Raw genomic sequence first — 65571 nt, forward strand, 5'->3', positions numbered from 1 at the left:
AGTCCGCCTTAGTTTGAGTGTCCGCCTTAGTTTGAGAGTCCACCATAGTTTGAGAGTCCGCCTTAGTTTGTGAGTCCGCCTTAGTTTGAGTGTCCGCCTTAGTTTGAGAGTCCACCATAGTTTGAGTGTCCGCCTTAGTTTGAGAGTCCGCCTTAGTTTGAGATTCCTCCTTAATTTGTGAGTCCGCCTTAGTTTGTGTGTCCGCCATGGTTTGAGAGTCCGCCTTAGTTTGTGAGTCCGCCTTAGTTTGAGGGGTGGCCTTAGTCTGAGGGGTTGCTTTAGTTTGAGGGGTTGCTTTAGTTGGAGGTGTTGCCTTAGTTTGTGAGTCTTCCTTAGTTTGAGAGTCCGCCATAGTTTGAGTGTCTGCCTTAGTTTGAGAGTCCGCCATAGTTTGAGTGTCTGCCTTAGTTTGAGAGTCCGCCATAGTTTGAGAGTCCGCCTTAGTTTGTGAGTCCTCCTTAGTTTGAGTGTCCGCCTTAGTTTGAGTGTCCGCCTTAGTTTGAGAGTCCGCCTTAGTTTGTGAGTCCTCCTTACTTTGTGAGTCCGCCTTAGTTTGAGTGTCCGCCTTAGTTTGAGGGTCCGCCTTAGTTTGAGAGTCCACCATAGTTTGAGTGTCCGCCTTAGTTTGACAGTCCGCCATAGTTTGAGAGTCCGCCTTAGTTTGAGAGTCCTCCTTCGTTTGTGAGTCCGCCTTAGTTTGAGTGTCCGCCTTAGTTTGAGAGTCCGCCTTAGTTTGTGAGTCCTCCTTAGTTTGTGAGTCTGCCTTAGTTTGAGGGGTTGCCTTAGTTTGAGGGGTTGCCTTACTTTGAGAGTCTGCCTTAGTTTATGAGTCTACCTTAGTTTGTGAGCCTGCCTGATTTTGAGGGACTGCCTTAGTTTGAGGGACTGCCTTAGTTTGAGAGTCCGCCATTGTTTGAGAGTCCGCCTTAGTTTGTGAGTCCGCCTTAGTTTGAGTGTCCGCCTTAGTTTGAGAGTCCACCATAGTTTGAGTGTCCGCCTTTGTTTGAGAGTCCGCCATAGTTTGAGAGTCCGCCTTAGTTTGTGAGTCCGCCTTAGTTTGAGTGTCCGCCTTAGTTTGAGACTCCACCATAGTTTGAGAGTCCGCCTTAGTTTGTGAGTCCGCCTTAGTTTGAGTGTCCGCCTTAGTTTGAGAGTCCACCATAGTTTGAGTGTCCGCCTTAGTTTGAGAGTCCGCCTTAGTTTGAGATTCCTCCTTAATTTGTGAGTCCGCCTTAGTTTGAGTGTCCGCCTTAGTTTGAGAGTCTGCCATAGTTTGTGAGTCCGCCTTAGTTTGAGGGGTTGCTTTAGTTTGAGGGGTTGCTTTAGTTGGAGGTGTTGCCTTAGTTTGTGAGTCTTCCTTAGTTTGTGAGTCTGCCTTAGTTTGAGAGTCCGCCATAGTTTGAGAGTCCGCCTTAGTTTGTGAGTCCTCCTTAGTTTGTGAGTCCGCCTTAGTTTGAGTGTCCGCCTTAGTTTGAGAGTCCGCCTTAGTTTGTGAGTCCTCCTTAGTTTGTGAGTCCGCCTTAGTTTGAGTGTCCGCCTTAGTTTGAGGGTCCGCCTTAGTTTGAGAGTCCGCCTTAGTTTGTGAGTCCTCCTTAGTTTGTGAGTCCGCCCTAGTTTGAGTGTCCGCCTAAGTTTGAGTGTCCGCCATAGTTTGAGAGTCCGCCTTAGTTTGAGTGTCCGCCTTAGTTTGAAGGTCCGCCATAGTTTGAGAGTCCGCCTTAGTTTGTGAGTCCGCCTTAGTTTGAGTGTCCGCCTTAGTTTGAGAGTCCGCCATAGTTTGAGAGTCCGCCTTAGTTTGAGAGTCCTCCTTAGTTTGTGGGTCCGCCTTAGTTTGAGGGGTGGCCTCAGTTTGAGGGGTTGCTTTAGTTTGAGGGGTTGCTTTAGTTGGAGGTGTTGCCTTAGTTTGTGAGTCCTCCTTAGTTTGTGAGTCCGCCTTAGTTTGAGTGGTGGCCTTAGTTTGAGGGCTTGCTTTAGTTGGAGGTGTTGCCTTAGTTTGTGAGTCTTCCTTAGTTTGTGAGTCTGCCTTAGTTTGAGGGGTTGCCTTAGTTTGAGGGGTTGCCTTACTTTGAGAGTCTGCCTTAGTTTATGAGTCTACCATAGTTTGTGAGCCTGCCTGAGTTTGAGGGACTGCCTTTGTTTGAGGGACTGCCTTAGTTTACGAGTCTGCCTTAATTTGTGAGTCTGCCTTAATTTGTGAGTCTGCCTTAGTTTGAGGGGTGCCTTAGTTTGAGGGGTTGCCTTATTTTGAGGGGTTGCCATATTTTGAGCGGTTGCCTTAGTTTGAGGGGTTGCCTTAGTTTGAGGGTTTGCCTTAGTTTGTGAGTCTGCCTTAATTTGTGAGTATGCCTTAGTTTGTGAGTCTGCCTTAGTTTGTGTGTCTGCCTTACTTTGAGAGTCTGCATTTGATTGATACTCTGCCTTTTTTTGTGAGTCCGCCTTAGTTTGAGACTCTGCCTTAGTTTGAGAGTCCGCCTTAGTTTGAGAGTCTGCCTTAGTTTGAGACTCTGACTTAGTTTGACAGTCTGCCTTAGTTGTGAGACTGTCTTAGTTTGTGAGTCTGCCTCAGTTTGAGAGTCTGCCTTAGTTTGAGAGTCTGCCTTAGTTTGACAGTCTGCCTTAGTTTGACAGTCTGCCTCAGATTGAGACTCTGCCTTAGTTTGAGAGTCCGCCTTAGTTTGAGGGGTGGCCTTATTTTGAGGGGTTGCTTTAGTTTGAGGGGTAGCATTAGTTTGTGAGTCAGCATTAGTTATGAGTCTGCCTTACTTTGTGAATCTGCCTTAGTTTGTGAGTCTGCCTTAGTTTGAGGGGTTGCCTTAGTTCGAGAGTCAGCCTTAGTTTGTGAGTCTGCCTTCGTTTGTGAGCCTGCCTTAGTTTGAGCGTCCGCCTTAGTTAGAGAGTCTGCCTTAGTTTGTGAGTCCGCCTCAGTTTGAGAGTCCGCCTTAGTTTGTGAGTCCGCCTTAGTTTGAGTGTCCGCCTTAGTTTGAGAGTCCACCATAGTTTGAGAGTCCGCCTTAGTTTGTGAGTCCTCCTTAGTTTGTGAGTCTGCCTTAGTTTGAGAGTCCGCCATAGTTTGAGAGTCCGCCTTAGTTTGTGAGTCCTCCTTAGTTTGTGAGTCCGCCTTAGTTTGAGTGTCCGCCATAGTTTGAGAGTCCGCCTTAGTTTGTGAGTCCTCCTTAGTTTGAGAGTCCGCCATAGTTTGAGAGTCCGCCTTAGTTTGTGAGTCCTCCTTAGTTTGAGTGTCCACCTTAGTTTGAGTGTCCGCCTTAGTTTGAGAGTCCGCCTTAGTTTGAGAGTCCGCCTTAGTTTGTGAGTCCGCCTTAGTTTGAGTGTCCACCTTAGTTTGAGAGTCCGCCATAGTTTGAGAGTCCGCCTTAGTTTGTGAGTCCGCCTTAGTTTGAGTGTCCGCCTTAGTTTGAGAGTCCGCCATAGTTTGAGAGTCCGCCTTAGTTTGTGAGTCCGCCTTAGTTTGAGTGTCCGCCTTAGTTTGAGAGTCCACCATAGTTTGAGTGTCCGCCTTAGTTTGACAGTCCGCCATAGTTTGAGAGTCCACCTTAGTTTGAGAGTCCTCCTTAGTTTGTGAGTCCGCCTTAGTTTGAGGGGTTGCTTTAGTTTGAGGGGTTGCTTTAGTTGGAGGTGTTGCCTTAGTTTGTGAGTCTTCCTTAGTTTGTGAGTCCGCCTTAGTTTGAGGGGTGGCCTTAGTTTGAGGTGTTGCCTTACTTTGAGAGTCTGCCTTAGTTTGTGAGTCTTCCTTAGTTTGTGAGTCCTCCTTAGTTTGTGAGTCCGCCTTAGTTTGAGGGGTGGCCTTAGTTTGAGGGGTTGCCTTACTTTGAGAGTCTGCCTTAGTTTATGAGTCTACCTTAGTTTGTGAGCCTGCCTGATTTTGAGGGACTGCCTTAGTTTGAGGGACTGCCTTAGTTTGTGAGTCCGCCTTAGTTTGAGTGTCCGCCTTAGTTTGAGAGTCCGCCATAGTTTGAGAGTCCGCCTTAGTTTGTGAGTCCGCCTTAGTTTGAGTGTCCGCCTTAGCTTGAGAGTCCACCATAGTTTGAGTGTCCGCCTTAGTTTGAGAGTCCGCCTTAGTTTGAGAGTCCGCCTTAGTTTGAGTGTCCGCCTTAGTTTGAGGGTCCGCCATAGTTTGAGATTCCGCCTTAGTTTGTGAGTCCGCCTTAGTTTGAGTGTCCGCCTTAATTTGAGAGTCCACCATAGTTTGAGAGTCCGCCTTAGTTTGAGTGTCCGCCTTAGTTTGAGAGTCCGCCTTAGTTTGAGAGTCCGCCTTAGTTTGAGTGTCCGCCTTAGTTTGAGGGTCCGCCATAGTTTGAGAGTCCGCCTTAGTTTGAGGGTCCGCCATAGTTTGAGAGTCCGCCTTAGTTTGTGAGTCCGCCTTAGTTTGAGTGTCCGCCTTAATTTGAGAGTCCACCATAGTTTGAGAGTCCGCCTTAGTTTGAGAGTCCGCCTTAGTTTGAGAGTCCGCCTTAGTTTGAGTGTCCGCCTTAGTTTGAGGGTCCGCCATAGTTTGAGAGTCCGCCTTAGTTTGTGAGTCCGCCTTAGTTTGAGTGTCCGCCTTAATTTGAGAGTCCACCATAGTTTGAGAGTCCGCCTTAGTTTGAGAGTCCGCCATAGTTTGAGTGTCCGCCTTAGCTTGAGAGTCCACCATAGTTTGAGTGTCCGCCTTAGTTTGAGAGTCCGCCTTAGTTTGAGAGTCCTCCTTAATTTGTGAGTCCGCCTTACTTTGAGTGTCCGCCATGGTTTGAGAGTCCTCCTTAGTTTGAGGAGTGGCCTTAGTTTGAGGGGTTGCTTTAGTTTGAGGGGTTGCTTTAGTTGGAGGTGTTGCCTTAGTTTGTGAGTCTTCCTTAGTTTGTGAGTCTGCCTTAGTTTGAGAGTCCGCCATAGTTTGAGAGTCCGCCTTAGTTTGAGTGTCCGCCTTAGTTTGAGAGTCCGCCTTAGTTTGTGAGTCCTCCTTAGTTTGTGAGTCCGCCTTAGTTTGAGAGTCCGCCTTAGTTTGAGAGTCCGCCTTAGTTTGTGAGTCCTCCTTAATTTGTGAGTCCGCCTTAGTTTGAGAGTCCGCCTTAGTTTGAGAATCCGCCTTAGTTTGAGAGTCCGCCTTAGTTTGTGAGTCCGCCCTAGTTTGAGTGTCCGCCTTAGTTTGAGTGTCCGCCATAGTTTGAGAGTCCGCCTTAGTTTGTGAGTCCGCCTTAGTTTGAGTGTCCGCCTTAGTTTGAGGGTCCGCCATAGTTTGAGAGTCCGCCTTAGTTTGTGAGTCCGCCTTAGTTTGAGTGTCCGCCTTAATTTGAGAGTCCACCATAGTTTGAGTGTCCGCCTTAGTTTGAGAGTCCGCCATAGTTTGAACGTCCGCCTTAGTTTGAGAGTCCTCCTTAGTTTGTGAGTCCGCCTTAGTTTGAGGGGTGGTCTCAGTTTGAGGGGTTGCTTTAGTTTGAGGGGTTGCTTTAGTTGGAGGTGTTGCCTTAGTATGTGAGTCTTCCTTAGTTTGTGAGTCCTCCTTAGTTTGAGTGGTGGCCTTAGTTTGAGGGCTTGCTTTAGTTGGAGGTGTTGCCTTAGTTTGTGAGTCTTCCTTAGTTTGTGAGTCTGCCTTAGTTTGAGGGGTTGACTTAGTTTGAGGGGTTGCCTTACTTTGAGAGTCTGCCTTAGTTTATGAGTCTACCATAGTTTGTGAGCCTGCCTGAGTTTGAGGGACTGCCTTAGTTTGAGGGACTGCCTTAGTTTACGAGTCTGCCTTAATTTGTGAGTCTGCCTTAATTTGTGAGTCTGCCTTAGTTTGAGGGGTTGCCTTAGTTTGAGGGGTTGCCTTATTTTGAGGGGTTGCCTTATTTTGAGGGGTTGCCATATTTTGAGCGGTTGCCTTAGTTTGAGGGGTTGCCTTAGTTTGAGGGTTGCCTTACTTTGAGAGTCTACCTTAGTTTGTGAGCCTGCCTGATTTTGAGGGACTGCCTTAGTTTGAGGGACTGCCTTAGTTTGAGAGTCCGCCATAGTTTGAGAGTCTGCCTTAGTTTGTGAGTCCGCCTTAGTTTGAGTGTCCGCCTTAGTTTGAGAGTCCACCATAGTTTGAGTGTCCGCCTTAGTTTGAGAGTCCGCCATAGTTTGAGAGTCCGCCTTAGTTTGTGAGTCCGCCTTAGTTTGAGTGTCCGCCTTAGTTTGAGAGTCCACCATAGTTTGAGAGTCCGCCTTAGTTTGTGAGTCCGCCTTAGTTTGAGTGTCCGCCTTAGTTTGAGAGTCCACCATAGTTTGAGTGTCCGCCTTAGTTTGAGAGTCCGCCTTAGTTTGAGAGTCCTCCTTAATTTGTGAGTCCGCCTTAGTTTGAGTGTCCGCCATGGTTTGAGACTCCGCCTTAGTTTGTGAGTCCGCCTTAGTTTGTGAGTCCGCCTTATTTTGAGGGGTGGCCTTAGTCTGAGGGGTTGCTTTAGTTTGAGGGGTTGCTTTAGTTGGAGGTGTTGCCTTAGTTTGTGAGTCTTCCTTAGTTTGAGAGTCCGCCATAGTTTGAGTGTCCGCCTTAGTTTGAGAGTCCGCCTTAGTTTGTGAGTCCTCCTTAGTTTGTGAGTCCGCCTTAGTTTGAGTGTCCGCCTTAGTTTGAGAGTCCGCCTTAGTTTGAGAGTCCGCCTTAGTTTGTGAGTCCTCCTTAGTTTGTGAGTCCGCCCCAGTTTGAGTGTCCGCCTTAGTTTGAGTGTCCGCCATAGTTTGAGAGTCCGCCTTAGTTTGTGAGTCCGCCTTAGTTTGAGTGTCCGCCTTAGTTTGAGGGTCCGCCATAGTTTGAGAGTCCGCCTTAGTTTGTGAGTCCGCCTTAGTTTGAGTGTCCGCCTTAGTTTGAGAGTCCGCCATAGTTTGAGAGTCCGCCTTAATTTGAGAGTCCTCCTTAGTTTGTGAGTCTGCCTTAGTTTGAGGGGTTGACTTAGTTTGAGGGGTTGCCTTACTTTGAGAGTCTGCCTTAGTTTATGATTCTACCATAGTTTGTGAGTCTGCCTTAGTTTGAGGGGTTGCCTTAGTTTGAGGGGTTGCCTTATTTTGAGGGGTTGCCTTATTTTGAGGGGTTGCCATATTTTGAGCGGTCGCCTTAGTTTGAGGGGTTGCCTTAGTTTGAGGGTTTGCCTTATTTTGTGAGTCTGCCTTAATTTGTGAGTATGCCTTAGTTTGTGAGTCTGCCTTAGTTTGTGTGTCTGCCTTACTTTGAGAGTCTGCATTTGATTGATACTCTGCCTTTTTTTGTGTGTCCGCCTTAGTTTGAGACTCTGCCTTAGTTTGAGAGTCCGCCTCAGTTTGAGAGTCCGCCTTAGTTTGAGAGTCTGCCTTAGTTTGAGACTCTGACTTAGTTTGACAGTCTGCCTTAGTTTGTGAGACTGTCTTAGTTTGTGAGTCTGCCTCAGTTTGAGAGTCTGCCTTAGTTTGAGAGTCTGCCTTAGTTTGACAGTCTGCCTCAGATTGAGACTCTGCCTTAGTTTGAGAGTCCGCCTTAGTTTGAGGGGTGGCCTTATTTTGAGGGGTTGCTTTAGTTTGAGGGGTAGCATTAGTTTGTGAGTCTGCCTTAGTTTGTGAGTCTGCCTTAGTTTGAGGGGTTGCCTTAGTTTGTGAGTCAGCCTTAGTTATGAGTCTGCCTTACTTTGTGAATCTGCCTTAGTTTGTGAGTCTGCCTTAGTTTGAGGGGTTGCCTTAGTTCGAGAGTCAGCCTTAGTTTGTGAATCTGCCTTCGTTTGTGAGTCTGCCTTAGTTTGAGCGTCCGCCTTAGTTTGAGAGTCTGCCTTAGTTTGTGAGTCCGCCTCAGTTTGAGAGTCCGCCTTAGTTTGAGAATCCGCCTTAGTTTGAGAGTCCGCCTTAGTTTGGGAGTCCGCCTTAGTTTGGGAGTCCGCCTTAGTTTGAGAGTCCGCCTTAGTTTGAGAGTCTGCCTTTCGTGTGAGAGTCCGCCTTAGTTTGAGAGACCGCCTTAGTTTGAGGTGTTGCCTTAGTTTGAGGGTCTGCCTTAGTTTGAGAGTCTGCCTTAGTTTATGAGTCTAACTTAATTTGTGAGACTGCCTTAGTTTTTGATTCTGTCTTAGTTTGAGAGTCTGTCTTAGTTTGTGAGTCTGCCTTAGTTTGAGAGTCTGCCTTAGTTTGAGAGTCTGCCATAGTTTGTGAGTCTGCCTTAGTTTGTGAGTCCACCTTAGTTTGTGATTCTGCCTTAGTTTGAGAGTCTGCCTTAGTTTGAGAGTCTGCCTTAGTTTGTGAGTCTGACTTAGTCTGTTAGTCGGCCTTAGTTTGAAAGTCTGCCTTTGTCTTTAAATCTGCCTTTGTCTGTGAGTCTGCCTTAAATTGTCAGTGTGCCTCAGTTTGAAGGGTTGCCTTAGTTTGAGGGGTTGCCTTATTTTGAGGGGTTTCCTTATTTTGAAGGGTTGCCATATTTTGAGGGGTTGCCTTAGTCTGAGGGGTTGCCTTAGTTTGTGAGTCTGCCTTAGTTTGTGAGTCTGCTGTAGTTTGTGAGTCTGCCTTTTTTTGAGAGTCTGCCTTAGTTTGTGAGTCTGTCTTAGTTTGTGAGTCTGCCTTAGTTTGTGAGTCTGCCTTCGTTTGAGAGTCTGCCTTACTTTGAGAGTCCGCCTTAGTTTGAGAGTCCGCTTTAGTTTGAGAGTCCGCCTTAGTTTGTGAGTCCGCCTTAGTTTGAGAGTCCGCCTTAGTTTGTGAGTCCGCCTTACTTTGAGAATCCGCCTTAGTTTGAGAGTCCGCCTTAGTTTGTGAGTCCGCCTTAGTTTGAGAATCCGCCTTGGTTTGAGAGTCTGCCTTAGTTTGAGGGGTGGCCTTAGTTTGAGGGCTTGCTTTAGTTGGAGGTGTTGCCTTAGTTTGTGAGTCTTCCTTAGTTTGTGAGTCTGCCTTAGTTTGAGGGGTTGCCTTAGTTTGAGGGGTTGCCTTACTTTGAGAGTCTGCCTTAGTTTATGAGTCTACCATAGTTTGTGAGCCTGCCTGAGTTTGAGGGACTGCCTTAGTTTGAGGGACTGCCTTAGTTTACGAGTCTGCCTTAATTTGTGAGTCTGCCTTAATTTGTGAGTCTGCCTTAGTTTGAGGGGTTGCCTTAGTTTGAGGGGTTGCCTTATTTTGAGGGGTTGCCTTATTTTGAGGGGTTGCCATATTTTGAGCGGTCGCCTTAGTTTGAGGGGTTGCCTTAGTTTGAGGGTTTGCTTTATTTTGTGAGTCTGCCTTAATTTGTGAGTATGCCTTAGTTTGTGAGTCTGCCTTAGTTTGTGTGTCTGCCTTACTTTGAGAGTCTGCATTTGATTGATACTCTGCCTTTTTTTGTGAGTCCGCCTTAGTTTGAGACTCTGCCTTAGTTTGAGAGTCCGCCTTAGTTTGAGAGTCCGCCTTAGTTTGAGAGTCTGCCTTAGTTTGAGACTCTGACTTAGTTTGACAGTCTGCCTTAGTTTGTGAGACTGTCTTAGTTTGTGAGTCTGCCTCAGTTTGAGAGTCTGCCTTAGTTTGAGAGTCTGCCTTAGTTTGACAGTCTGCCTCAGATTGAGACTCTGCCTTAGTTTGAGAGTCCGCCTTAGTTTGAGGGGTGGCCTTATTTTGAGGGGTTGCTTTAGTTTGAGGGGTAGCATTAGTTTGTGAGTCTGCCTTAGTTTGAGGGGTTGCCTTAGTTTGTGAGTCAGCCTTAGTTATGAGTCTGCCTTACTTTGTGAATCTGCCTTAGTTTGTGAGTCTGCCTTAGTTTGAGGGGTTGCCTTAGTTCGAGAGTCAGCCTTAGTTTGTGAGTCTGCCTTCGTTTGTGAGTCTGCCTTAGTTTGAGCGTCCGCCTTAGTTTGAGAGTCTGCCTTAGTTTGTGAGTCCGCCTCAGTTTGAGAGTCCGCCTTAGTTTGAGAATCCGCCTTAGTTTGAGAGTCCGCCTTAGTTTGGGAGTCCGCCTTAGTTTGGGAGTCCGCCTTAGTTTGAGAGTCCGCCTTAGTTTGAGAGTCTGCCTTTCGTGTGAGAGTCCGCCTTAGTTTGAGAGACCGCCTTAGTTTGAGGTGTTGCCTTAGTTTGAGGGTCTCCCTTAGTTTGAGAGTCTGCCTTAGTTTATGAGTCTAACTTAATTTGTGAGACTGCCTTCGTTTGTGATTCTGTCTTAGTTTGAGAGTCTGTCTTAGTTTGTGAGTCTGCCTTAGTTTGAGAGTCTGCCTTAGTTTGAGAGTCTGCCATAGTTTGTGAGTCTGCCTTAGTTTGTGAGTCTACCTTAGTTTGTGATTCTGCCTTAGTTTGAGAGTCTGCCTTAGTTTGAGAGTCTGCCTTAGTTTGTGAGTCTGACTTAGTCTGTTAGTCGGCCTTAGTTTGAAAGTCTGCCTTTGTCTTTAAATCTGCCTTTGTCTGTGAGTCTGCCTTAAATTGTCAGTGTGCCTCAGTTTGAAGGGTTGCCTTAGTTTGAGGGGTTGCCTTATTTTGAGGGGTTTCCTTATTTTGAAGGGTTGCCATATTTTGAGGAGTTGCCTTAGTCTGAGGGGTTGCCTTAGTTTGTGAGTCTGCCTTAGTTTGTGAGTCTGCTGTAGTTTGTGAGTCTGCCTTTTTTTGAGAGTCTGCCTTAGTTTGTGAGTCTGTCTTAGTTTGTGAGTCTGCCTTAGTTTGTGAGTCTGCCTTCGTTTGAGAGTCTGCCTTACTTTGAGAGTCTGCCTTAGTTTGTGAGTCTGCTTTAGTTTGTGTGTCCGCCTTAGTTTGAGAGTCCGCTTTAGTTTGAGAGTCCGCCTTAGTTTGTGAGTCCGCCTTAGTTTGAGAATCCGCCTTGGTTTGAGAGTCCGCCTTAGTTTGTGAGTCCGCCTTACTTTGAGAATCCGCCTTAGTTTGAGAGTCCGCCTTAGTTTGTGAGTCCGCCTTAGTTTGAGAATCCGCCTTGGTTTGAGAGTCCGCCTTAGTTTGTGAGTCCGCCTTAGTTTGAGAATCCGCCTTGGTTTGAGAGTCCGCCTTAGTTTGTGAGTCCGCCTTACTTTGAGAATCCGCCTTAGTTTGAGAGTCTGCCTTAGTTTGTGAGTCCGCCTTAGTTTGAGAATCCGCCTTGGTTTGAGAGTCCGCCTTAGTTTGTGAGTCCGCCTTAGTTTGAGAATCCGCCTTGGTTTGAGAGTCCGCCTTAGTTTGTGAGTCCGCCTTACTTTGAGAATCCGCCTTAGTTTGTGAGTCTGCCTCAGTTTGTGAGTCTGCTGTAGTTTGTGTGTCTGCCTCAGTTTGTGAGTCTGCCTTTTTTTGAGAGTCTGCCTTAGTTTGTGAGTCTGTCTTAGTTTGTGAGTCTGCCTTCGTTTGAGAGTCTGCCTTACTTTGAGAGTCTGCCTTAGTTTGTGAGTCTGCTTTAGTTTGTGTGTCCGCCTTAGTTTGAGAGTCCGCTTTAGTTTGAGAGTCCGCCTTAGTTTGTGAGTCCTCCTTAGTTTGTGAGTCCGCCTTAGTTTGAGTGTCCGCCTTAGTTTGTGAGTCCGCCATAGTTTGAGAGTCCGCCTTAGTTTGTGAGTCCGCTTTGTTTGAGTGTCCGCCTTAGTTTGAGAGTCCACCATAGTTTGAGAGTCCGCCTTAGTTTGAGAGTCCTCCTTAGTTTGTGAGTCCTCCTTAGTTTGTGAGTCTGCCTTAGTTTGAGGGGTTGCCTTAGTTTGAGGGGTTGCCTTACTTTGAGAGTCTGCCTTAGTTTATGAGTCTACCTTAGTTTGTGAGCCTGCCTTAGTTTGAGGGACTGCCTTAGTTTGAGGGACTGCCTTAGTTTGTGAGTCAGCCTTAATTTGTGAGTCTGCCTTAATTTGTGAGTCTGCCTTAGTTTGAGGGGTTGCCTTAGTTTGAGGGGTTGCCTTATTTTGAGGGGTTGCCTTATTTTGAGGGGTTGCCATATTTTGAGCGGTTGCCTTAGTTTGAGGGGTTGCCTTAGTTTGTAAGTCTGCCTTAGTTTGAGACTCTGCCTTAATTTGAGAGTCCGCCTCAGTTTGAGAGTCCGCCTTATTTTGAGAGTCTGCCTTAGTTTGAGACTCTGCCTTAGTTTGACAGTCTGCCTTAGTTTGACAGTCTGCCTCAGATTGAGACTCTGCCTTAGTTTGAGAGTCCACCTTGGTTTGAGAGTCCGCCTTAGTTTGAGGGGTGGCCTTATTTTGAGGGGTTGCTTTAGTTTGAGGGGTTGCATTAGTTTGTGAGTCTGCCTTATTTTGTGAGTCTGCCTTAGTTTGAGGGGTTGCCTTAGTTTGTGAGTCAGCCTTGGTTATGAGTCTGCCTTAGTTTGTGAGTCTGCCTTAGTTTGAGGTGTTAACTTAGTTTGTGAGTCTGCCTTAGTTATGAGTCTGCCTTACTTTGTGAATCTGCCTTAGTTTGTGAGTCTGCCTTAGTTTGAGGGGTTGCCTTAGTTCGAGAGTCAGCCTCAGTTTGTGAGTCTGCCTTCGTTTGTGAGTCTGCCTTAGCTTGAGAGTCCGCCTTAGTTTGCCAGTCTGCCTTAGTTTGTGAGTCCGCCTCAGTTTGAGAGTCCGCCATAGTTTGAGAATCCGCCTTAGTTTGAGAGTTCGCCTTAGTTTGGGAGTCCGCCTTAGTTTGAGAGTCCGCCTTTCGTTTGAGAGTCCGCCTTAGTTTGAGAGTCCGCCTTAGTTTGAGGGGTTGCCTTAGTTTGAGAGTCTGCCTTAGTTTATGAGTCTAATTTAGTTTGTGAGTCTGCCTTAGTTTGAGGGACTGCCTTAGTTTGAGGGATTGCCTTAGTTTGAGGGTCTGCCTTTGTTTGAGAGTCTGCCTTTCTTTGAGAGTCTGCCTTTGTTTGAGAGTCTGCCTTAGTTTGAGGGGTTGCCTTTGTTTGAGGGGTTGCCTTAGTTTGAGGGGTTGCCTTATTTTGAGGGGTTACCTTAGTTTGATGCTTTGCTTTAGTTTGAGGGGTTCCTTCAGTTGGAGGTGTTGCCTCAGTTTGTGAGTCTGCCTTGGTTTGAGAGTCTGCCTTAGTTTGGGGGGTTGCCTTAGCTTGAGGGGTTGCCTCAGTTTGATGTTCTGCCTTTCGTTTTAGTGTCTGCCTCAGTTTGTGAGGCTGCCTTTTTTTGAGAGTCTGCTTTTTTGAGAGTTTGCCTTACTTTGTCAGTCTGCATTGGTTTGCCAGTCTGCCTTAGTTTGAGAGTCTGTCTTAGTTTGTGAGTCTCTCTTAGTTTGTGAGTCTGTCTTAGTTTGTGAGTCTCTCTTAGTTTGAGAGTCCGCCTTAGTTTGAGGGGTGGCCTTATTTTGAGGGGTTGCTTTAGTTTGAGGGGTAGCATTAGTTTGTGAGTCTGCCTTAGTTTGTGAGTCTGCCTTAGTTTGAGGGGTTGCCTTAGTTTGTGAGTCAGCCTTAGTTATGAGTCTGCCTTACTTTGTGAATCTGCCTTAGTTTGTGAGTCTGCCTTAGTTTGAGGGGTTGCCTTAGTTCGAGAGTCAGCCTTAGTTTGTGAATCTGCCTTCGTTTGTGAGTCTGCCTTAGTTTGAGCGTCCGCCTTATTTTCAGAGTCTGCCTTAGTTTGTGAGTCCGCCTCAGTTTGAGAGTCCGCCTTAGTTTGAGAATCCGCCTTAGTTTGAGAGTCCGCCTTAGTTTGGGAGTCCGCCTTAGTTTGGGAGTCCGCCTTAGTTTGAGAGTCCGCCTTAGTTTGAGAGTCTGCCTTTCGTGTGAGAGTCCGCCTTAGTTTGAGAGTCCGCCTTAGTTTGAGGTGTTGCCTTAGTTTGAGGGTCTGCCTTAGTTTGAGAGTCTGCCTTAGTTTATGAGTCTAACTTAATTTGTGAGACTGCCTTAGTTTGTGATTCTGCCTTAGTTTGAGAGTCTGTCTTAGTTTGTGAGTCTGCCTTAGTTTGTGAGTCTACCTTAGTTTGTGATTCTGCCTTAGTTTGAGAGTCTGCCTTAGTTTGAGAGTCTGCCTTAGTTTGTGAGTCTGACTTAGTCTGTTAGTCGGCCTTAGTTTGAAAGTCTGCCTTTGTCTTTAAATCTGCCTTTGTCTGTGAGTCTGCCTTAAATTGTCAGTGTGCCTCAGTTTGAAGGGTTGCCTTAGTTTGAGGGGTTGCCTTATTTTGAGGGGTTTCCTTATTTTGAAGGGTTGCCATATTTTGAGGGGTTGCCTTAGTCTGAGGGGTTGCCTTAGTTTGTGAGTCTGCCTTAGTTTGTGAGTCTGCTGTAGTTTGTGAGTCTGCCTTTTTTTGAGAGTCTGCCTTAGTTTGTGAGTCTGTCTTAGTTTGTGAGTCTGCCTTAGTTTGTGAGTCTGCCTTCGTTTGAGAGTCTGCCTTACTTTGAGAGTCTGCCTTAGTTTGTGAGTCTGCTTTAGTTTGTGTGTCCGCCTCAGTTTGAGAGTCCGCTTTAGTTTGAGAGTCCGCCTTAGTTTGTGAGTCCGCCTTAGTTTGAGAATCCGCCTTGGTTTGAGAGTCCGCCTTAGTTTGTGAGTCCGCCTTACTTTGAGAATCCGCCTTAGTTTGAGAGTCCGCCTTAGTTTGTGAGTCCGCCTTAGTTTGAGAATCCGCCTTGGTTTGAGAGTCCGCCTTAGTTTGTGAGTCCGCCTTAGTTTGAGAATCCGCCTTGGTTTGAGAGTCCGCCTTAGTTTGTGAGTCCGCCTTACTTTGAGAATCCGCCTTAGTTTGAGAGTCTGCCTTAGTTTGTGAGTCTGCCTTAGTTTGAGAATCCGCCTTGGTTTGAGAGTCCGCCTTAGTTTGTGAGTCCGCCTTAGTTTGAGAATCCGCCTTGGTTTGAGAGTCCGCCTTAGTTTGTGAGTCCGCCTTACTTTGAGAATCCGCCTTAGTTTGTGAGTCTGCCTCAGTTTGTGAGTCTGCTGTAGTTTGTGTGTCTGCCTCAGTTTGTGAGTCTGCCTTTTTTTGAGAGTCTGCCTTAGTTTGTGAGTCTGTCTTAGTTTGTGAGTCTGCCTTCGTTTGAGAGTCTGCCTTACTTTGAGAGTCTGCCTTAGTTTGTGAGTCTGCTTTAGTTTGTGTGTCCGCCTTAGTTTGAGAGTCCGCTTTAGTTTGAGAGTCCGCCTTAGTTTGTGAGTCCTCCTTAGTTTGTGAGTCCGCCTTAGTTTGAGTGTCCGCCTTAGTTTGAGAGTCCGCCATAGTTTGAGAGTCCGCCTTAGTTTGTGAGTCCGCCTTAGTTTGAGTGTCCGCCTTAGTTTGAGAGTCCACCATAGTTTGAGAGTCCGCCTTAGTTTGAGAGTCCTCCTTAGTTTGTGAGTCCTCCTTAGTTTGAGGGGTGGCCTTAGTTTGAGGGGTTGCTTTAGTTTGAGGGGTTGCTTTAGTTGGAGGTGTTGCCTTAGTTTGTGAGTCTGCCTTAGTTTGAGAGTCCTCCTTAGTTTGTGAGTCCTCCTTAGTTTGAGGGGTTGCCTTAGTTTGAGGGGTTGCCTTAGTTTGAGGGGTTGCCTTAGTTTGAGGGGTTGCCTTACTTTGAGAGTCTGCCTTAGTTTATGAGTCTACCATAGTTTGTGAGCCTGCCTTAGTTTGAGGGACTGCCTTAGTTTGAGGGACTGCCTTAGTTTGTGAGTCAGCCTTAATTTGTGAGTCTGCCTTAATTTGTGAGTCTGCCTTAGTTTGAGGGGTTGCCTTAGTTTGAGGGGTTGCCTTATTTTGAGGGGTTGCCTTATTTTGAGGGGTTGCCATATTTTGAGCGGTTGCCTTAGTTTGAGGGGTTGCCTTAGTTTGTGAGTCTGCCTTAGTTTGAGACTCTGCCTTAGTTTGAGAGTCCGCCTTATTTTGAGAGTCTGCCTTAGTTTGAGACTCTGACTTCGTTTGACAGTCTGCCTTAGTTTGTGAGACTGTCTTAGTTTGTGAGTCTGCCTCAGTTTGAGAGTCTGCCTTAGTTTGACAGTCTGCCTTAGTTTGACAGTCTGCCTCAGATTGAGACTCTGCCTTAGTTTGAGAGTCCGCCTTGGTTTGAGAGTCCGCCTTAGTTTGAGGGGTGGCCTTATTTTGAGGGGTTGCTTTAGTTTGAGGGGTTGCATTAGTTTGTGAGTCTGCCTTAGTTTGTGAGTCTGCCTTAGTTTGAGGGGTTGCCTTAGTTTGTGAGTCAGCCTTAGTTATGAGTCTGCCTTAGTTTGTGAGTCTGCCTTAGTTTGAGGGGTTACCTTAGTTTGTGAGTCTGTCTTAGCTTTGAGTCTGCCTTACTTTGTGAATCTGCCTTAGTTTGTGAGTCTGCCTTAGTTTGAGGGGTTGCCTTAGTTCGAGAGTCAGCCTCAGTTTGTGAGTCTGCCTTCGTTTGTGAGTCTGCCTTAGCTTGAGAGTCCGCCTTAGTTTGCCAGTCTGCCTTAGTTTGTGAGTCCGCCTCAGTTTGAGAGTCCGCCATAGTTTGAGAACCCTCCTTAGTTTGAGAGTTCGCCTTAGTTTGGGAGTCCGCCTTAGTTTGAGAGTCCGCCTTTCGTTTGAGAGTCCGCCTTAGTTTGAGAGTCCGCCTTTCGTTTGAGAGTCCGCCTTAGTTTGAGAGTCCGCCTTAGTTTGAGGGGTTGCCTTAGTTTATGAGTCTAATTTAGTTTGTGAGTCTGCCTTAGTTTATGAGTCTAATTTAGTTTGTGAGTCTGCCTTAGTTTGAGGGACTGCCTTAGTTTGAGGTATTGCCTTAGTTTGAGGGACTGCCTTTGTTTGAGAGTCTGCCTTTCTTTGAGAGTCTGCCTTTGTTTGAGAGTCTGCCTTAGTTTGAGGGGTTGCCTTTGTTTGAGGGGTTGCCTTAGTTTGAGGGGTTGCCTTATTTTGAGGGGTTACCTTAGTTTGATGCTTTGCTTTAGTTTGAGGGGTTCCTTCAGTTGGAGGTGTTGCCTCAGTTTGTGAGTCTGCCTTGGTTTGAGAGTCTGCCTTAGTTTGGGGGGTTGCCTTAGCTTGAGGGGTTGCCTCAGTTTGATGTTCTGCCTTTCGTTTTAGTGTCTGCCTTAGTTTGTGAGGCTGCCTTTTTTTGAGAGTCTGCTTTTTTGAGAGTTTGCCTTAGTTTGTCAGTCTGCATTGGTTTGCCAGTCTGCCTTAGTTTGAGAGTCTGTCTTAGTTTGTGAGTCTCTCTTAGTTTGTGAGTCTGTCTTAGTTTGTGAGTCTGTCTTAGTTTGTGAGTCTGCCTTAGTTTAAGAGTCTGCCTTAGTTTAAGTCTGCCATAGTTTGTGAGTCTGCCTTAGTTTGTGAGTCTACCTTAGTTTGTGAGTCTGCCTTAGTTTGAGAGTCTGCCACAGTTTGTGAGTCTGCCTTAGTTTGAGGGGTTGCCTTAGTTTGAGAGTCTGCCTTAGTTTGTGAGTCCGCCTCAGTTTGAGAGTCCGCCTTAGTTTGAGAATCCGCCTTAGTTTGAGAGTCCACCTTAGTTTGGGAGTCCGCCTTAGTTTGAGAATCCGCCTTAGTTTGAGAGTCCACCTCAGTTTGAGAGTCCGCCTTAGTTTGTGAGTCCGCCTTAGTTTGTGAGTCCGCCTTAGTTTGAGTGTCCGCCTTAGTTTGAGAGTCCGCCATAGTTTGTGAGTCCGCCTTAGTTTGAGTGTCCGCCTTAGTTTGAGTGTCCGCCTTAGTTTGAGAGTCCGCCATGGTTTGAGAGTCCGCCTTAGTTTGAGAGTCCACCATAGTTTGAGAGTCCGCTTTAGTTTGAGAGTCCGCCATAGTTTGAGAGTCCGCCTTAGTTTGTGAGTCTGCCTTAGTTTGAGGGGTGCCTTAGTTTAAGGGGTTGCCTTAGTTTGAGGGGTTGCCTTAGTTTGTGGGGTTGCTTTAGTTTGAGGGGTTGCTTTAGTTGGAGGTGTTGCCTGAGTTTGTGAGTCTGCCTTACTTTGAGAGTCTGCCTTAGTTTATGCGTCTATCTTAGTTTGTGAGCCTGCCTTAGTTTGAGGGACTGCCTTAGTTTGAGGGACTGCCTTAGTTTGAGAGTCTGCCTTAATTTGTGAGTCTGCCTTAATTTGTGAGTATGCCTTAGTTGGTGAGTCTGCCTGAGTTTGTGTGTCTGCCTTACTTTGAGAGTCTGCATTTGATTGAGACTGCCTTAGTTTGTGAGTCCGCCTTAGTTTGAGACTCTGCCTGAGATTGAGAGTCCGCCTTAGTTTGAGAGTCCGCCTTAGTTTGAGAGTCTGCCTTAGTTTGAGACTCTGACTTAGTTTGACAGTCTGCCTTAGTTGGTGAGACTGTCTTAGTTTGTGAGTCTGCCTTAGTTTGAGAGTCTGCCTTAGTTTGACAGTCTGCCTTAGTTTGACAGTCTGCCTCAGATTGAGACTCTGCCTTAGTTTGAGAGTCTGCCTTAGTTTGACAGTCTGCCTTAGTTTGACAGTCTGCCTCAGATTGAGACTCTGCCTTAGTTTGTGAGTCAGCCTTAGTTTGAGGGGTTGCCTTAGTTTGTGAGTCAGCCTTAGTTATGAGTCTGCCTTAGTTTGTGAGTCTGCCTTAGTTTGAGTGGTTGCCTTAGTTTGTGAGTCCGCCTTAGTTTGAGAGTCTGCCTTAGTTTGTGAGTCCGCCTCAGTTTGAGAGTCCGCCTTAGTTTGTGAATCCTCCTTAGTTTGAGAATCCGCCTTAGTTTGAGAGTCCGCCTTAGATTGTGAGTCCGCCTTAGTTTGAGAATCCGCCTGAGTTTGAGAGTCCGCCTTAGTTTGTGAGTCCGCCTTAGTTTGAGGGACTGCCTCAGTTTGAGGGCCTGCCTTAGTTTATGAGTCTCCCTTAGTTTGAGGGACTGCCTTTGTTTGAGAGTCTGCCTTTGTTTGAGAGTCTGCCTTACTTTGAGAGTCTGCCTTACTTTGAGGGGTTGCCTTAGTTAGAGGGGTTGCCTTATTTTCAGGTGTTGGCTTAGTTTGAGGGGTTGGCTTAGTTTGAGGGGTTGCCTTAGTTTGAGGGTCTACCTTTGTTTGAGAGTCTGCCTTAGTTTGTGAGTCAGCCTTAGTTTGTGAGTCTGACTTAATTTGTGAGTCTGCCTTACTTAGAGGGGTTGCCTTAGTTTGAGGGGTTGCCTTATTTTGAGGGGTTGCCATATTTTGAGGGGTTGCCTGAGTATGAGGGGTTCCCTTATTTTGAGGGGTTGCCTTAGTTTGTGAGTCTGCCTTCATTTGTGAGTCTGCCTTAGTTTGTGAGTCTGCCTCAGTTTGTGAATCTGCCTTTTTTTGAGGGGTTGCCTTAGTTTGTGAGTCCGCCTTAATTTGTGACTCTGCCTTTTTTTGAGAGTCTGCCTTAGTTTGTCAGTCTGCCTTAGTTTGTCAGTCTGCCTTAGTTTGAGAGTCTGCCTTAGTTTGTGATTCTGCCATGGTTTGAGATTCTGCCTTAGTTTGTGAGTCTGCCTTAGTTTGAGAGACTGCCTTGCTTTAAGACTCTGCCTTAGTTTGAGGGGTTGCCTTAGTTTGAGGGGTTGCCTTAGTTTGAGGTTTTGCCTTAGTTTGAAATGTTGCCTTAGTTTGAGAGTCTGCCTTATTTTGTGGGTCTGCCTTAGTTTGTGAGTCTGCCATGGTTTGAGAGTCTGCCTTAGTTTGAGGGACTGGCTTAGTTTGAGGGACTGCCTTAGTTTGAGATTCTGCCTTAGTTTGAGGGGTTGCCTTAGTTTGAGGGGTTGCCTTAGTTTGAGAGGTTGCCTCAGTTTGAGGGGTTGGCTTAGTTTGAGGGGTTGGCTTAGTTTGAGGGGTTGCCTTATTTTGAGGGTCTACCTTTGTTTGAGAGTCTGCCTTATTTGTGATTCTGCCTTAATTTGTGAGTCTGCCTTAATTTGTGAGTCTGCCTCAGTATGAGGGGTTGCCTTCGTTTGAGGGGTTGCCTTAGTTTGAGGGACAGCCTTTGTTTGAGAGTCTGCCTTAGTTTGAGAGTCTTCCTCAGTTTGAGGAGTTGCCTTAGTTTGAGGGGTTGCCTCAGATTGAGGGGTTGGCTTAGTTTAAGGGTTTGTCTTAGTTTGAGTTGTTGCCTTAGTTTGAGGGTCTACCTTAGTTTGAGAGCCTGTCTTAGTTTGTGAGTCTGCCTCAGTTTGAGAAGTTGCCTTAGTTTGAGGGGTTGCCTTAGTTTGAGGGATTGCCTTATTTTGTGGGGTTGCCTTATTTTGAGGGGTTGCCATATTTTCAGGGGTTGCCTTAGTTTGAGGGGTGGCCTTATTTTGAGGGGTTGCCTTAGTTTGCGAGTCTGCCTTAGTTTGTGTGTCTGCCTCAGTTTGTGAGTCTGCCTTTTCTTGCGAGCCTGCCTTAGTTTGTGAGTCCGCCTCAGTTTGAGAGTCCGCCTTAGTTTGAGAATCCGCCTTAGTTTGAGAGTCCACCTTAGTTTGGGAGTCCGCCTTAGTTTGAGAATCCGCCTTAGTTTGAGAGTCCACCTCAGTTTGAGAGTCCGCCTTAGTTTGTGAGTCCGCCTTAGTTTGTGAGTCCGCCTTAGTTTGAGTGTCCGCCTTAGTTTGAGAGTCCGCCATAGTTTGTGAGTCCGCCTTAGTTTGAGTGTCCGCCTTAGTTTGAGTGTCCGCCTTAGTTTGAGAGTCCGCCATGGTTTGAGAGTCCGCCTTAGTTTGAGAGTCCACCATAGTTTGAGAGTCCGCTTTAGTTTGAGAGTCCGCCATAGTTTGAGAGTCCGCCTTAGTTTGTGAGTCTGCCTTAGTTTGAGGGGTGCCTTAGTTTAAGGGGTTGCCTTAGTTTGAGGGGTTGCCTTAGTTTGTGGGGTTGCTTTAGTTTGAGGGGTTGCTTTAGTTGGAGGTGTTGCCTGAGTTTGTGAGTCTGCCTTACTTTGAGAGTCTGCCTTAGTTTATGCGTCTACCTTAGTTTGTGAGCCTGCCTTAGTTTGAGGGACTGCCTTAGTTTGAGGGACTGCCTTAGTTTGAGAGTCTGCCTTAATTTGTGAGTCTGCCTTAATTTGTGAGTATGCCTTAGTTTGTGAGTCTGCCTGAGTTTGTGTGTCTGCCTTACTTTGAGAGTCTGCATTTGATTGAGACTGCCTTAGTTTGTGAGTCCGCCTTAGTTTGAGACTCTGCCTGAGATTGAGAGTCCGCCTTAGTTTGAGAGTCCGCCTTAGTTTGAGAGTCTGCCTTAGTTTGAGACTCTGACTTAGTTTGACAGTCTGCCTTAGTTGGTGAGACTGTCTTAGTTTGTGAGTCTGCCTTAGTTTGAGAGTCTGCCTGAGTTTGACAGTCTGCCTTAGTTTGACAGTCTGCCTCAGATTGAGACTCTGCCTTAGTTTGAGAGTCTGCCTTAGTTTGACAGTCTGCCTTAGTTTGACAGTCTGCCTCAGATTGAGACTCTGCCTTAGTTTGTGAGTCAGCCTTAGTTTGAGGGGTTGCCTTAGTTTGTGAGTCAGCCTTAGTTATGAGTCTGCCTTAGTTTGTGAGTCTGCCTTAGTTTGAGTGGTTGCCTTAGTTTGTGAGTCCGCCTTAGTTTGAGAGTCTGCCTTAGTTTGTGAGTCCGCCTCAGTTTGAGAGTCCGCCTTAGTTTGTGAATCCTCCTTAGTTTGAGAATCCGCCTTAGTTTGAGAGTCCGCCTTAGATTGTGAGTCCGCCTTAGTTTGAGAATCCGCCTGAGTTTGAGAGTCCGCCTTAGTTTGTGAGTCCGCCTTAGTTTGAGGGACTGCCTCAGTTTGAGGGCCTGCCTTAGTTTATGAGTCTCCCTTAGTTTGAGGGACTGCCTTTGTTTGAGAGTCTGCCTTTGTTTGAGAGTCTGCCTTACTTTGAGAGTCTGCCTTACTTTGAGGGGTTGCCTTAGTTAGAGGGGTTGCCTTATTTTCAGGTGTTGGCTTAGTTTGAGGGGTTGGCTTAGTTTGAGGGGTTGCCTTAGTTTGAGGGTCTACCTTTGTTTGAGAGTCTGCCTTAGTTTGTGAGTCAGCCTTAGTTTGTGAGTCTGACTTAATTTGTGAGTCTGCCTTACTTAGAGGGGTTGCCTTAGTTTGAGGGGTTGCCTTATTTTGAGGGGTTGCCATATTTTGAGGGGTTGCCTGAGTATGAGGGGCTCCCTTATTTTGAGGGGTTGCCTTAGTTTGTGAGTCTGCCTTCATTTGTGAGTCTGCCTTAGTTTGTGAGTCTGCCTCAGTTTGTGAATCTGCCTTTTTTTGAGGGGTTGCCTTAGTTTGTGAGTCCGCCTTAATTTGTGACTCTGCCTTTTTTTGAGAGTCTGCCTTAGTTTGTCAGTCTGCCTTAGTTTGTCAGTCTGCCTTAGTTTGAGAGTCTGCCTTAGTTTGTGATTCTGCCATGGTTTGAGATTCTGCCTTAGTTTGTGAGTCTGCCTTAGTTTGAGAGACTGCCTTGCTTTAAGACTCTGCCTTAGTTTGAGGGGTTGCCTTAGTTTGAGGGGTTGCCCTAGTTTGAGGTTTTGCCTTAGTTTGAAATGTTGCCTTAGTTTGAGAGTCTGCCTTATTTTGTGGGTCTGCCTTAGTTTGTGAGTCTGCCATGGTTTGAGAGTCTGCCTTAGTTTGAGGGACTGGCTTAGTTTGAGGGACTGCCTTAGTTTGAGATTCTGCCTTAGTTTGAGGGGTTGCCTTAGTTTGAGGGGTTGCCTTAGTTTGAGAGGTTGCCTCAGTTTGAGGGGTTGGCTTAGTTTGAGGGGTTGGCTTAGTTTGAGGGGTTGCCTTATTTTGAGGGTCTACCTTTGTTTGAGAATCTGCCTTATTTGTGATTCTGCCTTAATTTGTGAGTCTGCCTTAATTTGTGAGTCTGCCTCAGTATGAGGGGTTGCCTTCGTTTGAGGGGTTGCCTTAGTTTGAGGGACAGCCTTTGTTTGAGAGTCTGCCTTAGTTTGAGAGTCTTCCTCAGTTTGAGGAGTTGCCTTAGTTTGAGGGGTTGCCTCAGATTGAGGGGTTGGCTTAGTTTAAGGGTTTGTCTTAGTTTGAGTTGTTGCCTTAGTTTGAGGGTCTACCTTAGTTTGAGAGCCTGTCTTAGTTTGTGAGTCTGCCTCAGTTTGAGAAGTTGCCTTAGTTTGAGGGGTTGCCTTAGTTTGAGGGATTGCCTTATTTTGTGGGGTTGCCTTATTTTGAGGGGTTGCCATATTTTCAGGGGTTGCCTTAGTTTGAGGGGTGGCCTTATTTTGAGGGGTTGCCTTAGTTTGCGAGTCTGCCTTAGTTTGTGTGTCTGCCTCAGTTTGTGAGTCTGCCTTTTCTTGCGAGCCTGCCTTAGTTTGTAAGTCTGCCTTAGTTTGTCACTCTGCCTCAGTTTGAGATTCTGTCTTAGTTTGTGTGTCGGTCTTAGTTTGTGAGTCTGTCTTAGTTTGTGAGTCTGCCTTAGTTTGAGAGTCTGCCTTAGTTTGAGATTCTGCCTTAGTTTGTGAGTCTGCCTTAGTTTGAGAGTCTGCCTTAGTTTGAGACTCCGCCTTAGTTTGAGAGCCGCCTTAGTTTGAGAGTCCGCCTTATTTTGTGAGTCCGCCTTAGTTTGAGGGGTGGCCTTATTTTGAGGGGTTGCTTGAGTTTGAGGGGTTGCCTTAGTTTGTGAGTCTGCCTTAGTTTGTGAGTCTGCCTTAGTTTGAGGGGTTCCCTTAGTTTGTGAGTCTGCCTTACTTTGTGAATGTGCCATAGTTTGTGAGTCTGCCTTAGTATGAGGGATTGCCTTAGTTTGTGAGTCTGCCTTAGTTTGTGAGTCTGCCTTAGTTTGAGGGGTTCCCTTAGTTTGTGAGTCTGCCTTTCTTTGTGAATCTGCCATAGTTTGTGAGTCTGCCTTAGTTTGAGGGGTTGCCTTAGTTTGTGAGTCTCCCTTTCTTTGTGAATCTGCCATAGTTTGTGAGTCTGCCTTAGTTTGTCACTCTGCCTTAGTTTGTCACTCTGCCTTAGTTTGAGAGTCTGTCTTAGTTTGTGAGTCTGTCTTAGTTTGTCAGTCTGCCTTAGTTTGAGAGTCAGTCTTAGTTTGTGTGTCGGTCTTAGTTTGAGTCTGTCTTAGATTGAGAGTCTGCCTTCGTTTGTGAGTCTGCCTTATTTTGAGATTCTGCCTTAGTTTGAGAGTCTGCCTTAGTTTGAGAGTCTGCCTTAGTTTGTGAGTCTGCCTTATTTTGAGACTCTGCCTTAGTTTGAGAGTCTGCCTTAGTTTGTGAGTCTGCCTTAGTTTGAGGGGTTCCCTTAGTTTGTGAGTCTCCCTTTCTTTGTGAATCTGCCATAGTTTGTGAGTCTGTCTTAGTTTGTGAGACTGTCTTAGTTTGTGAGTCTGTCTTAGTTTGTGAGTCTGTCTTAGTTTGTCAGTCTGCCTTAGTTTGAGAGTCAGTCTTAGTTTGTGTGTCGGTCTTAGTTTGTGAGTCTGTCTTAGATTGAGAGTCTGCCTTCGTTTGTGAGTCTGCCTCAGTTTGAGGAGTTGCCTTAGTTTGAGGGGTTGCCTTAGTTTGAGGGGTTGGCTTAGTTTGAGGGTTTGGCTTAGTTTGAGGTGTTGCCTTAGTTTGAGGGTCTACCTTAGTTTGAGAGCCAGCCTTAGTTTGTGAGTCTGCCTCAGTTTGAGGAGTTGCCTTGTTTGAGGGGTTGCCTTAGTTTGAGGGGTTGGCTTAGTTTGAGGGTTTGGCTTAGTTTGAGGTGTTGCCTTAGTTTGAGGGTCTACCTTAGTTTGAGAGCCAGCCTTAGTTTGTGAGTCTGCCTTATTTTGAGGGGTTGCCTTAGTTTGAGGGGTTGCCTCAGATTGAGGGGTTGGCTTAGTTTGAGGGTTTGTCTTAGTTTGAGTTGTTGCCTTAGTTTGAGGGTCTACCTTAGTTTGAGAGCCTGTCTTAGTTTGTGAGTCTGCCTCAGTTTGAGAAGTTGCCTTAGTTTGAGGGGTTGCCTTAGTTTGAGGGATTTCCTTATTTTGTGGGTTGCCTTATTTTGAGGGGTTGCCATATTTTCAGGGGTTGCCTTAGTTTGAGGGGTGGCCTTATTTTGAGGGGTTGCCTTAGTTTGTGAGTCTGCCTGAGTTTGTGTGTCTGCCTTACTTTGAGAGTCTGCATTTGATTGAGACTGCCTTAGTTTGTGAGTCCGCCTTAGTTTGAGACTCTGCCTGAGATTGAGAGTCCGCCTTAGTTTGAGAGTCCGCCTTAGTTTGAGAGTCTGCCTTAGTTTGAGACTCTGACTTAGTTTGACAGTCTGCCTTAGTTGGTGAGACTGTCTTAGTTTGTGAGTCTGCCTTAGTTTGAGAGTCTGCCTTAGTTTGACAGTCTGCCTTAGTTTGACAGTCTGCCTCAGATTGAGACTCTGCCTTAGTTTGAGAGTCTGCCTTAGTTTGACAGTCTGCCTTAGTTTGACAGTCTGCCTCAGATTGAGACTCTGCCTTAGTTTGTGAGTCAGCCTTAGTTTGAGGGGTTGCCTTAGTTTGTGAGTCAGCCTTAGTTATGAGTCTGCCTTAGTTTGTGAGTCTGCCTTAGATTGAGGGGTTGCCTTAGTTTGTGAGTCCGCCTTAGTTTGAGAGTCTGCCTTAGTTTGTGAGTCCGCCTCAGTTTGAGAGTCCGCCTTAGTTTGTGAATCCTCCTTAGTTTGAGAATCCGCCTTAGTTTGAGAGTCCGCCTTAGATTGTGAGTCCGCCTTAGTTTGAGAATCCGTCTGAGTTTGAGAGTCCGCCTTAGTTTGTGAGTCCGCCTTAGTTTGAGGGACTGCCTCAGTTTGAGGGCCTGCCTTAGTTTATGAGTCTCCCTTAGTTTGAGGGACTGCCTTTGTTTGAGAGTCTGCCTTTGTTTGAGAGTCTGCCTTACTTTGAGAGTCTGCCTTACTTTGAGGGGTTGCCTTAGTTAGAGGGGTTGCCTTATTTTCAGGTGTTGGCTTAGTTTGAGGGGTTGGCTTAGTTTGAGGGGTTGCCTTAGTTTGAGGGTCTACCTTTGTTTGAGAGTCTGCCTTAGTTTGTGAGTCAGCCTTAGTTTGTGAGTCTGACTTAATTTGTGAGTCTGCCTTACTTAGAGGGGTTGCCTTAGTTTGAGGGGTTGCCTTATTTTGAGGGGTTGCCTTAGTTTGTGAGTCTCCCTTTCTTTGTGAATCTGCCATAGTTTGTGAGTCTGCCTTAGTTTGTCACTCTGCCTTAGTTTGTCACTCTGCCTTAGTTTGAGAGTCTGTCTTAGTTTGTGAGTCTGTCTTAGTTTGTGAGTCTGTCTTAGTTTGTCAGTCTGCCTTAGTTTGAGAGTCAGTCTTAGTTTGTGTGTCGGTCTTAGTTTGTGAGTCTGTCTTAGATTGAGAGTCTGCCTTCGTTTGTGAGTCTGCCTTCGTTTGTGAGTCTGCCTTATTTTGAGACTCTGCCTTAGTTTGAGAGTCTGCCTTAGTTTGAGAGTCTGCCTTAGTTTGTGAGTCTGCCTTATTTTGAGACTCTGCCTTAGTTTGAGAGTCTGCCTTAGTTTGTGAGTCTGCCTTAGTTTGAGGGGTTCCCTTAGTTTGTGAGTCTCCCTTTCTTTGTGAGTCTGTCTTAGTTTGTGAGTCTGTCTTAGTTTGTGAGACTGTCTTAGTTTGTGAGTCTGTCTTAGTTTGTGAGTCTGTCTTAGTTTGTCAGTCTGCCTTAGTTTGAGAGTCAGTCTTAGTTTGTGTGTCGGTCTTAGTTTGTGAGTCTGTCTTAGATTGAGAGTCTGCCTTCGTTTGTGAGTCTGCCTCAGTTTGAGGAGTTGCCTTAGTTTGAGGGGTTGCCTTAGTTTGAGGGGTTGGCTTAGTTTGAGGGTTTGGCTTAGTTTGAGGTGTTGGCTTAGTTTGAGGGTCTACCTTAGTTTGAGAGCCAGCCTTAGTTTGTGAGTCTGCCTCAGTTTGAGGAGTTGCCTTAGTTTGAGGGGTTGCCTTAGTTTGAGGGGTTGGCTTAGTTTGAGGGTTTGGCTTAGTTTGAGGTGTTGCCTTAGTTTGAGGGTCTACCTTAGTTTGAGAGCCAGCCTTAGTTTGTAAGTCTGCCTTATTTTGAGGGGTTGCCTTAGTTTGAGGGGTTGCCTTAGTTTGAGGGATTGCCTTATTTTGTGGGGTTGCCTTATTTTGAGGGGTTGCCATATTTTCAGGGGTTGCCTTAGTTTGAGGGGTGGCCTTATTTTGAGGGGTTGCCTTAGTTTGTGAGTCTGCCATAGTTTGTGCGTCTGCCCAAGTTTGTGAGCCTGCCTTAGTTTGTGTGTCTGCCTTTTCTTGCGAGCCTGCCTTAGTTTGGAAGTCTGCCTTAGTTTGTCACTCTGCCTTAGTTTGAGAGTCTGTCTTAGTTTGTGAGTCTGTCTTAGTTTGTGAGTCTGTCTTAGTTTGTGAGTCTGCCTTAGTTTGTGAGTCTGCCTTAGTTTGTGAGTCTGCCTTAGTTTGAGATTCTGCCTTAGTTTGAGACTCCGCCTTAGTTTGTGAGCCGCCTTAGTTTGAGAGTCCGCCTTAGTTTGTGAGTCCGCCTTAGTTTGAGGGGTTCCCTTAGTTTGTGAGTCTGCCTTACTTTGTGAATCTGCCATAGTTTGTGAGTCTGCCTTAGTTTGAGGGGTTGCCTTAGTTTGTGAGTCTGCCTTAGTTTGTGAGTCCGCCTTAGTTTGAGGGGTTGCCTTAGTTTGTGAGTCTGCCTTAGTTTGTGAGTCTGCCTTAGTTTGAGGGGTTGCCTTAGTTTGTGAGTCTGCCTTAGTTTGTGAGTCCGCCTTAGTTTGAGGGGTTCCCTTAGTTTGTGAGTCTGCCTTACTTTGTGAATCTGCCATAGTTTGTGAGTCTGCCTTAGTTTGAGGGGTTCCCTTAGTTTGTGAGTCTGCCTTACTTTGTGAATCTGCCATAGTTTGTGAGTCTGCCTTAGTTTGAGGGGTTCCCTTAGTTTGTGAGTCTGCCTTACTTTGTGAATCTGCCATAGTTTGTGAATCTGCCTTAGTTTGAGGGGTTGCCTTAGTTTGTGAGTCTGCCTTAGTTTGAGAGTCTGCCTTAGTTTAAGATTCTGCCTTAGTTTGTGATTCTGCCTTAGTTTGAGAGTCTGCCTTAGTTTGAGATTCTGCCTTAGTTTGTGAGTCTGCCTTAGTTTGACAGTCTGCCTTTGTTTGAGAGTCTGCCTTAGTTTGAGAGTCTGCCTTAGTTTGAGAGTCCGCCTTAGTTTGAGAGTCCGCCTTAGTTTGAGAGTCCGCCTTAGTTTGAGGGGTGGCCTTATTTTGAGGGGTTGCTTTAGTTTGAGGGGTTGCCTTAGTTTGTGAGTCTGCCTTAGTTTGTGAGTCTGCCTTAGTTTAAGGGGTTCCCTTAGTTTGTGAGTCTGCCTTACTTTGTGAATCTGCCATAGTTTGTGAATCTGCCTTAGTTTGAGGGGTTGTCTTAGTTTGTGAGTTGCCTTAGTTTGTGAGTCTGCCTTAGTTTGAGGGGTTCCCTTAGTTTGTGAGTCTGCCTTACTTTGTGAATCTGCCATAGTTTGTGAGTCTGCCTTAGTTTGAGGGGTTGTCTTAGTTTGAGAGTCTGCCTTAGTTTGAGAGTCCGCCTTAGTTTGAGTGTCTGCCTTAGTTTGTGAGTCCGCCTCAGTTTGAGAGTCCGCCTTAGTTTGAGAATCCGCCTTAGTTTGAGAGTCCGCCTTAGTTTGGGAGTCCGCCTCAGTTTGGGAGTCCGCCTTAGTTTGAGAGTCCGCCTTAGTTTGAGAGCCCGCCTTTCGTTTGAGAGTCCGCCTTAGTTTGAGAGTCCGCCAAAGTTTGAGGGGTTGCCTTAGTTCGAGGGTCTGCCTTAGTTTGAGAGTCTGCCTTAGTTTATGAGTCTAACTTAGTTTGTGAGTCTGCCTTAGTTTTAGGGACTGCCTTAGTTTGAGGGATTGCTTTAGTTTGATAGACTGCCTTTGTTTGAGAGTTTGCCTTTGTTTGAGAGTCTGCCTTTGTTTGAGAGACTGCCTTAGTTTGAGTAGTTGCCTTAGTTTGAGGGGTTGCCTTAGATTGAGGGGTTCCTTTAGTTGGAGGTGTTGCCTCAGTTTGTGAGTCTGCCTTGGTTTGTGAGTCTGCCTTAGTTTGGGGGGTTGCCTTACCTTGAGGGGTTGCCTCAGTTTTATGTTCTGCCTTTCGTTTGAGTGTCTGCCTTAGTTTGTGAGGCTACCTTTTTTGGAGAGTCTGCTTTTTTGAGAGTTTGCCTTAGTTTGTCAGTCTGCATTGGTTTGCCAGTCTGCCTTAGTTTGAGAGTCTGTCTTAGTTTGTGAGTCTCTCTTAGTTTTTGAGTCTGTCTTAGTTTGTGAGTCTGCCTTAGTTTGAGAGTCTGCCTTAGTTTGAGAGTCTGCCATAGTTTGTGATTCTGCCTTAGTTTGTGAGTCTGCCTTAGTTTGAGAGTCAGCCTTAGTTTGAGAGTCTGCCATAGTTTGAGAGTCTGCCTTAGTTTGAGAGTCGGCCTTAGTTTGTGAGTCTGACTTAGTCTGTTAGTCGGCCTTAGTTTGAAAGTCTGCCTTTGTCTTTGAGTCTGCCTTTGTCTGTGAGTCTGCCTTAATTTGTGAGTCTGCCTTAGTTTGAGGGGATGCCTTAGTTTGAGGGGTTGCCTTATTTTGAGGGGTTTCCTTATTTTGAAGGGTTGCCATATTTTGAGGGGGTGCCTTAGTCTGAGGGGTTGCCTTAGTTTGTGAGTCTGCCTTAGTTTGTGAGTCTGCTGTAGTTTGTGTGTCTGCCTCAGTCTGTGAGTCTGCCTTTTTTTGAGAGTCTGCCTTAGTTTGTCAGTCTGCCTTAGTTTGTCAGTCTGCCTTAGTTTGAGAATCTGTCTTAGTTTGTGAGTCTGTCTTAGTTTGTGTGTCGGTCTTAGTTTGTGATTCTGTCTGAGTTTGTGAGTCTGCCTTCGTTTGAGAGTCTGCCTTACTTTGAGAGTCTGCCTTAGTTTGAGGGATTGCCTTAGTTTGAGAATCCGCCTTAGTTTGAGAATCCGCCTCAGTTTGAGAGTCCGCCTTAGTTTGTGAGTCCGCCTTAGTTTGAGAATCCGCCTTAGTTTGAGAGTCCGCCTTCGTTTGTGAGTCCGCCTTAGTTTGAGAATCCGCCTTTGTTTGAGAGTCCGCCTTAGTTTGTGAGTCCGCCTTAGTTTGTGAGTGCGCCTTACTTTGAGAATCCGCCTTAGTTTGAGAATCCGCCTCAGTTTGAGAGTCCGCCTTAGTTTGTGAGTCCGCCTTAGTTTGAGAGTCCGCCTTACTTTGAGAATCCGCCTTAGTTTGTGAGTCCGCCTTAGTTTGTGAGTCCGCCTTAGTTTGAGAATCCGTCTGAGTTTGAGAGTCCGCCTTAGTTTGTGAGTCTGCCTTAGTTTGTGAGTCTGCCTTAGTTTGAGGGGATGCCTTAGTTTGAAGGGTAGCCTTAGTTTGAGAGTCTGCCTTAGTTTATGAGTCTACCTTAGTTTGAGGGACTGCCTTGGTTTGAGGGACTGCCTTAGTTTGAGGGACTGCCTTTGTTTGAGAATCTGCCTCACTTTGAGAGTCTGCCTTAGTTTGAGGGTTTGCCTTAGTTAGAGGGGTTGCCTTAGTTTGAGAGGTTGGCTTAGTTTGAGGGGTTGGCTTAGTTTGAGGTGTTGCCTTAGTTTGAGGGTCTACCTTAGTTTGAGAGTCTGCCTTAGTTTGTGAGTCTGCCTTAGTTTGTGAGTCTGCCTTAATTTGTGAGTCTGCCTTACTTAGAGGGGTTGCCTTAGTTTGAGGGCTTGCCTTATTTTGAGGGGTTGCCATATTTTGAGGGGTTGCCTTAGTTTGAGGGGTTGCCTTATTTTGAGGGGTTGCCTTAGTTTGTGAGTCTGCCTTAGTTTGTGAGTCTGTATTAGTTTGTCAGTCTGCCTTAGTTTGAGAGTCTGTCTTAGTTTGTGTGTCGGTCTTAGTTTGTGAGTCTGTCTTAGATTGAGAGTATGCCTTAGTTTGTGAGTCTGCCTTATTTTGAGAGTCTGCCTTAGGTTGAGAGTCTGCCTTAGTTTGAGAGTCTGCCTTAGTTTGTGAGTCTGCCATGGTTTGAGAGTCTGCCTTAGTTTGTGAGTCTGCCTTCGTTTGAGAGACTGCCTTGCTTTAAGACTCTGCCTTAGTTTGAGGGGTTGCCTTAGTTTGAGGGGTTGCCTTAGTTTGAGGTTTTGCCTTAGTTTGAAATGTTGCCTTAGTTTGAGAGTCTGCCATAGTTTGTGAGTCTGCCTTAGTTTGTGAGTCTGCCATGGTTTGAGAATCTGCCTTAGTTTGAGGGACTGGCTTAGTTTGAGGGACTGCCTTTGTTTGAGAGTCTGCCTTAGTTTGAGAGTCAGCCTTAGTTTGAGGGGTTGCCTTAGTTTGAGAGATTGCCTCAGTTTGAGGGGTTAGCTTATTTTGATGGGTTGGCTTAGTTTGAGGGGTCGCCTTAGTTTGAGGGTCTACCTTTGTTTGAGAGTCTGCCTTAGTTTGTGAGTCTGCCTTAATTTGTGAGTCTGCCTTAATTTGTGAGTCTACCTCGGTTTGAGGGGTTGCCTCAGTTTGAGGGGTTGCCTTAGTTTGAGGTTTTGCCTTAGTTTGAAATGTTGCCTTAGTTTGTGATGCTGCCTTTGTTTGAGAGTCTGCCTGAGTTTGAGAGTCTGCCTCAGTTTGAGGAGTTGCCTTCGTTTGAGGGGTTGCCTTAGTTTGAGGGGTTGGCTTAGTTTGAGGGGTTGGCTTAGTTTGAGGGGTTGCCTTCGTTTGTGAGTCTACCTTAATTTGTGAGTCTGCCTTAGTTTGTGAGTCTGCCTTTTTTTGAGAGTCTGCCTTAGTTTGTCACTCTGCCTTAGTTTGAGAGTCTGTCTTAGTTTGTGAGTCTGTCTTAGTTTGTGAGTCTGTCTTCGTTTGTCAGTCTGCCTTAGATTGAGAGTCTGTCTTAGTTTGTGAGTCTGTCTTAGAGTGAGAGTATGCCTTAGTTTGTGAGTCTGCCTTATTTTGAGAGTCTGCCTTAGTTTGAGAGTCTGCCTTAGTTTGTGAGTCTGCCATGGTTTGAGAGTCTGCCTTAGTTTGTGAGTCTGCCTTAGTTTGAGAGACTGCCTTGCTTTAAGACTCTGCCTTAGGTTGAGGGGTTGCCTTAGTTTGAGGTTTTGCCTTAGTTTGAAATGTTGCCTTAGTTTGAGAGTCTGCCATAGTTTGTGAGTCTGCCTTAGTTTGTGAGTCTGCCATGGTTTGAGAGTCAGCCTCAGTTTGAGGGACTGGCTTAGTTTGAGGGACTGCCTTTGTTTTAGAGTCTACCTTAGTTTGAGAGTCTGCCTTAGTTTGAGGGGTTGCCTTAGTTTGAGAGATTGCCTCAGTTTGAGGGGTTAGCTTATTTTGATGGGATGGCTTAGTTTGAGGGGTGGCCTTAGTTTGAGGGTCTACCTTTGTTTGAGAGTCTGCCTTAGTTTGTGAGTCTGCCTTAATTTGTGAGGCTGCCTCGGTTTGAGGGGTTGCCTTAGTTTGAGGGGTTGCCTTAGTTTGAGGTTTTGCCTTAGTTTGAAATGTTGCCTTAGTTTGAGAGTCTGCCATAGTTTGTGAGTCTGCCTTAGTTTGTGAGTCTGCCTTTGTTTGAGAGTCTGCCTTAGTTTGAGAGTCTGCCTCAGTTTGAGGAGTTGCCTTCGTTTGAGGGGTTGTCTTAGTTTGAGGGGTTGGCTTAGTTTGAGGGGTTGGCTTAGTTTGAGGGGTTGCCTTAGTTTGAGGGATTGCCTTATTTTGAGGGGATGCCATATTTTCAGGGGTTGCTTTAGTTTGAGGGGTGGCCTTAATTTGTGAGTCTGCCTTAGTTTGTGAGTCTGCCATAGTTTGTGAGTCTGCCTTAGTTTGTGAGTCTGCCTTTGTTTGAGAGTCTGCCTTAGTTTGAGAGTCTGCCTCAGTTTGAGGAGTTGCCTTCGTTTGAGGGGTTGTCTTAGTTTGAGGGGTTGGCTTAGTTTGAGGGGTTGGCTTAGTTTGAGGGGTTGCCTTAGTTTGAGGGATTGCCTTATTTTGAGGGGATGCCATATTTTCAGGGGTTGCTTTAGTTTGAGGGGTGGCCTTAATTTGTGTGTCGGTCTTAGTTTGTGAGTCTGTCTTAGTTTGTGAGTCTGCCTTATTTTGTGAGTCTGACTTAGTTTGACAGTCTGCCTTAGTGTGAGAGTCTGCCTTAGTTTGAGACCCCGCCTTAGTTTGAGAGTCCGCCTTAGTTTGAGAGTCCGCCTTAGTTTGTGAGTCCGCCTTAGTTTGAGGGGTGGCCTTAGATTGAGGGGTTCCTTTAGTTGGAGGTGTTGCCTCAGTTTGTGAGTCTGCCTTGGTTTGTGAGTCTGCCTTAGTTTGGGGGGTTGCCTTACCTTGAGGGGTTGCCTCAGTTTTATGTTCTGCCTTTCGTTTGAGTGTCTGCCTTAGTTTGTGAGGCTACCTTTTTTGGAGAGTCTGCTTTTTTGAGAGTTTGCCTTAGTTTGTCAGTCTGCATTGGTTTGCCAGTCTGCCTTAGTTTGAGAGTCTGTCTTAGTTTGTGAGTCTCTCTTAGTTTTTGAGTCTGTCTTAGTTTGTGAGTCTGCCTTAGTTTGAGAGTCTGCCTTAGTTTGAGAGTCTGCCATAGTTTGTGATTCTGCCTTAGTTTGTGAGTCTGCCTTAGTTTGAGAGTCAGCCTTAGTTTGAGAGTCTGCCATAGTTTGAGAGTCTGCCTTAGTTTGAGAGTCGGCCTTAGTTTGTGAGTCTGACTTAGTCTGTTAGTCGGCCTTAGTTTGAAAGTCTGCCTTTGTCTTTGAGTCTGCCTTTGTCTGTGAGTCTGCCTTAATTTGTGAGTCTGCCTTAGTTTGAGGGGATGCCTTAGTTTGAGGGGTTGCCTTATTTTGAGGGGTTTCCTTATTTTGAAGGGTTGCCATATTTTGAGGGGGTGCCTTAGTCTGAGGGGTTGCCTTAGTTTGTGAGTCTGCCTTAGTTTGTGAGTCTGCTGTAGTTTGTGTGTCTGCCTCAGTCTGTGAGTCTGCCTTTTTTTGAGAGTCTGCCTTAGTTTGTCAGTCTGCCTTAGTTTGTCAGTCTGCCTTAGTTTGAGAATCTGTCTTAGTTTGTGAGTCTGTCTTAGTTTGTGTGTCGGTCTTAGTTTGTGATTCTGTCTGAGTTTGTGAGTCTGCCTTCGTTTGAGAGTCTGCCTTACTTTGAGAGTCTGCCTTAGTTTGAGGGATTGCCTTAGTTTGAGAATCCGCCTTAGTTTGAGAATCCGCCTCAGTTTGAGAGTCCGCCTTAGTTTGTGAGTCCGCCTTAGTTTGAGAATCCGCCTTAGTTTGAGAGTCCGCCTTCGTTTGTGAGTCCGCCTTAGTTTGAGAATCCGCCTTTGTTTGAGAGTCCGCCTTAGTTTGTGAGTCCGCCTTAGTTTGTGAGTGCGCCTTACTTTGAGAATCCGCCTTAGTTTGAGAATCCGCCTCAGTTTGAGAGTCCGCCTTAGTTTGTGAGTCCGCCTTAGTTTGAGAGTCCGCCTTACTTTGAGAATCCGCCTTAGTTTGTGAGTCCGCCTTAGTTTGTGAGTCCGCCTTAGTTTGAGAATCCGTCTGAGTTTGAGAGTCCGCCTTAGTTTGTGAGTCTGCCTTAGTTTGTGAGTCTGCCTTAGTTTGAGGGGATGCCTTAGTTTGAAGGGTAGCCTTAGTTTGAGAGTCTGCCTTAGTTTATGAGTCTACCTTAGTTTGAGGGACTGCCTTGGTTTGAGGGACTGCCTTAGTTTGAGGGACTGCCTTTGTTTGAGAATCTGCCTCACTTTGAGAGTCTGCCTTAGTTTGAGGGTTTGCCTTAGTTAGAGGGGTTGCCTTAGTTTGAGAGGTTGGCTTAGTTTGAGGGGTTGGCTTAGTTTGAGGTGTTGCCTTAGTTTGAGGGTCTACCTTAGTTTGAGAGTCTGCCTTAGTTTGTGAGTCTGCCTTAGTTTGTGAGTCTGCCTTAATTTGTGAGTCTGCCTTACTTAGAGGGGTTGCCTTAGTTTGAGGGCTTGCCTTATTTTGAGGGGTTGCCATATTTTGAGGGGTTGCCTTAGTTTGAGGGGTTGCCTTATTTTGAGGGGTTGCCTTAGTTTGTGAGTCTGCCTTAGTTTGTGAGTCTGTATTAGTTTGTCAGTCTGCCTTAGTTTGAGAGTCTGTCTTAGTTTGTGTGTCGGTCTTAGTTTGTGAGTCTGTCTTAGATTGAGAGTATGCCTTAGTTTGTGAGTCTGCCTTATTTTGAGAGTCTGCCTTAGGTTGAGAGTCTGCCTTAGTTTGAGAGTCTGCCTTAGTTTGTGAGTCTGCCATGGTTTGAGAGTCTGCCTTAGTTTGTGAGTCTGCCTTCGTTTGAGAGACTGCCTTGCTTTAAGACTCTGCCTTAGTTTGAGGGGTTGCCTTAGTTTGAGGGGTTGCCTTAGTTTGAGGTTTTGCCTTAGTTTGAAATGTTGCCTTAGTTTGAGAGTCTGCCATAGTTTGTGAGTCTGCCTTAGTTTGTGAGTCTGCCATGGTTTGAGAATCTGCCTTAGTTTGAGGGACTGGCTTAGTTTGAGGGACTGCCTTTGTTTGAGAGTCTGCCTTAGTTTGAGAGTCAGCCTTAGTTTGAGGGGTTGCCTTAGTTTGAGAGATTGCCTCAGTTTGAGGGGTTAGCTTATTTTGATGGGTTGGCTTAGTTTGAGGGGTCGCCTTAGTTTGAGGGTCTACCTTTGTTTGAGAGTCTGCCTTAGTTTGTGAGTCTGCCTTAATTTGTGAGTCTGCCTTAATTTGTGAGTCTACCTCGGTTTGAGGGGTTGCCTCAGTTTGAGGGGTTGCCTTAGTTTGAGGTTTTGCCTTAGTTTGAAATGTTGCCTTAGTTTGTGATGCTGCCTTTGTTTGAGAGTCTGCCTGAGTTTGAGAGTCTGCCTCAGTTTGAGGAGTTGCCTTCGTTTGAGGGGTTGCCTTAGTTTGAGGGGTTGGCTTAGTTTGAGGGGTTGGCTTAGTTTGAGGGGTTGCCTTCGTTTGTGAGTCTACCTTAATTTGTGAGTCTGCCTTAGTTTGTGAGTCTGCCTTTTTTTGAGAGTCTGCCTTAGTTTGTCACTCTGCCTTAGTTTGAGAGTCTGTCTTAGTTTGTGAGTCTGTCTTAGTTTGTGAGTCTGTCTTCGTTTGTCAGTCTGCCTTAGATTGAGAGTCTGTCTTAGTTTGTGAGTCTGTCTTAGAGTGAGAGTATGCCTTAGTTTGTGAGTCTGCCTTATTTTGAGAGTCTGCCTTAGTTTGAGAGTCTGCCTTAGTTTGTGAGTCTGCCATGGTTTGAGAGTCTGCCTTAGTTTGTGAGTCTGCCTTAGTTTGAGAGACTGCCTTGCTTTAAGACTCTGCCTTAGGTTGAGGGGTTGCCTTAGTTTGAGGTTTTGCCTTAGTTTGAAATGTTGCCTTAGTTTGAGAGTCTGCCATAGTTTGTGAGTCTGCCTTAGTTTGTGAGTCTGCCATGGTTTGAGAGTCAGCCTCAGTTTGAGGGACTGGCTTAGTTTGAGGGACTGCCTTTGTTTTAGAGTCTACCTTAGTTTGAGAGTCTGCCTTAGTTTGAGGGGTTGCCTTAGTTTGAGAGATTGCCTCAGTTTGAGGGGTTAGCTTATTTTGATGGGATGGCTTAGTTTGAGGGGTGGCCTTAGTTTGAGGGTCTACCTTTGTTTGAGAGTCTGCCTTAGTTTGTGAGTCTGCCTTAATTTGTGAGGCTGCCTCGGTTTGAGGGGTTGCCTTAGTTTGAGGGGTTGCCTTAGTTTGAGGTTTTGCCTTAGTTTGAAATGTTGCCTTAGTTTGAGAGTCTGCCATAGTTTGTGAGTCTGCCTTAGTTTGTGAGTCTGCCTTTGTTTGAGAGTCTGCCTTAGTTTGAGAGTCTGCCTCAGTTTGAGGAGTTGCCTTCGTTTGAGGGGTTGTCTTAGTTTGAGGGGTTGGCTTAGTTTGAGGGGTTGGCTTAGTTTGAGGGGTTGCCTTAGTTTGAGGGATTGCCTTATTTTGAGGGGATGCCATATTTTCAGGGGTTGCTTTAGTTTGAGGGGTGGCCTTAATTTGTGAGTCTGCCTTAGTTTGTGAGTCTGCCTAAGTTTGTGAGTCTGCCTTAGTTTGTGTGTCTGCCTCAGTTTGTGAGTCTGCCTTTTTTTGAGAGCCTGCCTTAGTTTGTAAGTCTGCCTTAGTTTGTCACTCTGCCTTAGTTTGAGAGTCTGTCTTAGTTTGTGTGTCGGTCTTAGTTTGTGAGTCTGTCTTAGTTTGTGAGTCTGCCTTATTTTGTGAGTCTGACTTAGTTTGACAGTCTGCCTTAGTGTGAGAGTCTGCCTTAGTTTGAGACCCCGCCTTAGTTTGAGAGTCCGCCTTAGTTTGAGAGTCCGCCTTAGTTTGTGAGTCCGCCTTAGTTTGAGGGGTGGCCTTATTTTGAGGGGTTGCTTTAGTTTGAGGGGTTGCCTTAGTTTGTGAGTCTGCCTTAGTTTGTGAGTCTGCCTTAGTTTGAGGGGTTCCCTTCGTTTGTGAGTCTGCCTGACTTTGTGAATCTGCCATAGTTTGTGAGTCTGCCTTAGTTTGTGAGACTGCCTTAGTTTGAGGGTTTCCCTTAGTTTGTGAGTCTGCCTTACTTTGTGAATCTGCCATAGTTTGTGAGTCTGCCTTAGTTTGAGGGGTTGCCTTCGTAAGAGAGTCAGCCTTAGTTATGAGTCTGCCTTAGTTTGTCACTCTGCCTTAGTTTGAGAGTCTGTCTTAGTTTGTGAGTCTGTCTTAGTTTGAGGGGTTCCCTTAGTTTGTGAGTCTGCCTTACTTTGTGAATCTGCCATAGTTTGTGAGTCTGCCTTAGTTTGAGGGGTTGCCTCAGTTCGAGAGTCAGCCTTAGTTTGTGAGTCTGCCTTAGTTTGTGAGTCTGTCTTAGTTTGTGTGTCGGTCTTAGTTGGTGAGTCTGTCTTCGATTGAGAGTCTGCCTTAGTTTGAGAATCTGCCTTAGTTTGAGAGTCTGCCTGAGTTTGAGAGTCTGCCTTAGTTTGAGAGAATGACTTAGTTTGAGAATCTGCCTTAGTTTGAGGGGTTGCCTTAGTTTGAGAGGTTGCCTTAGTTTGAGGGGTTGGCTTAGTTTGAGGGGTTGCCTTAGTTTGACGGTCTACCTTAGTTTGAGAGTCTGCCTTAGTTTGAGGGGATGCCTTAGTTTGAGGGGTTGCCTTAGTTGAAGGGGTTGGCTCAGTTTGAGGGGTTGGCTTAGGTTGAGGGGTTGGCTTAGTTTGAGGGGTTGCCTTCGTTTTAGGGTCTACCTTAGTTTGAGAGTCTCCCTTAGTTTGAGGGGTTGCCTTAGTTTGAGGGGTTGCCTTAGTTTGAGGGGTTGGCTTAGTTTGTGAGTCTGCCTTAGTTTGTGAGTCTGCCTTATTTTGAGGGGTTCCCTCAGTTTGTGAGTCTGCCTTACTTTGTGAATCTGCCATAGTTTGTGAGTCTGCCTTTGTTTGAGGGGTTGCCTTAGTTCGAGAGTTAGCCTTAGTTATGAGTCTGCCTTAGTTTGTCACTCTGCCTTAGTTTGAGAGTCTGTCTTAGTTTGTGAGTCTGTCTTAGTTTGTCAGTCTGTCTTAGTTTGTCAGTCTGCCTTAGTTTGTGAGTCTGCCTTAGTTTGTGAGTCTGTCTTAGTTTGTGTGTCAGTCTTAGCTGGTGAGTCTGTCTTAGATTGAGAGTCTGCCTTAGTTTGTGAGTCTGCCTTATTTTGAGAGTCTGCCTTAGTTTGAGAGTCTGCCTTGGTTTGAGAGTCTGCCTTAGTTTGTGAGTCTGCCATGTTTTGAGAGTCTGCCTGAGTTTGAGAGTCTGCCTTAGTTTGAGAGACTGCCTTAGATTGAGAATCTGCCTTAGTTTGAGACTCTGCCTTAGTTTGAGGGGTTGCCTTAGTTTGAGAGGTTGCCTTAGTTTGAGGGGTTGGCTTAGTTTGAGGGGCTGGCTTAGTTTGAGGGGCTGCCTTAGTTTGAGGTTCTACCTTATTTTGAGACTCTCCCTTAGTTTGAGGGGTTGCCTTAGTTTGAGGGGTTGGCTTAGTTTGAGGGGTTGCGTTATTTTGAGGGTCTACCTTAGTTTGAGAGTCTGCCTTAGTTTGTGAGTCTGCCTTAGTTTGTGAGCCTGCCTTAATTTGTGAATCTGCCATAGTTTGTGAGTCTGCCTTGGTTTGAGGGGTTGCCTTAGTTCGAGAGTCAGCCTTAGTTATGAGTCTGCCTTAGTTTGTCACTCTGCCTTAGTTTGAGAGTCTGCCTTAGTTTGTGAGTCTGCCTTAGTTTGTCACTCTGCCTTAGTTTGAGAGTCTGCCTTAGTTTGTGAGTCTGCCTTAGTTTGAGAGTCTGTCTTAGTTTGTGTGTCGGTCTTAGTTTGTGAGTCTGTCTTAAATTGAGAGTCTGCCTTAGTTTGTGAGTCTGCCTTATTTTGAGAGTCTGCCTTAGTTTGAGAGTCTGCCTTGGTTTGAGAGTCTGCCTTAGTTTGTGAGTCTGCCATGTTTTGAGAGTCAGCCTGAGTTAGAGAGTCTGCCTTAGTTTGAGAGACTGCCTTAGTTTGAGAATCTGCCTTAGTTTGAGACTCTGCCTTAGTTTGAGGGGTTGCCTTAGTTTGAGAGGTTGCCTTAGTTTGAGGGGTTGGCTTAGTTTGAGGGGTTGGCTTGGTTTGAGGGGTGGCCTTAGTTTGAGGGTCTACCTTAGTTTGAGAGTGTGCCTTAGTTTGAGGGGATGCCTTAGTTTGAGGGGTTGCCTTAGTGTGAGGAGTTGGCTTAGTTTGAGGGGTTGGCTTAGTTTGAGGGGTTGCCTTAGTTTGAGGGTCTACCTTAGTTTGAGAGTCTCCCTTAGTTTGAGGGGTTGCCTTAGTTTGAGGGGTTGCCTTAGTTTGAGGGGTTGGCTTAGTTTGAGGGTCTACCTTAGTTTGAGAGTCTGCCTTAGTTTGTGAGTCTGCCTTAGTTTGTGAGTCTGCCTTAATTTGTGAGTCTGCCTTAGTTTGAGGGCTTGCCTTAATTTCTGAGTCTGCCTTACTTTGTGAATCTGCCATAGTTTGTTAGTCTGCCTTAGTTTGAGGGGTTGCCTTAGTTCGAGAGTCAGCCTTAGTTATGAGTCTGCCTTAGTTTGTCACTCTGCCTTAGTTTGAGAGTCTGTCTTAGTTTGTGAGTCTGTCTTGGAATGAGAGTCTGCCTTAGTTTGTGAGTCTGCCATGTTTTGAGTGTCAGCCTGAGTTAGAGAGTCTGCCTTTGTTTGAGAGACTGCCTTAGTTTGAGAATCTGCCTAGGTTTGAGACTCTGCCTTAGTTTGAGGGGTTGCCTTAGTTTGAGGGGTGGCCTTAGTTTTAGGGTCTACCATAGTTTGAGGGGTTGCCTTAGTTTGAGGGGTTGCCTTAGTTTGAGGGGTTGCCTCAGTTTGAGGGTCTACCTTAGTTTGAGGGGATGCCTTAGTTTGAGGGGTTGCCTTAGTTTGAGGGGTTGCCTTAGTTTGAGGGGTTGGCTTAGTTTGAGGGGTTGCCTTAGTTTGAGGGTCTACCTTATTTTGAGAGTCTGCCTTAGTTTGTGAGTCTGCCTTAGTTTGTGAGTCTGCCTTAATTTGTGAGTCTGCCTTAGTTTGAGGGGTTGCCTTAGTTTGAGCGGTTGCCTTAGTTTGAGGTGTTGCCTTAGATTGAGGGGTTGCCTTATTTTGAGGGGTTGCCTTAGTTTGTGAGCCTGCCTTAGTTTGTGAGTCTACCTTAGTTTGTCACTCTGCCTTAGTTTGAGAGTCTGTCTTAGTTTGTGTGTCGGTCTTAGTTTGTGAGTCTGTCTTAGTTTGAGAGTCTGTCTTAGTTTGTGAGTCTGTCTTAGTTTGTGAGTCTGTCTTAGTTTGTCAGTCTGCCTTAGTTTGTGAGTCTGCATTAGTTTGTGAGTCTGTCTTTGTTTGTGTGTCGGTGTTAGTTGGTGAGTCTGTCTTAGATTGAGAGTCTGCCTTAGTTTGTGAGTCTGCCTTATTTTGAGAGTCTGCCTTAGTTTGAGAGTCTGCCTTTGTTTGAGAGTCTGCCTTAGTTTGTGAGTCTGCCATGTTTTGAGAGTCAGCCTGAGTTAGAGAGTCTGCCTTAGTTTGAGAGACTGCCTTAGTTTGAGAATCTGCCTTAGTTTGAGACTCTGCCTTGGTTTGAGGGGTTGCCTTAGTTTGAGAGGTTGCCTTAGTTTGAGGGGTTGGCTTACTTTGAGGGGTTGGCTTAGTTTGAGGGGTTGCCTTAGTTTGAGGGTCTACCTTAGTTTGAGAGTCTGCCTTAGTTTGAGGGGATGCCTTAGTTTGAGGGGTTGCCTTAGTTTGAGGGGTTGGCTTAGTTTGAGGGGTTGGCTTAGTTTGAAGGGTTGGCTTAGTTTGAGGGGTTGCCTTAGTTTGAGGGGTTTCCTTAGTTTGAGGGTCTACCTTAGTTTGAGGGGTTGCCTTAGTTTGAGGGGTTGCCTTAGTTTGAGGTGTTGGCTTAATTTGAGGGGTTGCCTTAGTTTGAGGGTCTACCTCAGTTTGAGAGTCTGCCTTAGTTTGCGAGTCTGCCTTAGTTTGTGAGTCTGCCTTAATTGGTGAGTCTGCCTTAGTTTGAGGGCTTGCCTTAATTTCTGAGTCTGCCTTACTTTGTGAATCTGCCATAGTTTGTTAGTCTGCCTTAGTTTGAGGGGTTGCCTTAGTTCGAGAGTCAGCCTTAGTTATGAGTCTGCCTTAGTTTGTCACTCTGCCTTAGTTTGAGAGTCTGTCTTAGTTTGTGAGTCTGTCTTGGTTTGAGAGTCTGCCTTAGTTTGTGAGTCTGCCATGTTTTGAGTGTCAGCCTGAGTTAGAGAGTCTGCCTTAGTTTGAGAGACTGCCTTAGTTTGAGAATCTGCCTAGGTTTGAGACTCTGCCTTAGTTTGAGGGGTTGCCTTAGTTTGAGAGGTTGCCTTAGTTTGAGGGGTTGGCTTAGTTTGAGGGGTTGGCTTAGTTTGAGGGGTGGCCTTAGTTTGAGGGTCTACCTTAGTTTTAGAGTGTGCCTTAGTTTGAGGGGATGCCTTAGTTTGAGGGGTTGCCTTAGTGTGAAGGGTTGGCTTAGTTTGAGGGGTTGGCTAAGTTTGAGGGGTTGCCTTAGTTTGAGGGTCTATCTTAGTTTGAGAGTCTCCCTTAGTTTGAGGGGTTGCCTTAGTTTGAGGGGTTGCCTTAGTTTGAGGGGTTGGCTTAGTTTGAGGGGTTGCCTTAGTTTGAGGGTCTACCTTAGTTTGAGAGTCTGCCTTAGTTTGTGAGTCTGCCTTAGTTTGTGAGTCTGCCTTAATTTGTGAGTCCGCCTTAGTTTGAGGGGTTGCCTTAGTTTGAGCGGTTGCCTTAGTTTGAGGTGTTGCCTTAGATTGAGGGGTTGCCTTATTTTGAGGGGTTGCCTTAGTTTGTGAGTCTGCCTTAGTTTGAGAATCTGTCTTAGTTTGTGTGTCTGTCTTAGTTTGTGAGTCTGTCTTAGTTTGAGAGTCTGTCTTAGTTTGTGAGTCTGTCTTAGTTTGTGAGTCTGTCTTAGTTTGTCAGTCTGCCTTAGTTTGTGAGTCTGCCTTAGTTTGTGAGTCTGTCTTAGTTTGTGTGTCGGTCTTAGTTGGTGAGTCTGTCTTAGATTGAGAGTCTGCCTTAGTTTGTGAGTCTGCCTTATTTTGAGAGTCTGCATTAGTTTGAGAGTCTGCCTTGGTTTGAGAGTCTGCATTAGTTTGTGAGGCTGCCATGTTTTGAGAGTCTGCCTGAGTTTGAGAGTCTGCCTTAGTTTGAGAGACTGCCTTAGTTTGAGAATCTGCCTTAGTTTGAGACTCTGCCTTGGTTTGAGGGGTTGCCTTAGTTTGAGAGGTTGCCTTAGTTTGAGGGGTTGGCTTAGTTTGAGGGGTTGCCTTAGTTTGAGGGTCTACCTTAGTTTGAGAGTCTGCCTTAGTTTGAGGGGATGCCTTAGTTTGAGGGGTTGCCTTAGTTTGAGGGGTTGGCTTAGTTTGAGTGGTTGGCTTAGTTTGAGGGGTTGGCTTAGTTTGAGGGGTTGCCTTAGTTTGAGGGTCTACCTTAGTTTGAGAGTCTCCCTTAGTTTGAGGGTCTACCTTAGTTTGAGGGGTTGCCTTAGTTTGAGGGGTTGCCTTAGTTTGAGGTGTTGGCTTAATTTGAGGGGTTGCCTTAGTTTGAGGGTCTACCTCAGTTTGAGAGTCTGCCTTAGTTTGCGAGTCTGCCTTAGTTTGTGAGTCTGCCTTAATTTGTGAGTCTGCCTTAGTTTGAGGGCTTGCCTTAATTTCTGAGTCTGCCTTACTTTGTGAATCTGCCATAGTTTGTTAGTCTGCCTTAGTTTGAGGGGTTGCCTTAGTTCGAGAGTCAGCCTTAGTTATGAGTCTGCCTTAGTTTGTCACTCTGCCTTAGTTTGAGAGTCTGTCTTAGTTTGTGAGTCTGTCTTGGTTTGAGAGTCTGCCTTAGTTTGTGAGTCTGCCATGTTTTGAGTGTCAGCCTGAGTTAGAGAGTCTGCCTTAGTTTGAGAGACTGCCTTAGTTTGAGAATCTGCCTAGGTTTGAGACTCTGCCTTAGTTTGAGGGGTTGCCTTAGTTTGAGAGGTTGCCTTAGTTTGAGGGGTTGGCTTAGTTTGAGGGGTTGGCTTAGTTTGAGGGGTGGCCTTAGTTTGAGGGTCTACCTTAGTTTTAGAGTGTGCCTTAGTTTGAGGGGATGCCTTAGTTTGAGGGGTTGCCTTAGTGTGAAGGGTTGGCTTAGTTTGAGGGGTTGGCTAAGTTTGAGGGGTTGCCTTAGTTTGAGGGTCTACCTTAGTTTGAGAGTCTCCCTTAGTTTGAGGGGTTGCCTTAGTTTGAGGGGTTGCCTTAGTTTGAGGGGTTGGCTTAGTTTGAGGGGTTGCCTTAGTTTGAGGGTCTACCTTAGTTTGAGAGTCTGCCTTAGTTTGTGAGTCTGCCTTAGTTTGTGAGTCTGCCTTAATTTGTGAGTCCGCCTTAGTTTGAGGGGTTGCCTTAGTTTGAGCGGTTGCCTTAGTTTGAGGTGTTGCCTTAGATTGAGGGGTTGCCTTATTTTGAGGGGTTGCCTTAGTTTGTGAGTCTGCCTTAGTTTGAGAATCTGTCTTAGTTTGTGTGTCTGTCTTAGTTTGTGAGTCTGTCTTAGTTTGAGAGTCTGTCTTAGTTTGTGAGTCTGTCTTAGTTTGTGAGTCTGTCTTAGTTTGTCAGTCTGCCTTAGTTTGTGAGTCTGCCTTAGTTTGTGAGACTGTCTTAGTTTGTGTGTCGGTCTTAGTTGGTGAGTCTGTCTTAGATTGAGAGTCTGCCTTAGTTTGTGAGTCTGCCTTATTTTGAGAGTCTGCATTAGTTTGAGAGTCTGCCTTGGTTTGAGAGTCTGCATTAGTTTGTGAGGCTGCCATGTTTTGAGAGTCTGCCTGAGTTTGAGAGTCTGCCTTAGTTTGAGAGACTGCCTTAGTTTGAGAATCTGCCTTAGTTTGAGACTCTGCCTTGGTTTGAGGGGTTGCCTTAGTTTGAGAGGTTGCCTTAGTTTGAGGGGTTGGCTTAGTTTGAGGGGTTGCCTTAGTTTGAGGGTCTACCTTAGTTTGAGAGTCTGCCTTAGTTTGAGGGGATGCCTTAGTTTGAGGGGTTGCCTTAGTTTGAGGGGTTGGCTTAGTTTGAGTGGTTGGCTTAGTTTGAGGGGTTGGCTTAGTTTGAGGGGTTGCCTTAGTTTGAGGGTCTACCTTAGTTTGAGAGTCTCCCTTAGTTTGAGGGGTTGGCTTAGTTTGAGGGGTTGCCTTAGTTTGAGGGGTTGGCTTAGTTTGAAGGGTTGCGTTAGTTTGAGGGTCCACCTTAGTTTGAGAGTCTGCCTTAGTTTGTGAGTCTGCCTTAGTTTGAGAGGTTGCCTTAATTTGTGAGTCTGCCTTAATTTGTGAGACTGCCTTAGTTTGAGGGGTTCCCTTAGTTTGTGAGTCTGCCTTACTTTGTGAGTCTGCCATAGTTTGTGAGTCTGCCTTAGTTTGAGGGGTTGCCTTAGTTCGAGAGTCAGCCTTAGTTATGAGTCTGCCTTAGTTTGTCACTCTGACTTAGTTTGAGAGTCTTTCTTAGTTTGTGAGTCTGTCTTAGTTTGTGAGTCTGTCTTAGTTTGTCAATCTGCCTTAGTTTGTGAGTCTGCCTTAGTTTGTGTGTCTGTCTTTGTTTGTGTGTCGGTGTTAGTTGGTGAGTCTGTCTTAGATTGAGAGTCTGCCTTAGTTTGTGAGTCTGCCTTATTTTGAGAGTCTGCCTTAGTTTGAGAGTCTGCCTTTGTTTGAGAGTCTGCCTTAGTTTGTGAGTCTGCCATGTTTTGAGAGTCAGCCTGAGTTAGAGAGTCTGCCTTAGTTTGAGAGACTGCCTTAGTTTGAGAATCTGCCTTAGTTTGAGACTCTGCCTTGGTTTGAGGGGTTGCCTCAGTTTGAGAGGTTGCCTTAGTTTGAGGGGTTGGCTTAGTTTGAGGGGTTGGCTTAGTTTGAGGGGTTGCCTTAGTTTGAGGGTCTACCTTAGTTTGAGAGTCTGCCTTAGTTTGAGGGGATGCCTTAGTTTGAGGGGTTGCCTTAGTTTGAGGGGTTGGCTTAGTTTGAGGGGTTGGCTTAGTTTGAAGGGTTGGCTTAGTTTGAGGGGTTGCCTTAGTTTGAGGGGTTTCCTTAGTTTGAGGGTCTACCTTAGTTTGAGGGGTTGCCTTAGTTTGAGGGGTTGCCTTAGTTTGAGGTGTTGGCTTAATTTGAGGGGTTGCCTTAGTTTGAGGGTCTACCTCAGTTTGAGAGTCTGCCTTAGTTTGCGAGTCTGCCTTAGTTTGTGAGTCTGCCTTAATTTGTGAGTCTGCCTTAGTTTGAGGGCTTGCCTTAATTTCTGAGTCTGCCTTACTTTGTGAATCTGCCATAGTTTGTTAGTCTGCCTTAGTTTGAGGGGTTGCCTTAGTTCGAGAGTCAGCCTTAGTTATGAGTCTGCCTTAGTTTGTCACTCTGCCTTAGTTTGAGAGTCTGTCTTAGTTTGTGAGTCTGTCTTGGTTTGAGAGTCTGCCTTAGTTTGTGAGTCTGCCATGTTTTGAGTGTCAGCCTGAGTTAGAGAGTCTGCCTTAGTTTGAGAGACTGCCTTAGTTTGAGAATCTGCCTAGGTTTGAGACTCTGCCTTAGTTTGAGGGGTTGCCTTAGTTTGAGAGGTTGCCTTAGTTTGAGGGGTTGGCTTAGTTTGAGGGGTTGGCTTAGTTTGAGGGGTGGCCTTAGTTTGAGGGTCTACCTTAGTTTTAGAGTGTGCCTTAGTTTGAGGGGATGCCTTAGTTTGAGGGGTTGCCTTAGTGTGAAGGGTTGGCTTAGTTTGAGGGGTTGGCTAAGTTTGAGGGGTTGCCTTAGTTTGAGGGTCTACCTTAGTTTGAGAGTCTCCCTTAGTTTGAGGGGTTGCCTTAGTTTGAGGGGTTGCCTTAGTTTGAGGGGTTGGCTTAGTTTGAGGGGTTGCCTTAGTTTGAGGGTCTACCTTAGTTTGAGAGTCTGCCTTAGTTTGTGAGTCTGCCTTAGTTTGTGAGTCTGCCTTAATTTGTGAGTCCGCCTTAGTTTGAGGGGTTGCCTTAGTTTGAGCGGTTGCCTTAGTTTGAGGTGTTGCCTTAGATTGAGGGGTTGCCTTAGTTTGTGAGTCTGCCTTAGTTTGAGAATCTGTCTTAGTTTGTGTGTCTGTCTTAGTTTGTGAGTATGTCTTAGTTTGAGAGTCTGTCTTAGTTTGTGAGTCTGTCTTAGTTTGTGAGTCTGTCTTAGTTTGTCAGTCTGCCTTAGTTTGTGAGTCTGCCTTAGTTTGTGAGTCTGTCTTAGTTTGTGTGTCGGTCTTAGTTGGTGAGTCTGTCTTAGATTGAGAGTCTGCCTTAGTTTGTGAGTCTGCCTTATTTTGAGAGTCTGCATTAGTTTGAGAGTCTGCCTTGGTTTGAGAGTCTGCATTAGTTTGTGAGGCTGCCATGTTTTGAGAGTCTGCCTGAGTTTGAGAGTCTGCCTTAGTTTGAGAGACTGCCTTAGATTGAGAATCTGCCTTAGTTTGAGACTCTGCCTTGGTTTGAGGGGTTGCCTTAGTTTGAGAGGTTGCCTTAGTTTGAGGGGTTGGCTTAGTTTGAGGGGTTGCCTTAGTTTGAGGGTCTACCTTAGTTTGAGAGTCTGCCTTAGTTTGAGGGGATGCCTTAGTTTGAGGGGTTGCCTTAGTTTGAGGGGTTGGCTTAGTTTGAGTGGTTGGCTTAGTTTGAGGGGTTGCCTTAGTTTGAGGGGTTGCCTTAGTTTGAGGGGTTGGCTTAGTTTGAGGGGTTGCGTTAGTTTGAGGGTCCACCTTAGTTTGAGAGTCTGCCTTAGTTTGTGAGTCTGCCTTAGTTTGAGAGGTTGCCTTAATTTGTGAGTCTGCCTTAATTTGTGAGACTGCCTTAGTTTGAGGGGTTCCCTTAGTTTGTGAGTCTGCCTTACTTTGTGAGTCTGCCATAGTTTGTGAGTCTGCCTTAGTTTGAGGGGTTGCCTTAGTTCGAGAGTCAGCCTTAATTATGAGTCTGCCTTAGTTTGTCACTCTGACTTAGTTTGAGAGTCTTTCTTAGTTTGTGAGTCTGTCTTAGTTTGTGAGTCTGTCTTAGTTTGTCAATCTGCCTTAGTTTGTGAGTCTGCCTTAGTTTGTGTGTCGGTCTTAGTTTGTGACTCTGTCTTAGATTGAGAGTCTGCCTTAGTTTGTGAGTCTGCCTTGTTTTGAGAGTCTGCCTTAGTTTGAGAGTCTGCCTTGGTTTGAGAGTCTGCCTTGGTTTGTGAGTCTGCCATGGTTTGAGAGTCTGCCTTAGTTTGTGAGTCTGCCTTAGTTTGAGGCACTGCCTTAGTTTGAGAATCTGCCTAGGTTTGAGACTCTGCCCTAGTTTGAGGGGTTGCCTTAGTTTGAGAGGTTGCCTTAGTTTGAGGGGTTGGCTTAGTTTGAGGGGTTGGCTTAGTTTGAGGGGTGGCCTTAGTTTGAGGGTCTACCTTAGTTTGAGAGTGTGCCTTAGTTTGAGGGGATACCTTAGTTTGAGGGGTTGGCTTAGTGTGAGGGGTTGGCTTAGTTTGAGGGGTTGGCTTAGTTTGAGGGGTTGCCTTAGTTTGAGGGGTTGCCTTAGTTTGAGGGTCTACCTCAGTTTGAGAGTCTGCCTTAGTTTGTGAGTCTGCCTTAGTTTGAGGGGTTGCTTTAATTTGTGAGTCTGCCTTACTTTCTGAATCTGCCATAGTTTGTGAGTCTGCCTTAGTTTGAGGGGTTGCCTTAGTTCGAGAGTCAGCCTTAGTTATGAGTCTGCCTTAGTTTGTCACTCTGCCTTAGTTTGAGAGTCTGTCTTAGTTTGTGAGTCTGTCTTGGTTTGAGAGTCTGCCTTAGTTTGTGAGTCTGCCATGTTTTGTGTGTCAGCCTGAGTTAGAGAGTCTGCCTTAGTTTGAGGGGTTGCCTTAGTTTGAGAGGTTGCCTTAGTTTGAGGGGTTGGCTTAGTTTGAAGGGTTGGCATAGTTTGCGGGGTGGCCTTAGTTTGAGGGTCTACCTTAGTTTGAGAGTGTGCCTTAGTTTGAGGGGATGCCTTAGTTTGAGGGGCTGCCTTAGTGTGAAGGGTTGGCTTAGTTTGAGGGGTTGGCTTAGTTTGAGGGGTTGCCTTAGTTTGAGGGTCTACCTTAGTTTGAGAGTCTCCCTTAGTTTGAGGGGTTGCCTTAGTTTGAGGGGTTGCCTTAGTTTGAGGGGTTGGCTTAGTTTGAGGGGTTGCCTTAGTTTGAGGCTCTACCTTAGTTTGAGAGTCTGCCTTAGTTTGTGAGTCTGCCTTAGTTTGTGAGTCTGCCTTAATTTGTGAGTCTGCCTTAGTTTGAGGGGTTGCCTTAGTTTGAGCGGTTGCCTTAGTTTGAGGTTTTGCCTTAGTTTGAGGTGATGCCTTAGATTGAGGGGTTGCCTTATTTTGAGGGGTTGCCTTAGTTTGTGAGTCTGCCTTAGTTTGTGTGTCTCCCTCAGTTTGTGAGTCTGCCTTTTTTTGAGAGCCTGCCTTAGTTTGTAAGTCTGCCTTAGTTTGTCACTCTGCCTTAGTTTGAGAGTCTGTCTTAGTTTGTGTGTCGGTCTTAGTTTGTGAGTCTGTCTTAGTTTGAGAGTCTGCCTTAGTTTGTGAGTCTGCCATGTTTTGAGAGTCTGCCTGAGTTTGAGAGTCTGCCTTAGTTTGAGAGACTGCCTTAGTTTGAGGTGTTGCCTTAGTTTGAGAGGTTGCCTTAGTTTGAGGGGTTGGCTTAGTTTGAGGGGTTGGCTTAGTTTGAGGGGTTGCCTTAGTTTGAGGGTCTACCTTAGTTTGAGAGTCTCCTTTAGTTTGAGGGGTTGCCTGAGTTTGAGGGGTTGCCTTAGTTTGAGGGGTTGGCTTAATTTGAGGGGTTGGCTTAGTTTGAGGGTCTACCTTAGTTTGAGACTCTCCCTTAGTTTGAGGGGTTGCCTTAGTTTGAGGGGTTGGCTTAGTTTGAGGGGTTGCGTTAGTTTGAGGGTCTACCTTAGTTTGAGAGTCTGCCTTTGTTTGTGAGTCTGCCTTAGTTTGTGAGCCTGCCTTAATTTGTGAATCTGCCATAGTTTGTGAGTCAGCCTTAGTTTGAGGGGTTGCCTTAGTTCGAGAGTCAGCCTTAGTTATGAGTCTGCCTTAGTTTGTCACACTGCCTTAGTTTGAGAGTCTGTCTTAGTTTGTGAGTCTGTCTTAGTTAGTGAGTCTGTCTTAGTTTGTCAGTCTGCCTTACTTTGTGAGTCTGCCTTAGTTTGAGAGTCTGTCTTAGTTTGTGTGTCGGTATTAGTTTGTGAGTCTGTCTTAAATTGAGAGTCTGCCTTAGTTTGTGAGTCTGCCTTATTTTGAGAGTCTGCCTTAGTTTGAGAGTCTGCCTTGGTTTGAGAGTCTGCCTTAGTTTGTGAGTCTGCCATGTTTTGAGAGTCAGCCTGAGTTAGAGAGTCTGCCTTAGTTTGAGAGACTGCCTTAGTTTGAGAATCTGCCTAGGTTTGAGACTCTGCCTTAGTTTGAGGGGTTGCCTTCGTTTGAGAGGTTGCCTTAGTGTGAGGGGTTGGCTTAGTTTGAGGGGTTGGCTTAGTTTGAGGGGTGGCCTTAGTTTGAGGGTCTACCTTAGTTTGAGAGTCTGCCTTAGTTTGAGGGGATGCCTTAGTTTGAGGGGTTGCCTTAGTGTGAGGGGTTGGCTTAGTTTGAGGGGTTGGCTTAGTTTGAGGGGTTGCCTTAGTTTGAGGGTCTACCTTAGTTTGAGAGTCTCCCTTAGTTTGAGGGGTTGCCTTAGTTTGAGGGGTTGCCTTAGTTTGAGGGGATGGCTTAGTTTGAGGGGTTGCCTTAGTTTGAGGGTCTACCTTAGTATGAGAGTCTGCCTTAGTTTGTGAGTATGCCTTAGTTTGTGAGTCTGCCTTAATTTGTGAGTCTGCCTTAGTTTGAGGGGTTGCCTTAGTTTGAGCGGTTGCCATAGTTTGAGGTTTTGCCTTAGTTTGAGGAGTTGCCTTATATTGAGGGGTTGCCTTATTTTGAGGGGTTGCCTTAGTTTGTGAGTCTGCCTTAGTTTGTGTGTCTCTCTCAGTTTGTGAGTCTGCCTTTTTTTGAGAGCCTGCCTTAGTTTGTAAGTCTGCCTTAGTTTGTCACTCTGCCTTAGTTTGAGAGTCTGTCTTAGTTTGTGTGTCGGTCTTAGTTTGTGAGTCTGTCTTAGTTTGAGAGACTGCCTTAGTTTGAGAATCTGCCTTAGTTTGAGACTCTGCCTTGGTTTGAGGGGTTGCCTTAGTTTGAGAGGTTGCCTTAGTTTGAGGGGTTGGCTTAGTTTGAGGGGTTGCCTTAGTTTGAGGGTCTACCTGAGTTTGAGAGTCTGCCTTAGTTTGAGGGGATGCCTTAGTTTGAGGGGTTGCCTCAGTTTGAGGGGTTGGCTTAGTTTGAGGGGTTGGCTTAGTTTGAGGGGTTGGCTTAGTTTGAGGGGTTGCCTTAGTTTGAGGGTCTACCTTAGTTTGAGGGGTTGCCTTAGTTTGAGGGGTTGCCTTAGTTTGAAGGGTTGGCTTAATTTGAGGGGTTGGCTTAGTTTGAGGGTCTACCTTAGTTTGAGAGTCTGCCTTAGTTTGTGAGTCTGCCTTAGTTTGTGAAACTGCCTTAATTTGTGAGTCTTCCTTAATTTGTGAGTCTGCCTTAGTTTGAGGGGTTCGCTTAGTTTGTGAGTCTGCCTTACTTTGTGAATCTGCCATAGTTTGTGAGTCTGCCTTAGTTTGAGGGGTTGCCTTAGTTCGAGAGTCAGCCTTAGTTATGAGTCTGCCTTAGTTTGTCACTCTGCCTTAGTTTGAGAGTCTCCCTTAGTTTGAGGGGTTGCCTTAGTTTGAGGGGTTGCCTTAGTTTGTGAGTCTGCCTTATTTTGAGGGGTTCCCTCAGTTTGTGAGTCTGCCTTACTTTGTGAATCTGCCATAGTTTGTGAGTCTGCCTTAGTTTGCGGGGTTGCCTTATTTCGAGAGTTAACCTTAGTTATGAGTCTGCCTTAGTTTGTCACTCTGCCTTAGTTTGCGGGGTTGCCTTAGTTCGAGAGTTAACCTTAGTTATGAGTCTGCCTTAGTTTGTCACTCTGCCTTAGTTTGTGAGTCTGTCTTAGTTTGTCAGTCTGTCTTAGTTTGTCAGTCTGCCTTAGTTTGTGAGTCTGCCCTAGTTTGTGAGTCTGTCTTAGTTTGTGTGTCAATCTTAGCTGGTGAGTCTGTCTTAGATTGAGAGTCTGCCTTAGTTTGTGAGTCTGCCTTATTTTGAGAGTCTGCCTTAGTTTGAGAGTCTGCCTTGGTTTGAGATTCTGCCTTAGTTTGTGAGTCTGCCATGTTTTGAGAGTCTGCCTGAGTTTGAGAGTCTGCCTTAGTTTGAGAGACTGCCTTAGTTTGAGAATCTGCCTTAGTTTGAGACTCTGCCTTAGTTTGAGGGGTTGCCTTAGTTTGAGAGGTTGCCTTAGTTTGAGGGGTTGGCTTAGTTTGAGGGGCTGGCTTAGTTTGAGGGGCTGCCTTAGTTTGAGGGTCTACCTTAGTTTGAGACTCTCCCTTAGTTTGAGGGGTTGCCTTAGTTTGAGGGGTTGGCTTAGTTTGAGGGGTTGCGTTAGTTTGAGGGTCTACCTTAGTTTGAGAGTCTGCCTTTGTTTGTGAGTCTGCCTTAGTTTGTGAGCCTGCCTTAATTTGTGAATCTGCCATAGTTTGTGAGTCTGCCTTAGTTTGAGGGGTTGCCTTAGTTCGAGAGTCAGCCTTAGTTATGAGTCTGCCTTAGTTTGTCACACTGCCTTAGTTTGAGAGTCTGTCTTAGTTTGTGAGTCTGTCTTAGTTAGTGAGTCTGTCTTAGTTTGTCAGTCTGCCTTACTTTGTGAGTCTGCCTTAGTTTGAGAGTCTGTCTTAGTTTGTGTGTCGGTATTAGTTTGTGAGTCTGTCTTAAATTGAGAGTCTGCCTTAGTTTGTGAGTCTGCCTTATTTTGAGAGTCTGCCTTAGTTTGAGAGTCTGCCTTGGTTTGAGAGTCTGCCTTAGTTTGTGAGTCTGCCATGTTTTGAGAGTCAGCCTGAGTTAGAGAGTCTGCCTTAGTTTGAGAGACTGCCTTAGTTTGAGAATCTGCCTAGGTTTGAGACTCTGCCTTAGTTTGAGGGGTTGCCTTCGTTTGAGAGGTTGCCTTAGTGTGAGGGGTTGGCTTAGTTTGAGGGGTTGGCTTAGTTTGAGGGGTGGCCTTAGTTTGAGGGTCTACCTTAGTTTGAGAGTGTGCCTTAGTTTGAGGGGATGCCTTAGTTTGAGGGGTTGCCTTAGTGTGAGGGGTTGGCTTAGTTTGAGGGGTTGGCTTAGTTTGAGGGGTTGCCTTATTTTGAGGGTCTACCTTAGTTTGAGAGTCTCCCTTAGTTTGAGGGGTTGCCTTAGTTTGAGGGGTTGCCTTAGTTTGAGGGGTTGGCTTAGTTTGAGGGGTTGCCTTAGTTTGAGGGTCTACCTTAGTATGAGAGTCTGCCTTAGTTTGTGAGTATGCCTTAGTTTGTGAGTCTGCCTTAATTTGTGAGTCTGCCTTAGTTTGAGGGGTTGCCTTAGTTTGAGGGGTTGGCTTAGTTTGAGGGGTTGCCTTAGTTTGAGGGTCTACCTTAGTATGAGAGTCTGCCTTAGTTTGTGAGTATGCCTTAGTTTGTGAGTCTGCCTTAATTTGTGAGTCTGCCTTAGTTTGAGGGGTTGCCTTAGTTTGAGCGGTTGCCTTAGTTTGAGGTTTTGCCTTAGTTTGAGGAGTTGCCTTAGATTGAGGGGTTGCCTTATTTTGAGGGGTTGCCTTAGTTTGTGAGTCTGCCTTAGTTTGTGTGTCTCCCTCAGTTTGTGAGTCTGCCTTTTTTTGAGAGCCTGCCTTAGTTTGTAAGTCTGCCTTAGTTTGTCACTCTGCCTTAGTTTGAGAGTCTGTCTTAGTTTGTGTGTCGGTCTTAGTTTGTGAGTCTGTCTTAGTTTGAGAGACTGCCTTAGTTTGAGAATCTGCCTTAGTTTGAGACTCTGCCTTGGTTTGAGGGGTTGCCTTAGTTTGAGAGGTTGCCTTAGTTTGAGGGGTTGGCTTAGTTTGAGGGGTTGCCTTAGTTTGAGGGTCTACCTTAGTTTGAGAGTCTGCCTTAGTTTGAGGGGATGCCTTAGTTTGAGGGGTTGCCTCAGTTTGAGGGGTTGGCTTAGTTTGAGGGGTTGGCTTAGTTTGAGGGGTTGGCTTAGTTTGAGGGGTTGCCTTAGTTTGAGGGTCTACCTTAGTTTGAGGGGTTGCCTTAGTTTGAGGGGTTGCCTTAGTTTGAAGGGTTGGCTTAATTTGAGGGGTTGGCTTAGTTTGAAGGTCTACCTTAGTTTGAGAGTCTGCCTTAGTTTGTGAGTCTGCCTTAGTTTGTGAAACTGCCTTAATTTGTGAGTCTTCCTTAATTTGTGAGTCTGCCTTAGTTTGAGGGGTTCGCTTAGTTTGTGAGTCTGCCTTACTTTGTGAATCTGCCATAGTTTGTGAGTCTGCCTTAGTTTGAGGGGTTGCCTTAGTTCGAGAGTCAGCCTTAGTTATGAGTCTGCCTTAGTTTGTCACTCTGACTTAGTTTGAGAGTCTTTCTTAGTTTGAGAGTCTGCCTTAGTTTGAGGGGATGCCTTTGTTTGAGGGGTTGCCTCAGTTTGAGGGGTTGGCTTAGTTTGAGGGGTTGGCTTAGTTTGAGGGGTTGCCTTAGTTTGAGGGTCTACCTTAGTATGAGAGTCTCCCTTAGTTTGAGGGGTTGCCTTAGTTTGAGGGGTTGCCTTAGTTTGAGGGGTTGGCTTAATTTGAGGGGTTGGCTTAGTTTGAGGGTCTACCTTAGTTTGAGAGTCTGCCTTAGTTTGTGAGTCTGCCTTAGTTTGTGAAACTGCCTTAATTTGTGAGTCTTCCTTAATTTGTGAGCCTGTCTTAGTTTGAGGGGTTCGCTTAGTTTGTGAGTCTGCCTTACTTTGTGAATCTGCTTTAGTTTGTGAGTCTGCCTTAGTTTGAGGGGTTGCCTTAGTTCGAGAGTCAGCCTTAGTTATGAGTCTGCCTTAGTTTGTCACTCTGACTTATTTTGAGAGTCTTTCTTAGTTTGTGAGTCTGTCTTAGTTGGTGAGTCTGTCTTAGTTTGTCAGTCTGCCTTAGTTTGTGAGTCTGCCTTAGTTTGTGAGTCTGTCTTCGATTGAGAGTCTGCCTTAGTTTGAGAGTCTGCCTTAGTTTGAGAGTCTGACTGAGTTTGAGAGTCTGCCTTAGTTTGAGAGACTGCCTTAGTTTGAGAGGTTGCCTTAGTTTGAGGGGTTGGCTTAGTTTGAGGGGTTGGCTTAGTTTGAGGGGTTGCCTTAGTTTGACGGTCTACCTTAGTTTGAGAGTCTGCCTTAGTTTGAGGGGATGCCTTTGTTTGAGGGGTTGCCTTAGTTTGAGGGGTTGGCTTAGTTTGAGGGGTTGGCTTAGTTTGAGGGGTTGGCTTAGTTTGAGGGGTTGCCTTCGTTTTAGGGTCTACCTTAGTTTGAGAGTCTCCCTTAGTTTCAGGGGTTGCCTTAGTTTGAGGGGTTGCCTTAGTTTGAGGGGTTGGCTTAGTTTGTGAGTCTGCCTTATTTTGAGGGGTTCCCTCAGTTTGTGAGTCTGCCTTACTTTGTGAATCTGCCATAGTTTGTGAGTCTGCCTTAGTTTGAGGGGTTGCCTTAGTTCGAGAGTTAGCCTTAGTTATGAGTCTGCCTTAGTTTGTCACTCTGCCTTAGTTTGAGAGTCTGTCTTAGTTTGTGAGTCTGTCTTAGTTTGTCAGTGTGCTTAGTTTGTCAGTCTGCCTTAGTTTGTGAGTCTGCCTTAGTTTGTGAGTCTGTCTTAGTTTGTGTGTCAGTCTTAGCTGGTGAGTCTGTCTTAGATTGAGAGTCTGCCTTAGTTTGTGAGTCTGCCTTATTTTGAGAGTCTGCCTTAGTTTGAGAGTCTGCCTTGGTTTGAGAGTCTGCCTTAGTTTGTGAGTCTGCCATGTTTTGAGAGTCTGCCTGAGTTTGAGAGTCTGCCTTAGTTTGAGAGACTGCCTTAGTTTGAGAATCTGCCTTAGTTTGAGATTCTGCCTTAGTTTGAGGGGTTGCCTTAGTTTGAGAGGTTGCCTTAGTTTGAGGGGTTGGCTTAGTTTGAGGGGCTGGCTTAGTTTGAGGGGCTGCCTTAGTTTGAGGGTCTACCTTAGTTTGAGACTCTCCCTTAGTTTGAGGGGTTGCCTTAGTTTGAGGGGTTGCCTTAGTTTGAGGGGTTGGCTTAGTTTGAGGGGTTGCGTTAGTTTGAGGGTCTACCTTAGTTTGAGAGTCTGCCTTTGTTTGTGAGTCTGCCTTAGTTTGTGAGCCTGCCTTAATTTGTGAATCTGCCATAGTTTGTGAGTCTGCCTTGGTTTGAGGGGTTGCATTAGTTCGAGAGTCAGCCTTAGTTATGAGTCTGCCTTAGTTTGTCACACTGCCTTATTTTGAGAGTCTGTCTTAGTTTGTGAGTCTGTCTTAGTTAGTGAGTCTGTCTTAGTTTGTCAGTCTGCCTTACTTTGTGAGTCTGCCTTAGTTTGAGAGTCTGTCTTAGTTTGTGTGTCGGTATTAGTTTGTGAGTCTGTCTTAAATTGAGAGTCTGCCTTAGTTTGTGAGTCTGCCTTATTTTGAGAGTCTGCCTTAGTTTGAGAGTCTGCCTTGGTTTGAGAGTCTGCCTTAGTTTGTGAGTCTGCCATGTTTTGAGAGTCAGCCTGAGTTAGAGAGTCTGCCTTAGTTTGAGAGACTGCCTTAGTTTGAGAATCTGCCTAGGTTTGAGACTCTGCCTTAGTTTGAGGGGTTGCCTTCGTTTGAGAGGTTGCCTTAGTTTGAGGGGTTGGCTTAGTTTGAGGGGTTGGCTTAGTTTGAGGGGTGGCCTTAGTTTGAGGGTCTACCTTAGTTTGAGAGTGTGCCTTAGTTTGAGGGGATGCCTTAGTTTGAGGGGTTGCCTTAGTGTGAGGGGTTGGCTTAGTTTGAGGGGTTGGCTTAGTTTGAGGGGTTGCCTTAGTTTGAGGGTCTACCTTAGTTTGAGAGTCTCCCTTAGTTTGAAGGGTTGGCTTAGTTTGAGGGGTTGCCTTAGTTTGAAGGTCTACCTTAGTTTGAGAGTCTGCCTTAGTTTGTGAGTCTGCCTTAGTTTGTGAGTCTGCCTTAATTTGTGAGTCTGCCTTAGTTTGAGGGCTTGCCTTAATTTCTGAGTTTGCCTTACTTTGTGAATCTGCCATAGTTTGTTAGTCTGCCTTAGTTTGAGGGGTTGCCTTAGTTCGAGAGGCAGCCTTAGTTATGAGTCTGCCTTAGTTTGTCACTCTGCCTTAGTTTGAGAGTCTGTCTTAGTTTGTGAGTCTGTCTTGGTTTGAGAGTCTGCCTTTGTTTGTGAGTCTGCCATGTTTTGAGTGTCAGCCTGAGTTAGAGAGTCTGCCTTAGTTTGAGGGGTTGCCTTAGTTTGAGGGTCTACCTTAGTTTGAGAGTCTCCCTTAGTTTGAGGGGTTGCCTTAGTTTGAGGGGTTGCCTTAGTTTGAGGGGTTGGCTTAGTTTGAGGGGCTGCCTTAGTTTGAGGGTCTACCTTAGTTTGAGAGTCTCCCTTAGTTTGTGAGTCTGCCTTAGTTTGTGAGTCTGCCTTAATTTGTGAGTCTGCCTTAGTTTGAGGGGTTGCCTTAGTTTGAGCGGTTGCCTTAGTTTGAGGTGTTGCCTTAGATTGAGGGGTTGCCTTATTTTGAGGGGTTGCCTTAGTTTGTGAGTCTGCCTCAGTTTGTGAGTCTGCCTTAGTTTGTCTCTCTGCCTTAGTTTGAGAGTCTGTCTTAGTTTGTGTGTCGGTCTTAGTTTGTGAGTCTGTCTTAGTTTGTGAGTCTGTCTTAATTTGTGAGTCTGCCTTAGTTTGTGAGTCTGACTTGGTTTGAGATCTGCCTTAGTTTGAGATTCTGCCTTAGTTTGTGAGTCTGCCTTAGTTTGACAGTCTGCCTTAGTGTGAGAGTCTGCCCCAGTTTGAGACCCCGCCTTAGTTTGAGAGTCCGCCTTAGTTTGAGAGTCCGCCTTAGTTTGTGAGTCCGCCTTAGTTTGAGGGGTGGCCTTATTTTGAGGGGTTGCTTAAGTTTGAGGGGTTGCCTTAGTTTGTGAGTCTGCCTTAGTTTGAGAGTCCGCCTTAGTTTGTGAGTCCGCCTTGGTTTGAGATTCTGCCTTAGTTTGTGAGTCTGCCATGTTTTGAGAGTCTGCCTGAGTTTGAGAGTCTGCCTTAGTTTGAGAGACTGCCTTAGTTTGAGAATCTGCCTTAGTTTGAGACTCTGCCTTAGTTTGAGGGGTTGCCTTAGTTTGAGAGGTTGCCTTAGTTTGAGGGGTTGGCTTAGTTTGAGGGGCTGGCTTAGTTTGAGGGGCTGCCTTAGTTTGAGGGTCTACCTTAGTTTGAGACTCTCCCTTAGTTTGAGGGGTTGCCTTAGTTTGAGGGGTTGGCTTAGTTTGAGGGGTTGCGTTAGTTTGAGGGTCTACCTTAGTTTGAGAGTCTGCCTTTGTTTGTGAGTCTGCCTTAGTTTGTGAGCCTGCCTTAATTTGTGAATCTGCCATAGTTTGTGAGTCTGCCTTAGTTTGAGGGGTTGCCTTAGTTCGAGAGTCAGCCTTAGTTATGAGTCTGCCTTAGTTTGTCACACTGCCTTAGTTTGAGAGTCTGTCTTAGTTTGTGAGTCTGTCTTAGTTAGTGAGTCTGTCTTAGTTTGTCAGTCTGCCTTACTTTGTGAGTCTGCCTTAGTTTGAGAGTCTGTCTTAGTTTGTGTGTCGGTATTAGTTTGTGAGTCTGTCTTAAATTGAGAGTCTGCCTTAGTTTGTGAGTCTGCCTTATTTTGAGAGTCTGCCTTAGTTTGAGAGTCTGCCTTGGTTTGAGAGTCTGCCTTAGTTTGTGAGTCTGCCATGTTTTGAGAGTCAGCCTGAGTTAGAGAGTCTGCCTTAGTTTGAGAGACTGCCTTAGTTTGAGAATCTGCCTAGGTTTGAGACTCTGCCTTAGTTTGAGGGGTTGCCTTCGTTTGAGAGGTTGCCTTAGTGTGAGGGGTTGGCTTAGTTTGAGGGGTTGGCTTAGTTTGAGGGGTGGCCTTAGTTTGAGGGTCTACCTTAGTTTGAGAGTGTGCCTTAGTTTGAGGGGATGCCTTAGTTTGAGGGGTTGCCTTAGTGTGAGGGGTTGGCTTAGTTTGAGGGGTTGGCTTAGTTTGAGGGGTTGCCTTATTTTGAGGGTCTACCTTAGTTTGAGAGTCTCCCTTAGTTTGAGGGGTTGCCTTAGTTTGAGGGGTTGCCTTAGTTTGAGGGGTTGGCTTAGTTTGAGGGGTTGCCTTAGTTTGAGGGTCTACCTTAGTATGAGAGTCTGCCTTAGTTTGTGAGTATGCCTTAGTTTGTGAGTCTGCCTTAATTTGTGAGTCTGCCTTAGTTTGAGGGGTTGCCTTAGTTTGAGCGGTTGCCTTAGTTTGAGGTTTTGCCTTAGTTTGAGGAGTTGCCTTAGATTGAGGGGTTGCCTTATTTTGAGGGGTTGCCTTAGTTTGTGAGTCTGCCTTAGTTTGTGTGTCTCCCTCAGTTTGTGAGTCTGCCTTTTTTTGAGAGCCTGCCTTAGTTTGTAAGTCTGCCTTAGTTTGTCACTCTGCCTTAGTTTGAGAGTCTGTCTTAGTTTGTGTGTCGGTCTTAGTTTGTGAGTCTGTCTTAGTTTGAGAGACTGCCTTAGTTTGAGAATCTGCCTTAGTTTGAGACTCTGCCTTGGTTTGAGGGGTTGCCTTAGTTTGAGAGGTTGCCTTAGTTTGAGGGGTTGGCTTAGTTTGAGGGGTTGCCTTAGTTTGAGGGTCTACCTTAGTTTGAGAGTCTGCCTTAGTTTGAGGGGATGCCTTAGTTTGAGGGGTTGCCTCAGTTTGAGGGGTTGGCTTAGTTTGAGGGGTTGGCTTAGTTTGAGGGGTTGGCTTAGTTTGAGGGGTTGCCTTAGTTTGAGGGTCTACCTTAGTTTGAGGGGTTGCCTTAGTTTGAGGGGTTGCCTTAGTTTGAAGGGTTGGCTTAATTTGAGGGGTTGGCTTAGTTTGAGGGTCTACCTTAGTTTGAGAGTCTGCCTTAGTTTGTGAGTCTGCCTTAGTTTGTGAAACTGCCTTAATTTGTGAGTCTTCCTTAATTTGTGAGTCTGCCTTAGTTTGAGGGGTTCGCTTAGTTTGTGAGTCTGCCTTACTTTGTGAATCTGCCATAGTTTGTGAGTCTGCCTTAGTTTGAGGGGTTGCCTTAGTTCGAGAGTCAGCCTTAGTTATGAGTCTGCCTTAGTTTGTCACTCTGACTTAGTTTGAGAGTCTTTCTTAGTTTGAGAGTCTGCCTTAGTTTGAGGGGATGCCTTTGTTTGAGGGGTTGCCTCAGTTTGAGGGGTTGGCTTAGTTTGAGGGGTTGGCTTAGTTTGAGGGGTTGCCTTAGTTTGAGGGTCTACCTTAGTATGAGAGTCTCCCTTAGTTTGAGGGGTTGCCTTAGTTTGAGGGGTTGCCTTAGTTTGAGGGGTTGGCTTAATTTGAGGGGTTGGCTTAGTTTGAGGGTCTACCTTAGTTTGAGAGTCTGCCTTAGTTTGTGAGTCTGCCTTAGTTTGTGAAACTGCCTTAATTTGTGAGTCTTCCTTAATTTGTGAGCCTGTCTTAGTTTGAGGGGTTCGCTTAGTTTGTGAGTCTGCCTTACTTTGTGAATCTGCTTTAGTTTGTGAGTCTGCCTTAGTTTGAGGGGTTGCCTTAGTTCGAGAGTCAGCCTTAGTTATGAGTCTGCCTTAGTTTGTCACTCTGACTTATTTTGAGAGTCTTTCTTAGTTTGTGAGTCTGTCTTAGTTGGTGAGTCTGTCTTAGTTTGTCAGTCTGCCTTAGTTTGTGAGTCTGCCTTAGTTTGTGAGTCTGTCTTCGATTGAGAGTCTGCCTTAGTTTGAGAGTCTGCCTTAGTTTGAGAGTCTGACTGAGTTTGAGAGTCTGCCTTAGTTTGAGAGACTGCCTTAGTTTGAGAGGTTGCCTTAGTTTGAGGGGTTGGCTTAGTTTGAGGGGTTGCCTTATTTTGAGGGTCTACCTTAGTTTGAGAGTCTCCCTTAGTTTGAGGGGTTGCCTTAGTTTGAGGGGTTGCCTTAGTTTGAGGGGTTGGCTTAGTTTGAGGGGTTGCCTTAGTTTGAGGGTCTACCTTAGTATGAGAGTCTGCCTTAGTTTGTGAGTATGCCTTAGTTTGTGAGTCTGCCTTAATTTGTGAGTCTGCCTTAGTTTGAGGGGTTGCCTTAGTTTGAGCGGTTGCCTTAGTTTGAGGTTTTGCCTTAGTTTGAGGAGTTGCCTTAGATTGAGGGGTTGCCTTATTTTGAGGGGTTGCCTTAGTTTGTGAGTCTGCCTTAGTTTGTGTGTCTCCCTCAGTTTGTGAGTCTGCCTTTTTTTGAGAGCCTGCCTTAGTTTGTAAGTCTGCCTTAGTTTGTCACTCTGCCTTAGTTTGAGAGTCTGTCTTAGTTTGTGTGTCGGTCTTAGTTTGTGAGTCTGTCTTAGTTTGAGAGACTGCCTTAGTTTGAGAATCTGCCTTAGTTTGAGACTCTGCCTTGGTTTGAGGGGTTGCCTTAGTTTGAGAGGTTGCCTTAGTTTGAGGGGTTGGCTTAGTTTGAGGGGTTGCCTTAGTTTGAGGGTCTACCTTAGTTTGAGAGTCTGCCTTAGTTTGAGGGGATGCCTTAGTTTGAGGGGTTGCCTCAGTTTGAGGGGTTGGCTTAGTTTGAGGGGTTGGCTTAGTTTGAGGGGTTGGCTTAGTTTGAGGGGTTGCCTTAGTTTGAGGGTCTACCTTAGTTTGAGGGGTTGCCTTAGTTTGAGGGGTTGCCTTAGTTTGAAGGGTTGGCTTAATTTGAGGGGTTGGCTTAGTTTGAGGGTCTACCTTAGTTTGAGAGTCTGCCTTAGTTTGTGAGTCTGCCTTAGTTTGTGAAACTGCCTTAATTTGTGAGTCTTCCTTAATTTGTGAGTCTGCCTTAGTTTGAGGGGTTCGCTTAGTTTGTGAGTCTGCCTTACTTTGTGAATCTGCCATAGTTTGTGAGTCTGCCTTAGTTTGAGGGGTTGCCTTAGTTCGAGAGTCAGCCTTAGTTATGAGTCTGCCTTAGTTTGTCACTCTGACTTAGTTTGAGAGTCTTTCTTAGTTTGAGAGTCTGCCTTAGTTTGAGGGGATGCCTTTGTTTGAGGGGTTGCCTCAGTTTGAGGGGTTGGCTTAGTTTGAGGGGTTGGCTTAGTTTGAGGGGTTGCCTTAGTTTGAGGGTCTACCTTAGTATGAGAGTCTCCCTTAGTTTGAGGGGTTGCCTTAGTTTGAGGGGTTGCCTTAGTTTGAGGGGTTGGCTTAATTTGAGGGGTTGGCTTAGTTTGAGGGTCTACCTTAGTTTGAGAGTCTGCCTTAGTTTGTGAGTCTGCCTTAGTTTGTGAAACTGCCTTAATTTGTGAGTTTTCCTTAATTTGTGAGCCTGTCTTAGTTTGAGGGGTTCGCTTAGTTTGTGAGTCTGCCTTACTTTGTGAATCTGCTTTAGTTTGTGAGTCTGCCTTAGTTTGAGGGGTTGCCTTAGTTCGAGAGTCAGCCTTAGTTATGAGTCTGCCTTAGTTTGTCACTCTGACTTATTTTGAGAGTCTTTCTTAGTTTGTGAGTCTGTCTTAGTTGGTGAGTCTGTCTTAGTTTGTCAGTCTGCCTTAGTTTGTGAGTCTGCCTTAGTTTGTGAGTCTGTCTTCGATTGAGAGTCTGCCTTAGTTTGAGAGTCTGCCTTAGTTTGAGAGTCTGACTGAGTTTGAGAGTCTGCCTTAGTTTGAGAGACTGCCTTAGTTTGAGAGGTTGCCTTAGTTTGAGGGGTTGGCTTAGTTTGAGGGGTTGGCTTAGTTTGAGGGGTTGCCTTAGTTTGACGGTCTACCTTAGTTTGAGAGTCTGCCTTAGTTTGAGGGGATGCCTTTGTTTGAGGGGTTGCCTTAGTTTGAGGGGTTGGCTTAGTTTGAGGGGTTGGCTTAGTTTGAGGGGTTGGCTTAGTTTGAGGGGTTGCCTTCGTTTTAGGGTCTACCTTAGTTTGAGAGTCTCCCTTAGTTTCAGGGGTTGCCTTAGTTTGAGGGGTTGCCTTAGTTTGAGGGGTTGGCTTAGTTTGTGAGTCTGCCTTATTTTGAGGGGTTCCCTCAGTTTGTGAGTCTGCCTTACTTTGTGAATCTGCCATAGTTTGTGAGTCTGCCTTAGTTTGAGGGGTTGCCTTAGTTCGAGAGTTAGCCTTAGTTATGAGTCTGCCTTAGTTTGTCACTCTGCCTTAGTTTGAGAGTCTGTCTTAGTTTGTGAGTCTGTCTTAGTTTGTCAGTGTGCTTAGTTTGTCAGTCTGCCTTAGTTTGTGAGTCTGCCTTAGTTTGTGAGTCTGTCTTAGTTTGTGTGTCAGTCTTAGCTGGTGAGTCTGTCTTAGATTGAGAGTCTGCCTTAGTTTGTGAGTCTGCCTTATTTTGAGAGTCTGCCTTAGTTTGAGAGTCTGCCTTGGTTTGAGAGTCTGCCTTAGTTTGTGAGTCTGCCATGTTTTGAGAGTCTGCCTGAGTTTGAGAGTCTGCCTTAGTTTGAGAGACTGCCTTAGTTTGAGAATCTGCCTTAGTTTGAGATTCTGCCTTAGTTTGAGGGGTTGCCTTAGTTTGAGAGGTTGCCTTAGTTTGAGGGGTTGGCTTAGTTTGAGGGGCTGGCTTAGTTTGAGGGGCTGCCTTAGTTTGAGGGTCTACCTTAGTTTGAGACTCTCCCTTAGTTTGAGGGGTTGCCTTAGTTTGAGGGGTTGCCTTAGTTTGAGGGGTTGGCTTAGTTTGAGGGGTTGCGTTAGTTTGAGGGTCTACCTTAGTTTGAGAGTCTGCCTTTGTTTGTGAGTCTGCCTTAGTTTGTGAGCCTGCCTTAATTTGTGAATCTGCCATAGTTTGTGAGTCTGCCTTGGTTTGAGGGGTTGCATTAGTTCGAGAGTCAGCCTTAGTTATGAGTCTGCCTTAGTTTGTCACACTGCCTTATTTTGAGAGTCTGTCTTAGTTTGTGAGTCTGTCTTAGTTAGTGAGTCTGTCTTAGTTTGTCAGTCTGCCTTACTTTGTGAGTCTGCCTTAGTTTGAGAGTCTGTCTTAGTTTGTGTGTCGGTATTAGTTTGTGAGTCTGTCTTAAATTGAGAGTCTGCCTTAGTTTGTGAGTCTGCCTTATTTTGAGAGTCTGCCTTAGTTTGAGAGTCTGCCTTGGTTTGAGAGTCTGCCTTAGTTTGTGAGTCTGCCATGTTTTGAGAGTCAGCCTGAGTTAGAGAGTCTGCCTTAGTTTGAGAGACTGCCTTAGTTTGAGAATCTGCCTAGGTTTGAGACTCTGCCTTAGTTTGAGGGGTTGCCTTCGTTTGAGAGGTTGCCTTAGTTTGAGGGGTTGGCTTAGTTTGAGGGGTTGGCTTAGTTTGAGGGGTGGCCTTAGTTTGAGGGTCTACCTTAGTTTGAGAGTGTGCCTTAGTTTGAGGGGATGCCTTAGTTTGAGGGGTTGCCTTAGTGTGAGGGGTTGGCTTAGTTTGAGGGGTTGGCTTAGTTTGAGGGGTTGCCTTAGTTTGACGGTCTACCTTAGTTTGAGAGTCTGCCTTAGTTTGAGGGGATGCCTTTGTTTGAGGGGTTGCCTTAGTTTGAGGGGTTGGCTTAGTTTGAGGGGTTGGCTTAGTTTGAGGGGTTGGCTTAGTTTGAGGGGTTGCCTTCGTTTTAGGGTCTACCTTAGTTTGAGAGTCTCCCTTAGTTTCAGGGGTTGCCTTAGTTTGAGGGGTTGCCTTAGTTTGAGGGGTTGGCTTAGTTTGTGAGTCTGCCTTATTTTGAGGGGTTCCCTCAGTTTGTGAGTCTGCCTTACTTTGTGAATCTGCCATAGTTTGTGAGTCTGCCTTAGTTTGAGGGGTTGCCTTAGTTCGAGAGTTAGCCTTAGTTATGAGTCTGCCTTAGTTTGTCACTCTGCCTTAGTTTGAGAGTCTGTCTTAGTTTGTGAGTCTGTCTTAGTTTGTCAGTGTGCTTAGTTTGTCAGTCTGCCTTAGTTTGTGAGTCTGCCTTAGTTTGTGAGTCTGTCTTAGTTTGTGTGTCAGTCTTAGCTGGTGAGTCTGTCTTAGATTGAGAGTCTGCCTTAGTTTGTGAGTCTGCCTTATTTTGAGAGTCTGCCTTAGTTTGAGAGTCTGCCTTGGTTTGAGAGTCTGCCTTAGTTTGTGAGTCTGCCATGTTTTGAGAGTCTGCCTGAGTTTGAGAGTCTGCCTTAGTTTGAGAGACTGCCTTAGTTTGAGAATCTGCCTTAGTTTGAGATTCTGCCTTAGTTTGAGGGGTTGCCTTAGTTTGAGAGGTTGCCTTAGTTTGAGGGGTTGGCTTAGTTTGAGGGGCTGGCTTAGTTTGAGGGGCTGCCTTAGTTTGAGGGTCTACCTTAGTTTGAGACTCTCCCTTAGTTTGAGGGGTTGCCTTAGTTTGAGGGGTTGCCTTAGTTTGAGGGGTTGGCTTAGTTTGAGGGGTTGCGTTAGTTTGAGGGTCTACCTTAGTTTGAGAGTCTGCCTTTGTTTGTGAGTCTGCCTTAGTTTGTGAGCCTGCCTTAATTTGTGAATCTGCCATAGTTTGTGAGTCTGCCTTGGTTTGAGGGGTTGCATTAGTTCGAGAGTCAGCCTTAGTTATGAGTCTGCCTTAGTTTGTCACACTGCCTTATTTTGAGAGTCTGTCTTAGTTTGTGAGTCTGTCTTAGTTAGTGAGTCTGTCTTAGTTTGTCAGTCTGCCTTACTTTGTGAGTCTGCCTTAGTTTGAGAGTCTGTCTTAGTTTGTGTGTCGGTATTAGTTTGTGAGTCTGTCTTAAATTGAGAGTCTGCCTTAGTTTGTGAGTCTGCCTTATTTTGAGAGTCTGCCTTAGTTTGAGAGTCTGCCTTGGTTTGAGAGTCTGCCTTAGTTTGTGAGTCTGCCATGTTTTGAGAGTCAGCCTGAGTTAGAGAGTCTGCCTTAGTTTGAGAGACTGCCTTAGTTTGAGAATCTGCCTAGGTTTGAGACTCTGCCTTAGTTTGAGGGGTTGCCTTCGTTTGAGAGGTTGCCTTAGTTTGAGGGGTTGGCTTAGTTTGAGGGGTTGGCTTAGTTTGAGGGGTGGCCTTAGTTTGAGGGTCTACCTTAGTTTGAGAGTGTGCCTTAGTTTGAGGGGATGCCTTAGTTTGAGGGGTTGCCTTAGTGTGAGGGGTTGGCTTAGTTTGAGGGGTTGGCTTAGTTTGAGGGGTTGCCTTAGTTTGAGGGTCTACCTTAGTTTGAGAGTCTCCGTTAGTTTGAAGGGTTGGCTTAGTTTGAGGGGTTGCCTTAGTTTGAAGGTCTACCTTAGTTTGAGAGTCTGCCTTAGTTTGTGAGTCTGCCTTAGTTTGTGAGTCTGCCTTAATTTGTGAGTCTGCCTTAGTTTGAGGGCTTGCCTTAATTTCTGAGTTTGCCTTACTTTGTGAATCTGCCATAGTTTGTTAGTCTGCCTTAGTTTGAGGGGTTGCCTTAGTTCGAGAGTCAGCCTTAGTTATGAGTCTGCCTTAGTTTGTCACTCTGCCTTAGTTTGAGAGTCTGTCTTAGTTTGTGAGTCTGTCTTGGTTTGAGAGTCTGCCTTTGTTTGTGAGTCTGCCATGTTTTGAGTGTCAGCCTGAGTTAGAGAGTCTGCCTTAGTTTGAGGGGTTGCCTTAGTTTGAGGGTCTACCTTAGTTTGAGAGTCTCCCTTAGTTTGAGGGGTTGCCTTAGTTTGAGGGGTTGCCTTAGTTTGAGGGGTTGGCTTAGTTTGAGGGGTTGCCTTAGTTTGAGGGTCTACC

This window comes from Heterodontus francisci, chromosome 16 (assembly GCF_036365525.1).
Source record: "Heterodontus francisci isolate sHetFra1 chromosome 16, sHetFra1.hap1, whole genome shotgun sequence".
NCBI lineage: Eukaryota > Metazoa > Chordata > Chondrichthyes > Heterodontiformes > Heterodontidae > Heterodontus > Heterodontus francisci.